General features: G+C 40.1%; 1 protein-coding gene across 1 annotated transcript; it reads left to right on the top strand.

Moving 5' to 3' along the window:
- Positions 1 to 14,379: 14,379 nt before the first annotated feature.
- tshz3b (teashirt zinc finger homeobox 3b) lies at positions 14,380 to 50,116 on the top strand. The gene is made up of 3 exons (XM_079420505.1): positions 14,380 to 14,696; positions 15,053 to 15,408; positions 45,677 to 50,116. The coding sequence occupies exons 2-3, from the start codon at positions 15,369 to 15,371 to the stop codon at positions 49,075 to 49,077; spliced, it is 3,441 nt and encodes a 1,146-aa protein (XP_079276631.1). The 5' UTR covers positions 14,380 to 14,696; positions 15,053 to 15,368; the 3' UTR covers positions 49,078 to 50,116.
- Positions 50,117 to 72,089: the final 21,973 nt, after the last annotated feature.

Below are 72,089 nucleotides of genomic sequence, written 5' to 3'. Positions count from 1 at the left end.
TGTGATTTCCGTGTTTCTGCTTGGAGGAGTATTAATTTGTTTACAGCCCGTTTTTAAAAAAAACCCACATTAAAATAAATATAGCCGACTTCCTGTTGGTCGTAGCTAATGACTGTAAATTAGAAAATTGTCCGGATTAATAAGAACAATTTATGTACCGAGTTTGGTGTCTGTAGCTAAAACTAACCCCCTCATTTTTGACAAAAGGTGGCGCTATAGAGTGTCTCTTCCACGCCCGTTTATGAGCTTTTTCCAGTGTCTAACTATCATTAATACTGATATGTGTGTTGAGTTTCATGACATTCTAAACATGTTATCTGCCTCAAAATCACCAGAAACGAATTTTCAACTTTGACACGTTGCCATGGCAACATAATTTTAGATATCAATATTCCCTTCACAGTTTTACATCGGCCGTGTTTTGACATTATTCTGGTGAAGTTTGAAGCAAATCGAGGTAAAAGAAGATGCTGAATTCAAAGCATTTTGAAAACGACACACTTCCTGCAGCCAGTTGGTGGCGCTATAACTTTCAGTCATAATAGTCACATCTATCCGATCGGCATCATACAACGAACAAATCACTGAAGTTTGATATACATCATACAATGTATGTGGACGTTATTAGGCATTTCCTGGGTCTCATTTTTCGCCATAACTTCATCGCCTCGCCACGGGCAAACCGTTCGACATATCAAAAATATCTTCGCAATTTAGCGTCCCCAATGTCTTGAGATCATGTTCACCTAGTTTGGTGGCAATCGTATGGAAATCCTCAGAGGAGTATATCAAATTCCAGAGCATGCGCTTTTTAAACAGCCCTGAATAGCCGACTTCCTGTTGGGCGGAGCCTATGACATGCTGCGCGGAAGTTGTTCGGCTCAATGAGTTCTATATGTGTACCGAGTTTCATATGAATACGTGCAAGTATGTGTGAGCTATACATCAAGCTTTCTGACAATTTTCCAGGGGGCGCCGTAGAGCCCCTGTGCCACGCCCGGGTCCCAGCCTCAGCGGCGTCCTAATGGCCGCAGGTTCCAACGTGCGTGCCAATTTTCGAGAGTTTTCGGGCACGTTAAGGCCCCCAAAAGTGCCCGGATGATTGAAATAAAAAAAAAAAAAAAAAAAAAAAAAAAAAATAATAATCCTTAGAAGAACAATAGGGCCCTGCGCCTTACTGGCTTGGGCCCTAAATATTGTTACAACGTTCTATTTATACTGTGTATATTTTGAAATATAATTGATTCCACTGATAGCTGAATAGCAGACATTACTCCAGTCTTCAGTGTCACATGATCCTTCAGAAATCCTGATTTGGAACTCAGTTATTATTAAGTGAAGTGAGTGAAGTGAAGTGACATACGGCCAAGTATGGTGACCCATACTCGGAATTCGTGCTCTGCATTTAACCCATCCAACGGGCACACACACAGCAGTGAACACACACACACCGTGAACACACACCCGGAGCAGTGAGCAGCCAATGCTGCGGCACCCGGGGAGCAGTTGGGGGTTCGGTGCCTTGCTGAAGGGCACCTCAGTCGTGGTATTGAGGGTGGAGAGAGTGCTGTACATTCACTACTCCCACCTACAATCCCTGCCGGCCGAGACTCGAACCCACAACCTTTGGATTACGAGTCCGACTCTCTAACCATTAGGCCATTATTATTATTATTATTGTTGTTGTTGTTGTTATGCCATGATTTAAATCTTTTGTAACATTATTAGTGTCTTTACTGTTACTTTTGATCAGTTTAATGTGTCCTTTCTGAATAAAAGTATTATTATTATTATTATTATTGTTGTTGTTGATGTTGTTATTATTATTATGCCATGATTTGTGTAAAATATAAATCTTTTGTAACATTATTAGTGTCTTTACTGTCACCTTTGATGAGTTTAATGTGTCCTTTCTGAATAAATAATAATAATAATAGTAGTTGTTATATATTGATAATAGTTGTTATTATTATTATTTATTTATTTTTCAAATCTGACTTATTCAAAACTTTTGAATGGTATGTATCGCAGATTCCACTAACCTATTATGTTTTCAACATTGATAATAATAAGAAATATGTATTGAGCACCAAATCAATATATCATAATGTTTTCTGAAGAATCATCATGTGACACTGAGAGTGAAATAATGGCTGCTGAAAATGTAGCTTTACTAAAACAGGAATAAATTACATTTTACAATATGTTCAAATAGAAAACAGTTATTTTAAATTGCACATTCTTTTTCAAAATATTACTCTTTTTACTGTAGTATAAATGCAGCCTTTGTGAGCATATCAAGCTTTTCAAAAACTTTTGTTTTAAATAATTTGAATTATTCCAAACTTTTGACCAGTGATATATAGAATAAAGAACCAAATTAAAGAAACAAAGCAACAGAGGCAAATAAAAGTTCCTATTACAATATGAAATGTCAAGTCACAGCAGGCTGCACACCTACTAATCATATCATAAGAAACAAAAATAATCTCTCTGTCTATTTTCCCAGTAAAGGCATTAAGTGACCTCCCACTGCTTCTCCAATGATGTGCGGTAGTGTAAAATTGCTCTGCTGTGTTTGAGCAGAGAGCTGTTTTGCAGAAGAGTGTGGAGCTCTGTTGCCTTCTCACCTGCTTTTAAAAATAGAGACAAAGAGGTCACAAAGCTGAATTAATGATATGATTATAGTCTCCACTTAATACTGGTTACCATGGAGCAGACCGCTCGTGGATCATGATCCAAGTCTGAGCATCTAAGAATGACATTATGATGGAAGCCTTTATTTTTACTCACAGACTGAAGCGTTGTAATAAATGGATATGAGTATCATAACCCATTTGAGGGCTGGTTTGTTTTTCTGCCTGTTTTAAAGATGTATGTGAGTATGATTATACAGTTAGTATATGCATGTTTAAATTTATGAAAATGTAAGTTCAACACATTATTGAGTTGTAAAATGATTTCTGTGTCATTCAGTGTAGATATCAATGATGACTGAACAGATGTACACTTTTTTGGAAAACAATACATAAAATATGAAACTTATCGGCACTAGAATGAATAGATACCTAAGGTTAACCCCTGAAATCACAAGCTTTTCTATTTTTTTTTTTTTTCAGTCATGAAAACCGACCTAATCTAAATGTAAAGCGCAACTAGCTTTTACAACTAAGTGCTTTTCCCCTTTCTCTCTGAAAAGCCTGGCCTCTGCCCAAGAGAAAGCTAGACTTTTATGTCCAACATTAATTTGCTCAGATCAAACCATTTTGCAGACACTTTGCATGACATTTGGCTGGGAAACACAGCACTAAAATACAGCTGAACACGGGTCACAATGAGCCCAGGAAAACCAGCAGGCATCATTTCATTTAGTCATTACACACGCAGTGTGAGCCTATTTTGTATTATTGCCATTGTATTCCTGGTTTTGAATTGTTGGAAGCGTATGCGCACACATAGAGATCATGCACCGTGTCTTGTGTGTAACGTGTAATTAATGTACTCATTTAATTAGTCACATACACACAGACCCAGACACACACACCATCTCCTACAGTAGAACTGAAGAAAGTCTTTCTTTGTCATATTTGCCATTCATTTTTTTATTTATTTAGCCCCGCTGACATTTGACCTTTGACGTGAACTTTTGCGCGCCTTTCCTCCTGCACCTGCTACTGGCTCTTATACAAACTGATCCCTGTTTGAATCTACAATGTATAGAGCAGAGTGGTAATCTATGATCAGGTGAGAGACACATCACTTCCTGTGATAGAGAGGGCAGTTTCTCCACATCCAGATCCCGTTTCAAAAGGGAAAACCCCGTCAGAGAATTTACACACATTTGCATTTTGACTCGTATCACTGTCAATACCAGCAGAAATAGCTAATGTGAATGAAATGTTTAATTATGAGCACATTTGAGTTTAATTAAATACAAAGTGCTGGAATCACATCATGCTTTTATCACATTTGCATGTTTAATCAAACTCGTTCTGATTCATTCTGTGCCTGTGTATTTTAAACATGCCCTGGATAACTCTCAGAGGGACGTAAAGAGAATATGTGGAAGTGCTGATTTACACTGGCAGGAAACATACAGTAGCCAGCTCTCAAGTGTCACATCTTCTAGCATCTTAGACACGGGAATGCTAATCATCGGGCTGTAAAGGCGAGCCTCTGGGTGCACTTTGAGTCTCTCACTGTAAACCAGGTCAGCCAGGGGTCAACAAGATGACATCGGATAGTGTGTGTGTGTGTGTACTGATGCGGGTATTTGGATTTGTCCTCTGATCAGATTTATATTCAAAAGCAATGTGTCACATTGGTTTAGCTGTAATGTGATTATTGGACACTGAGTGGCATCTTGTTCTTTTCTTATTTCAATATATATTACATTTTCCACATAAAGGTAGAATTATGAAAACTAGATTTATTCAGTGTCACTTAATTCTTCAGAAATACTTGGTGCTCAATTATTAATAACCATTCTTATCAATCAATCAATTTAAGTAACTTTTTTTCAGATTTTTTTTTTTTTGATGAAAAGAAAGTTATTTATTTTTTTTGTAAAATTGTGTTTTGAAAACATGCTATAACATAAATGTTTTGACCGCTTTTGAATTTAATGCATCCTTGCATATTACTTTTCTTTTTTTTGTACCTACCTCAGACTTTTGAATGGTATTATATCATGCTTTCCATAAAAAGTATTAAGCAGCAAAAATGATTTTGAACATGAATGTTTCTTGAGCACCAATTCAGTGTATAGCTTGTTTGCAATCGCGTGATTCTGATGACATGTGAAATGCAGCTGGAGGGGAGGAAGTAATTTTTCTCCATAGGAATCAAAAACTCAAAATGCCTGTTTTGCATTGTTTATGGATGCTCAAATTGGTCAAACTGGGAAAACACAAGGAACTTTTGTGTACAAAAAAAGTGTTGTTCATAAGGGTCCCCCTTATGAAGGCAAGAAATTGACTGACAAATGCAGGAAAAAGTGGCTTGTAAACTGGTGTCTGCTGTCGGGAGGAGCCGAGTCGGATAATGCTCCTGTGTGCAAATGGTTGATATAAGATATAATAATATATTAAGATATTAATAAAGTACAGAGTGACTCAGTCAGAATTCACTCAATGCTAAACGCCACACATAGACATGATGTAATGTAAATAAGATATTATACTTTCAATTATTGATAATAATAATAAATGTTTCTTGAACAGTAAATCAGCATATTATCAGCATATAAATTATTCTGAAGGATCATGTGACTTACATGTGAATTCAGCGAATAAATGACATTTTAAAATGCATACAGAAAACATCTAGTTTAAATTGTAATAATAACAATATTACTGTTTTACTGTGTTTTTGATCAAATAAATGCAGCCTCTGTGAGCATGTTTTCTTTCAAAAACATAAAAACAAATCGTAATTATTCAAACATTTTGGCTGCCAGTGTATGTACATATTACCCTATATGTGTGGGGAAAAATGCTTTGAAGAAATATGAAAGAAATTATGTTTGACCACGTCTAATATTTGGTTTCCTATTGGTTGTTTCTTTCTATAGCAAAATCATTAGAGCAGTCCCTATTGCAAGTATGTTTATTCTTATACCTTCACTCTCTCTCTCTCTGTGTTATTAAACTCTCCTAGAGTGTTTCGAGGTGAGGCTTCTGCTTAGGAGGGCTGAAAAATAGATGGAGCAGAGAATGTCAGCATAAGATAAACACCAGCATAGTGAAGTGGCTCTCACACGCTTGACAAGACAGCAGAACGAGTGAGGAAAAGAGGAAGAGAGGTTGATCTTTTAGGCCAGATGTGGCTCTGATGTTTTCAATGTTTTTTTTGCTCTCCAGCTCTCTTTACTAGTTTGTAAACCCATATTATTTTGTTCCAGAACTTCTAATCTCTCCTCCTCCGTGTGTCACAGTCACCACGTCTTTTATTACAGTTTCCAGAGTCTGATTTCCAGGGTGGGGTCTTTTGGCAGGTGGCTGATGGGAGTTTGTGCGCGTAATGAGAGAGGTTGTAGCAGCGTTACATCACACCTAATTAATAAAGCAGGCCTGCAAAAATACCAAAAAAAAAAGTGTGATTAATAGATTAATGTCATCGCTGGCACACAGCCGTAGCATTAATGGCCGCATGGGGTAAACACACAAACACACTCTGAGGCGCTTTATCTCTCTACATCACTTAATGCATTCGATTCTTTATTATGAATAGAAGAAGGCAAAACAGCCACAATAAAAAAGGATGTAAGAATGTCATACACAAAGGGGAAAAACGGCCAAGCGGAATGTAAAAAGACAGCAGCTATATTTAAACAGCAGTATAATGACAGCGAGTTATAAAAAGTTATGAAAACACATTTCGGATTATCCCACTCCAACTCAGTCACAATCAGTGACTCACACCGATCCCTGAATCATGACACTCATTCCAATGGATATAGATTGCACTCTCTAGTAATATCAACCTCATGGGAGCAGAATACTGGGAGGAAACCCAGTCAGGAAGCCAGAATGAGTCAAGCTCCATCTGCTCTATAAAAACACACATATGCCTTGATTGGAACGGCTGGATTTTACTAACGATATATGGTTGCATTGTATTCTGCATTTCTTTAAAGTCTCCCTGCACCCAAAACACCTTCTGTTATACCAAAACATGTGGTGAATTATATTAAAAATCTGAGGTTTTTGGTCAATTAAACCTCAGCGATGCCTGAGTCTCAAATAACGACGGCCTTGTTTGATGGTCAGTTCTGTTGACCTTGTAGGTCTGCATTTCAGAGCACGCTTGCATCATTATTAGTGCCAAAACAGAGCCGGGGCTATTAGTTATTCCGTTAGGAGCTGTGAGCCGGGCCGGCCGTGTTTGTCTGGTTTTCATTGGAGTAAACATTTGTTCCAGTTGTAGATGTTGTGCGGCAGGAACATGAATCAGGGACGAGAGGCGGAAAGAGCTCTGACAGCTGCAGCTCATTACCACCACCATTACTGCTATAGGGGGCTGCTGGGGGAAATTCCTCCTTCCAGGGAAAACGTTCCTGTTTACCATACAGCGCCGTGGATCAGGTCCCGCACACAGAGATGCAAGGCAATCACATGCAGGCTTACGCACACTCACAAAATGAATGAAAACGTGCCGTTTTGCAGACACACACACAAGTTCTTATGTGTGCGGTCACGCTCAAATACGCACATGGACGCGTGTACACACAGACACACTCACTTCCTCTACCACACTCATCATGTACACTCTCACACACTAACAATCAGTCTTTATTGTGAGCTGATACTAGTACCTCCACCCCAACTGCTCCGTGTCCCTCACACACACACTCACATGTTCCTTCAATCACGACTGACTCATGCCTGCTTTACGTCATTCTGTCCAATCAGACAGAGTTCCACGAGCCCATTAAACTGAAAGTTGTTTTCTTTTACTTGGTCATTCTTTCACCACTACATCAAAGTCAAACATTCAGTCATAATCAAGCTCTTCACCCACATCTGCTCGTTCATTGTATAATCACAGTCACCCATCATAGATCTTCAGCACAAACACACATCACAAATCTTTATCTCACGCAGATGCTTAAATCGCTGTCTGTTTCGACAATGATAATCTGCAGAAAATGCTTTCAATAGCAAAACACTTCATACTAGGAAACTATTGAGCTAAAACTTGTCATTTGAACCGATTTTTTTGATATGCAGCCTAATTGTTGTGAATTAAAAGAAGAAAGAATAGACTGTAAGGGTCTACTTGTTTATCATTTTATATTTATTTATTTGAATATTCATACATAAAGTGTTTAATACACCTTTGTGTTGAGCATGCTTTAATTTCTGCATTAAAATTAATTGCGTAAACGTCAATAATTCTCTTAAAATATCCAATAATTTGAACTTGCGAAGCATGTGACTTACCAAAATTGTAATGATATTTGTGAATTAATAATTCATGATATTGTAAAATAAAATGACAAAATAATAATAAAATCAAATACAAATGAAAACACTTTTACACTAAAACATTAATTCAACAACTTTCATGGATTTTTTTTTTTTTTTTTACTTTTTACTTGATTGCACCACATGCAATTTTTAGAATCATTAAATTTAAACATTTTTGTTTGTATAACATTTTGAAAACCAAATGTAAAAAACATTCTAGAATTTGACAAGGAATAGTTCAAATCTAAAAATTAATATTTTATCATCATTTACTCACCCTCGCGTTGATTCGAACTGCATGGCTCAACACAGAAGATATTTTCAAGAAGGTTTCACTGTATAGACAACAAAGGAGATATTTCTCAAAATAGATTTTGTGTTCCACAAAAGAAACAAAGAGATGACGGTGAGTAAATGTTGATTTTCATTTTTGGTGAAATATAACTTTATTAAACTATTTCCAACTATTTCCTGTTTTGTGGATGCTCTTATTTGCCATTGACCCAAACATCAAATCTCTGAAGTAACACATTTCTTCCAAACATTCCTCATCTTCCAATATAACCTGCACACGATTCTACAGTTTTGGCTTCGATGACCACAACATAAGCCACAGCTGATAGAATTGGGTAATGTTTTAATTTTTCTGCTGCTCTCCTTGAAAGCATAAATCAAAAGAGATGAATTAGCACCACGTGTTTTGACTGCTCCCTCCTTCTCTGACCTATGCCAATTTTTATCTCAACCTGCTTTAACTTTGTAGATCAGACTTTAATTTTGAAGCGGGTCTGTGGGACAGTGATGAATTGGATATATCAAGCAGGGCTTAAATTACCCTCTCCCTGGTGGCAGAGGATGGGAAGGTGCCGGAGAATGAGGTATGAGTGCGGGGAGGGGGGCGCTCCATGACCTAGTAACAGGCAGAGAAAGAGGGCTGGTCAGCACTTGCCCTCTCAACCCTGCAAGCTAGCACACCCAGAGAGAGAGAAGGAGTCAGAGAGAGAGAGAGAGAGAGAGAGAGAAAAAAGAGCAGCCCCCAACATTTAAGGTTCCTCTTCTGAAGAAGAAGGACATACCAGAGTATGAGACACACATCAGCGGTAAGAGGCAGAGGAAATATTGTGCCTCTCTGAAGAGGCCAGCAGTCCTTTTCTTCACTCTGAGAGCACTTTAACTTTCTGGGCTGAACAACAATCGTGAGCCAAACTAGATGCATGGTGAACCAGTTGTAAATGTGGGATAGTTACCATTTACACACAATTCTTGAAATTTAGACAAACTTTTTCTTTTTTTTTACCTAAAATAATAATGCAAAATAATTACCAAAAAGCTATGTTTTTTGTTGCATTCAAAATCTAAGGAGGCACATGTTTATTTTTTAAGGTATATAATACTATACTTTATATCTAGCTATAGACAGCATAAGTAAACCAAACCAAACCAAAAAAAATTAACATTAAGAATCAGACAAATAACTGTAATAGTCAATACATACATATATATATATATATATATATATATATATATATATATATATATAAATGCACTATTACATATACACGTATCTTAATCTGCACTGCATTACTTGCTACATCACAATTCATTTTCAATAAGTGTTGAGCAGAACAGAAAGCAGTAATGTCAAACCGTCCCAGATAAGTGATACAAAAAAGGAATATTTTGTGTGTCTGATGTGGGATCTGCCATATCTAGAATATAGGCATTTGCTGCCTGTTACTGAGTAAATGTTTTGCCTCTCTTGAGGAGATCTCTCTGATGCCTAGCCTCTTTACACACACTACTAGGAACAAGTGTGCCGTGAAGATGCACGGTGCAGGAGAGCGTGAGCTCCAGAAGCAAGAAATCTCCTCTAGTTCTAATTACGACGCATGCTTTATAGCTGGCCAGGATCTAGTCCTAGCTATTGTTTTCAGAGGGTAAGGATGTGACGGTAAAGACACTCGCCCTCTTCACACCACAAAACATTAGCTGGGTACCAAGCTGAGCTTGTGGGTCTTGCCTGATCAGACCACGGATTAGACAAACCCCGGCCTATAGCACAGCTGGGTCTCCTTGTCTCATGGGTGGTGTCACTGGATATTAACCTTTATTCATAAGATATGTTCCTTGAAACAATGAGTGCCTGCTGCTCCCCTGGGTCTTACATGTGTATGTTGTGCTCTGATATATTATAATTGTGTATTTACTATTTTAAATTGTATCATTACATTGTGTTTAATGTTGAGAGCAACCCAGGTTAGATCAGTAAACCTCAACTTCAACTTTAACTTCACCTCTCATCCTCTGACTGATGACTAATGCTCTCCACTCATATATCGATCACATCCAACATCCAACTGTGCCTCCGCTCCATATAAACCTGCTCTTGTTGGCATTATAACGGTATAAATGATCAACATCAGTAACACAAGCCACAGAAGCAACACGCATTAAGATCTTCGTCAAGGATTTATTTCTACTTATATATATATGATATCCATCGCTTAAACTGTAGTTTAAAATTATATATATATTTAATTAATTGAATTCTTTTAGCATTTTAAAAGCGGTGAAACACCTGAAACACCCAATTCCTGCTATTCTACCTTAATGTAAAATGCCTCAAACATAATTTATGGGATAAATAATGTTAATTTAAATTACTAATTAGCTAGTCACAATAACTACAGAGGACTCAGCCTGGATTAACAGTCCTTCAGTAGAGCAGGACTAGAAATCATGGTCACGTTAGTTACTTGGCACTCCTCTATATGATGGTACTGAGATACTTGATGAATTGCGATCCCTCCTAGATCTCTGTCGTGTCAGTTTGTGTACAGAGAGAAATCACAAAAATGGAAAACGGGTGTTAAACTGGAGAGGGATTGTGAAGCGTCTGGCATTATGTTGAACTTTTTGTTTGCATTTAGTAGTATGCTGTAATGAAACATTCAACCTCAAAACAACAGATGTGGTTTTTAATAATGAATTAATCTTGCAATTTAACGAAAGGGCTGAATTGATTGAAGCTGTTATACGCTGTTGACGTTTTTATTTCCTCTCGCAAAATGTTACGTAAAAACACTGAAATGAAACACAGTCTTCACTATTCAGCTATGTGTATGGCAGTGATTGCTCAGATTCAATTTAACACGTTCCTTTGACACTTTTTTTTTCTTTCCTTCTTTTTTGCTAACACAATGTGTAGACGAATGAGGGAAAATATAAAAAAGTACAGATATTCACATGCCTGTAAAATAGGACGCAATAACCACAGCACCTTTTCCCCATGTTCACTTGCTCTTCTCTAATTGCGTGCTTGCATCGGACACTTTTGGAAACCAGACTGAAAGAAATGTTAAAGCTGAGGCTAAAATCTGGATTAGCATGGAGAAATTAAATTCATTAATCTCCCGTATTTAGACATCTGTGCAATTAAAATAGGCTGGAACTTTCCAATTAAGTATTAGTTTAGACTATAAAACATAAAGGATAAATATACGTTTAAGATTAAAGTCATGTTGGGGTAATGCTGCTCCAGCTTTAATGACTCGTATCCACTGGGGCTATTTCAGACTTTTCTCTCAGTTTAAAGGTAGAGACGAACTCTCAAATCTCTGCGGTTCGTGAGAGCTGCGGAGGCACAGAAAAAAATGCACATTTTAGACATTATTTTTTTTTTTTCGTACTTTTTCTGAATTTCAAAGTTTACTGACTTTTTGGAGAATTAGAGCGTATTTCCACAGCGTGTGTTCCTGCTCAGATTACACTTGCATTCGTTTCTTCATATTCGACTGGAAATTTTATGTAATGAAAAGTTCCTTCTTTAAACTGAACTAACAGCAGATTATTAACCAGGAATGTTTAACAAAACCACCACGAGCCATGCTATTGCGGCAAATAAAACATATTAGCGTTCCTGTTGTCTTCAGCGAATGTGGCAATTAAACTGAGCCTCCAAGTGTTAATAAATAACTCATTGTTTATGATACAAATATTCTTTCTCTCTCTTTCTCTATAAATAGTTGCAGAAATGCCTACTGTAATTATAAAACAAAATGAAACAAACATTCACAGAAATTAAGATAAGCATAATTTAATAGTGAAGGATTAAAGTATAAAGTTTATCTAAAGTTTTAAGAATGAAGTTTAAGTTAATTTACAGTCTTAGAAACTCTGATAATGCACTCTGCTCTCTTTCAACAACAATAAATCACAAGCCTGATTATCTTAAAATATGGAAGACTGTGAATTGTTCATGCTAATACTAAAATTAATAATTATAAAAATGTTTAAGTTTTAAAAAAATCTCACTTTAAGACTTTTTAAAATGTAAAGATGTGTTAGGCCTATGTTTAAACAGATGTCTCTAATTTTAACGTTAAAAACAGTGGCAATTTGATATTTTAACAGTTCAACGGACAAAGGATACAGACAAAACATACTATTAAACGCATGAAGGATATACACATGGAGAAAGCCACAGAAAATAAAGTGCAACAGACAATGACCTACCTTTTCTTCTCGTTGGATAAGTGAGCACAGTCACGGTTAGTGCTGTAATTTTTGACAGAAATAACACTGTAAAACTTCCTAAGCCGATGTAATTTAAAATAGTACATTTTTGGGATTTTAGTATAAGCACATAAAAGGGGGCGGATACAATGAACTGCGCGCTCACGTTAATACACTCATGCAGCTCTGTTCCACACGCGCGCGCGCACTCAGTAAATGACTTGTAGTTTTTATTACATTCAATTTCCTAGTCTCCGTTATTTGTATTTATATATTTTTTCCAATTTAGATACCTGCATTTATCTACACTCATGAAAAGTGAATATTTGAGGGAGAGTTTTACCTGTTTAATAGCTTTGTTTAACAGTCTTTGAGACTTAAACATATCCTTATTACTCCAGTTTATGACTTTGTGCTTATTTTACTTTTATAGACAATATAACTTTGAATAAGTCCAATTAAATTCGCGGTTCTCAAGAAACTTTAATGATATATTCAAAGTAGCTTCGCTAGTAGTCGCGTGCTTGTACACCGAGGCAATCAGTGAAATATGGCCCTAAACATAAACTCTAGTTCAGAATATATTTTTTACGCGGTAATTTATAGCAAATCGAAGTAATTCACATCAATACAAGACAAATACATTCACCTCACTCAGACTTTACAACTGCCAAAAAGACAAAAAAATATATATCAAATTAAATCATAGAAATAGTAACAACAAAATAAAGAGCAAAACATTATTTGCATCAACTTGTTTGAGTTAGCCTACTTTAAGAACATCTTTTTGAAAAAAGTTTTAACTACATTTCTAAACAATTACGCGCTGCCATTACTCGTCTGTAGGTTATTATTAATAGTTACAGCAATAATATAGGCTAACTTGAGGGTAATAAGAGAGAAATATGCATACATCGTCACGCAGCTTTCCGATGCATCATTCGCCTATAGCAATTTGATAATGCATTATTTCTTCTAGGATATAACATAGGAAAGCACCCCCCACTTAACACTCTAATCTTGCTTTATAAGTCGTTTGATGAAGAAGAGAAGCTGCCCGTAGTTAAAGCGACTCCGTGCGGCGTGTGTGTGTCTCTCTGTGTGTGTGTGTGACACTGATGGATGCGCCAATGGTTAGACGGACAGATGCTTGGGCGGATCTAACGGCATGCACACACGAGTGAGTGAGATCGGGCAAAAACATCCTGGATCCGTGAAAGACTGCTCTTCCCTTTCAATCTGTCCATGTGAGCTCGGCGCGCGGACATTGAAGAGATTCTGGAAATTCTGGTTTTATTGAACGTTACGACTCCCAATTGCCCCCCTCGGAGGGCTCGATGCGATTCCCTTTGCGGTCAGATGTGAGAGGAGACAGCACGATCGCGAGGCGAAGACGCGGACTTTAGTGGAAGAGGCAGTGTCTGACAACGCACCCTCAGCTAGTAAACAGAGAGGACACAGTGCCCATCTCCCCCTCTCATCCAACACGGACAACTTCGCCCTTTCTCCACTACAAAGAGTTCACACTTTACGCTTGCAAAAACGAAAAAGAAAATCCTCTCTCTTTATAACACTGTTGTTTTTTGTTTTGTTTTTTTAGTAGTAGGTGCCATGATGATGGACATATCTGGAAAATGTTGATCATCTTACCGTCTTAAAAGTCCATTCTGTGAAGATAACGGATTTTCGAAAGTGACATTACAGGAAAGCGCGAGAGGAAGACGCGTCTGCTTCGCCCGTTCCTGTTTTTAAATACCTGCTACGAGCCCCACAAAGAAGGCTAAAAAGTGCTATTAGTGGCCAAGAAAGTGTTTGGCAATAGCTCAGCGATCCATGCTCTCGCAGCAGCTGAGTCCATCCCCTCCTTCTGATGTGCGTTATTACAAGCAGGAATACCCAATCAAACACCTATCGCATCGATTCTCTCAGCGGATTCCCAACGCGCGCGGACAAAATAAGCAAACGAGGCAGCGCGCGGGCGACAAGTCCGTCCATCTCCTCCTTCAAGCTTTGTGTCTTTACATCGGTTTGTTTATTATAAAAGAGATGGACGTTTGAAAGGCGGTGGGCACTTGGAGTCTTTGGGATTTTCACAGAAAGCTATCGGCGACAGCTACGATATATATATATATTTTTTTTTTGGCTTTTCGATTTGTATGCCATTACTGGGACCGGATTCCTCATGGATAACAGGTTTATTCAAGCGACCGCGTAAGTAAAGCTTTGCTTTTTACCTTCGTGAACCACTAATAAAGGCGACTGCTGCCTGCCTTGCACGCGTTTTTAGGCTTAAACCAAACATTAACTCAGCCTATCGATTTGATATACACCTATGTAAGTGTCAATCATTGCATTTCTATAGTGTTGTGTTTGTGAGCTGCTACTTTCACTATTAGAGCGCATTGGGGTCGGCTGCGGTAGGGAGAGAGAGAGAGAGAGACATATGCCTACCCACATGACTTGAGCTAGCTAACCCAGTCGAGATGGAAGGAGTTAATATGACAGTGCTTGATGTTTGCCTCTGTTTGCCGACTTTGAGTGACGCGATCATTTCGTTTTCCTTTAAGCTTGCCTGTTGCAGCTTCCAGCGCGGAGTGAGTGAGAGTCGCACTGAGGCACGAGCGGTTTTCCTCCCCACTGTAACAGCTCGACTCTCCGTCATATCCAAAAGACGCGCGGGGGGAAAGAGAAAGAGGAAAGAGGGGGAAAATCCCGCTTCGTCTTCATCCTCTTCAGATCTTGGCGTCTGATTTTTGGGTTTGAAAACTGCCGATACATGTCAGGCGTGTGAAAGCGCCCCAGGTGCCGTGTATCAGAGCAGAAGCGGAGCAGCTCTCGGGATCTCAGGGGCTCCTGAAAAAAAAAAAACCCTGAAAGAGAAACATGCCGCGGAGGAAACAGCAAGCGCCCCGGCGCTCGGCAGGTACGGCTCTTCTTCATTTGCTCTTCTTCACCTCTGTATTTTTAGTGTTTTTTTTTTGTTTTGTTTTTTTGCTCAATTTTCATAGCAACGCTGAACGTGTGTTTGTGTGAGAGAGAGTGCGTGTGAAATGATCTGGAATTATCATCTGCTCCTTTATTTAGCAAAATGATGTGTATACAAAAAAAAAAAAAGTTTTTTTTTTTTTTGAAAAGGTTGTTTTTTTTTATTAAGTTTGCCATGTTAGTGTTGAAGATCATTTCAGGCCACAATTATTTTAAGCACAGTAGTCGACTGGCTGAATAAGAATAACAATGTTTAACTTTATTCCCGTTAATACCGACTATTTTACTCGCTTAGTTTTCGTAGTTTGGTCAGTCCTCATGCAGCTGAAAGTCTTGATTGTTGTCTCTTGTACACCGCTCTCTTTCCTCGTAGGGCGTAGATATTGACTCCATGAGAAGCGCAGGAAGAAGGGCTTGGGTGTCAGCTGACTGTCATGACTCTCTTTGATGCTCGCTTTCGTTGTTTTGGGGCTTTTTGTGCGAAAACATTTGAACTTTGTTTTCTTTTTTTTTTGTTATCCCTCCTCTCCGTTTCTGAGAAAGACTCGGATGATTTTGTAGCCGACGCACGAGGGGTCTAAGAAGAGCCTTTATTGGACAATTGCCATCTTTGATTTGACGGCTGATTGATTGCCTGTCATCCGGCTGCTCTTTGATCGATTCCTTCCTGATAATCATCAATAAATCACTCGCCATGGCAACGCCACAACCCCGTGACGTCACCTCTGCTCTGACAACCGCCCATTAAAACATCTTTAATTGCCGCTTTTCTACTTTTTGTTTTCCACATAGGCCGAGCACAAGGCCACATTTACTTCCGCTGCTTAGAGGAACATGAAAAACAGACCGCCAGAACGACCATAGGCCACATCTAAAACTCTTTTGCTTCATTTTTTAACGAACTGTCTAAAAATAACATGTTATCGGATACCTCATGACATTTTGATTGTTAGTTGACAAATTTGTAACGAGGAAAAATGATGTAGTCAAAGAAACAAACATAGAAATCTGTCAGGTTAACTGTTGCTAATGTCTTTTCAGGCCTACATTGTAGCCACTTTTTTAAGCTGTGACTGTTGTGATAAAAAACTAGAATACGTATGTCTTGTGATTTTTGAATCCTTGTCTAAACTTTGCTTGGAGACACAAGAAGTCTTTGTTTATTCATGGATGAATTACAGACTGTAAGTTTACGATAGACGGCTAAATATTTACAGCTTAAACTTTTTTAGGTGAAGATCCTATGTAAATAAAAATAGGCTTTTGACAATCAGATTCAACAGTTGCATACAGTTAAGTGTTTATGCATAAGTCACATAGAACAGATCATACTGTTTGACCAACACTGACGCTCTTGCTCGCATTAGAATATTATTGGGGTACGATACACTCATGAACGGTCCAATAGAGAGCACACCTTCAGTCCTACAAAAACACACACGCACACACATACACAAAACTAATAACCTAATCTGGAGACGGAAGAATGGTTTGCTCCATCAGTCTGATCCGTCAAAGCAACTTTGTTTCATATTTGATTTAATTGTCTCTCCTTTGACAGCCACATTCATCAATAGCTCTAATGGTCAATCAGAAGTTGGCAGAGTGAGTGCTCTCATTTTGTCCCCCCTCCCCTCCTCTCCCAATACGATAGGCTTGTGCTTTACTTTATCAAAATGCTTTTGCCTAATGGACGCGCAGAGGTAGAGGGAAGGAGGGAGGAGGGGAACAAGGGTGACTGAGAGGCTTCTCATTTCAGAGGAGTGAGAGAGAGAAAAAATCAGGCATTTATGCCTTTGATGAGCGGATGAAGACAAATACAAGAGCAGGCTGAGAGCCTTTTTTTCTCTCTTTAGACGAGGCAACTTCCTGTGATATTTTTTTTTCTTTTTTAACTCCCTCTCTCCTTTCTTCAAACCAATGCCCCTCCCCTCCGTCTCTCTCTCTTCTTCTCACTCCATCCCTCCCTCCCTCCCAGCAGCCCTCACAGCTGCAAGTTATAAGGTTGACGACTGCACTGTGGCATACAAAGAGTGATGACAAATTGATTGCGCCGTCGTGATGGAAAGAGCAAAGGAAAGATGGCAGATGATGGGCCTTGATTAGGAACTTTGGGAAATCCAGTCCCCTGCAACCTTGAGCTTTGCATGAGAAAATTTCGCCCTCCCTCACATTTTCTGTCTCTTTTTTTCTCGCTCCCTCGTTCTGTCTCTCCCTACTTCCCTCCTCCCACCAAGTCTGGAAGGCCCGCTCAGCCGTAGATAAAGAAAAGTTGTTTTGCCAGCTTCATTAGTGTTCACCTAATTAGCTGTAAAGCTGATGGATTCCTGACAGGCCTAATGATTGGAGATGACAAGCTCCGCACACTGTCATCCAGCCCAATTAGGTTTGCAGCTAGTTTGATGTAATCAAGTTGATATTACACAGTCCTCCATGCCTTTAGTTGGTGCACTAACTCAATTTGCTGCTGCAGGTGACAAATGGGGTGGGGTACCTGGGTAATCATGTTGGCTGGAATAGAGCGCTTTTAATGGTCAAGAGACTAAGTATTACCAATATTAGTGGCGAGGTGACAGACTCAAAAGGTGCAGAAAAATAGTGTTGTGAAAGGAACGGGGTGGAAATGCGTCACGGGCTCATACACACCTTTGTCGTGATTTTTTTGTATTTTTTATATATAGTGGGGAAAACTGCCTGCTATCCATTTGTTCAGTCTACTCTATATCTATCTCTTTTTTTAACAGACAGACACAGCACTCACTGTCTAGCGAGGGTGATTCACCCCCCGCTAAAAAACCCCGAAAAAACACCCATTCAGATGCAGGCAATGCAGCGTACACACCGTGTTTTTGTTCACAGGCTTCAAAGCTTTTGCCAGACCAAACATCTCAATTGTTTTGGGGAGTCGAAGAGAACATCAAACTTTTTTTTCCCCCATCTCTTTGTCCGGCTCGTTTTTTAATATCAAAGTTAGCTACTAAAGCACACCGTTGTTGGAAACATCCACATGCCCTCAATACCTAAACTTACAGTCTCCATGTTGACGTGTCGGTCCCAGCTCTTAGTTTGGTGAAATGTAATCTCTGTACATGCGTTTGAACCGAGCGAATTTGATGTATGAAGACAGATGATGTTGATATCGGTCATTATGATAGCGTTTCATAGCGTGTTTAAAGTTAGTTTATCTCATCTGCGTTAGAATAAATGCTAACTCTCAGCATTGTGTTTAGAGCGGCTAAATATGATTTATAAAAATATTTGGGTTGTGACGAATGTAACGGAGGCTGTGCTGAGATGGATTGCAGTTGGGGAAAGGAGCTGATTTCTGTGATTTCGTGTGTGTTTGATTGATTGCAGACAGGGAGCAATGATTAATCAAACTCAAAGTCTGTTCCGGCGAGGGTGTGGAGCGTTGGATACGTGAGATCATATGGGGAACACCGGTGGGCTCGTAAATACGGTCACATGCACATAATCATCACCCACACGTATGCTTATATGGAACACAGGATTAATTATGATTAGTATAGACAAACTCTCAGAAAGAATATGATAATAGTCGGCGGCGTTGATGTTTTCAAGTTTTTTGTGTGTGTGTAATGTCCTTTGACTTCTTTGCAAATTAAGAGTCGTCCACTTTGGTTCAAGATTTTTTTTCTTCCCCTGCTGCAATTTAATTACTTAAATTATAATGAAACATCAGGGTGACTTGATTATGTTAATTATCCTTATTAAAAACTTGTCATGATAATCATATGCATTATTAAGAAAAAAAGAAAATTATGTCACGTACACCACTATCCAGAATTACATTTTGCTTCTCAAATGAATGGAGTTTTTAGTTTAATATATACAATTATTTAATTCACAAAATTATTAATCAAAAGTGTGCATACTAATGCAAATCCAGACGGATAGAATTTTAATCTAAATGTTATGCATGTAATAATCGTGAGAGTAAAATCTTCAAATCTAACAGGAGATCTAATTAAATTTAATCTGTAGCTCTTTTATAGGGATTTGAGTATTTCTGTATCAGTTTTCCTTATCTGACAGCATTATGGATGTAACATTTCGTTATAACTAGATGGTCATTTTAGCAGGAGAGGAAGCGGCTTTTTACTTTGCCGGCTGGATATATTGTTACACTGAAATTATGAGTTGTTGTAGTCACAGATTTTTCCTTGCGTTTATTTACACAGTGGCTGGACAGAAGACAGCATTTGGCCCTGTGTAGGTGTCCCTTCAGCAGTGTGTGTGTGTGTGTGTGTGGATTATGGGGCCTGAGTCTTCGTCCTCCTCACATTGCTCTGGCCCAAACCCTGCGCTCCCAGGCAGCCAACTGACACTATGATTAGTTATGGCTGTCCTCCGCCTTTTTCACCGCAAGAAGTGAGCAACAATAAGAAGGGTTAAGAGCAGAAGAGGCGGGGAAAAAGCACAGGAATGAAGAGAAAGAGAGAGAAAGAATGAAGGAAAGAAGGATGGGGGTTAAGGGAAAAAGCTGAATAACCTAACAGCCAAACAGAGCGAGAGAGATAGAGCGAGAGAAGGGAGGGAGGGCAAGTTCTCCTCCCTGTGGATCCACACCAGGGTTGATGGTTGATAAACAGAATTTTTTTCCCGAATCTTCCGTCATGGCTCCCATTAGCTTGACACCTGTCAATTAGGGCTCCCTTGGTCTCGCGGGCTGCAGTTTATTGCAGGCGGTTGATGCTGTCATTTCCCTCACAGTTTCGCCTTGAGCGTTATCAGGAGCGTTCACACAGTCAATAGCTGATGCATCAGCACTTATTTCTTAAATTGGCTCACAAGGCTGCATCCTTCCCTCATTTTTCCCCCTTTCTACCCCCTTACTATCTCTTTTTCTCTGTTTCTCTCTCACTCTTCTTTTCTTTTCATCCCTTCTTTTCCAGAGATTGTTTGGTGAAGATATGACGATGAATGGTGACTGCAGCAGGGTTAATGAGAGTGCAGAGCGATTCCATTGTTTGTGTGCGACTCGCTTTTTACTCACACTTCAGCTAACAACTATTTTGACAATCAAAATTTTGAAAACTTTTTTTTGTGTTTTTTTTTAATCATCGGTTGATCAGATATTCTGCATCTTGGCCACCGCTCTCATCCAGCAGCTATGCTACATGCTGTGTTCAAAAATGGTTTGTGATATAAAGGTTACAATATAAAGTGATTTCAGAGTTTGAAAGCAGTAGGACAGTTGAAAAAATACTGATCCTCGAAAACTGTTAAAAAGGTAGAGTTTTTATTTAATTTTTTTGCAAAAATACATTTACTTCTCTGACTGTATTGACCGTAATCTAAACATAGTAATGCTTTTTTCCCTGTAATTAAGTAATGTTAGGGACATTCATTATTTTTAGTAAATCAGTAAAAGTTACCGTTTATGTTAAAATCCCATTACATGCAATCTATTTAAGATTTAAGTCCTTACTTAAATGCACTGTTTAAAAGTGAATATTGTCTTTTTCGCTTAGTGTGATTGACCTAAATGCAGACACATTTTAAGTTTAATGCCGACAGTAATCGCTCGCCTGCTGTTAGTTCATATTGTTTTGCAAAATAGAAAATGCTTGCATTATAAGAATGTAATATAAAATATAATGTAAGTACATTGTTATACATTACATAATATATGTGTTTTTCACTCATTTAAAGTAATTTTGTTGATGGAGGTTCTCCGTGCACAATGCAAATTCCACTTTTCCTAACAATTTTTTTTATGGTTATGATTATTTTATTTATTCGAATTGTGTTATTTCAGCGCTATACTAAAACACAGAAATGTATTTTTCTTTTTTGATGCAATGGATTGTAATATATACTGTCATTAAAATATGTGGTTTGAAATAACTCGCTGTGCGGAATTCACTGGACATTAAAAACATAGATTAGCATCTATCATGACTTTAGTGTTTGTTCAATTTGACACATTGTTTAAATTTGCTCCCTGGCTTCTGGCCTGATGATGCGCTGTCATTTTATTCTGCTTAAACATGAATCTATTCGTCTTTTAAAGAATAAAATGAACAAAGTGCATCATTCCAGTTTTGACTAGAATGTTTTCCTCACATTTGAGAAAGTCACACAAATTGAAAATAAATTAAGCGTTGTTAGTGACATTTAAACTAAACATTTTGAGTAGCTTATCTGCCATTTACACGTCAAAAAGTACAAGAAAAATAAACATGTCTAAATGTTTGTGTTCCCCTTGGAGGTTTCTGTGTGTTTTGTTTTGATGAAAAGTTTAAATAGTTTTAGTTCAGATGGTTGTGCGCTGTAGTTGAACATGTTTTACAAAGCAGTTCCCACGAAGAGAACGTACCACAGCAATTGTTGATCAGATCCTTATGCTCATCTAGCTGATTCTTGTTTATTTTACCGATCAACAACGAACACTGAATCCTGCCGATTATGCTGTGAAACCCAGAATACACCTCCCAGTCTACTTGTTGTTTCACGCTGGTGATTGGTCAAGATTCTCAGGAGTGATGCATGATTTGCTGCTACCGTGGCCCACACCTCTTCCGGTAGGGGGGAATCTGGGAGGAGACAGGAAATTAAGAGGGTTTCTGGGATCTGTGTGTCTGGCTGTGGTAGACGGTTATTTTTACCCTGCCGGTACTGTGAGGGATATTAGCTTAGCCTTGCACAGAGGTGGCACTGAGTATCACAGTACTAATGAATCATCCGGCCCGCACTCTTTCCATCTGCTCGAGTTGTCCCGCCTTCCTGCTCTGTCCCACTCTGTAGTTCTTTGTGTGTGTGTGTGTATCCGTGAGGCCGGTCCTCTCTGGCAGCTACACGCAACTGTGAGAGTTCCAGTGTAGTCCAGTGAAATATGGCTGCGTGGAAGTAATCCCTGTCATGTCGAAGAGCGATGGGGACATGCCGAGGGAGGCAGAGAAAATGACACAGAGGGAGAGTTAGTTTGGGGGCAGGGACTAAACAGTAAAGATTTTGGCAGGGGGCTGGTTGTTGGTTTGGTTCAGAGTGTCACTTGAGTCTCTGTGTGTGTGTGTGTGTGTGTGTGTGTGTGAGTGTGTGTGCGATTCCTCCACAAAAATGGCAGGGGTCTTGCCCCACTCGTCTCGGCACCTTCCTCCTCTTTCACTCTGAGCCTGAAAACTGACAGCCATCAGTCTTGCGCCGCTTTTTTATCACAGTGTGTGTGTGACATGCAGGCTGCTTTTTGATGGCGGTGCCGGTGATGAAAGGCAGAGCAGCAGAGAATGAGAGCGAGAGAGGGGCCCTAGTAATCAGGGCCAGCCTGAGCTCTGACATCCTTCTCCGGCCTGACAGGCCTCTTCCTCCTTCTCTCCTCACTACCCCGACTAGAGGAAAGAGAGAGGGGGCGGCCCTCAAACGCTCACAAACTCTTGCTCTCTCATGTCCTGATCAGTCTCAGATGCTGGGAATTATCCCTCCTCCCTCCACGTTGTGTTTTATTTAATGAGGGCAGAGGAAGACGAGGGGAATGCGCCGCACAGGGGTTGGGGATGTTGTTAACTCTGCCGGAGTCCAGTGTTTGTCCACGTCTGCGTGACTTTGGTGGACGTATATGAGTGTTTACGTATGATGATGTGCATTCTCCTGTGTGCCGGCATTTCCTTCCTGTGCGTTCCCGTGTTTGAATGCGTTTGTACGCATCGCCTGCTCTGGTTAGTCGCTCCGGTTCTTGGCAGAGCCAGGCAGGTGTGAGGGGCAGAGTGAGGGAGGCAGGCTGAGAGAGAGAGAGAGAGAGAGGAAGTCTGTTTTATTTTATACTGCGGGCCTGTTGCTAATTAATGTTTCTTGGTAGGATTCTGTCTGAGTTGAGTAATGTTTTTGATCTTTATGCCTGATAACTGCATACCTAATGAGATTTCAAAGCTTCTCGAGATGTGTGTGCGCTGCTCCCTGCAATTATTGACAGATGCCTTTTCTCCGCCATTGGGTTCGGCACCATAAATCCTCTGGCTGTAATGAGCTTGAGAAGTGCCACCCTGCCAGTGAGCTAATGAAAGAGAGAGAGAGAGGGTGGAGGGGGGATCACGCTTCCTTGACACATTTTTTTCTTTAAATGCACTCTGCAGATGTCAAGCCCCCACTGCCAGTGTGTTAAAAAAGAAAAGAGCATGAGATAGAGGAAGGAAAAAGAGAAGACGGTTTTTACAGTAAAGGAGGGGTGAGTTGAAGCCTGCCTTTGAGGAGACACGAGAAGGGATGAGTAGAGAGTTTTGGTCGGTTGGTCGGTGAGCCGTTTCAGGTTTCGTTTCTGCGCCGAGGTCGTTTATCTGCCGTATGTAGTTTTTATTTGAAATAGTAGTCGCGTTGTTGCCGAACTTGACTTTGATTGATACCCTTGTCCTCTCGCACTGCTCGGAGCCAGATTTTTTTAGAACTTGTCTGTTTCTTTCTCATACATAGTCCCCCCCCCCCCCCCCCCTTTCTTTCCTTCGTTGGCCTGTTTCCTCTTCCTTTTTTTTTTTTTAAAAAAAAGGACAGTATGAGAGAAAGAAAGCGAGATGGAGCAATAGACAAGAAAAAAATAAAAGCCGGCCTGTTCTCTGGCTCCCACACGCACAGCCTTTTTGATGCCGTCCTGAACCCGGATAGCGGGACCAGAGAGAGTGAAAGAGAGCGAGAGAGAGAGAGAGGCGCTCCATGCCAAACAGTCGATTTCCCCAGCTCCTCAGCACGGTCATACATCATGGACCCACCCTTCTCTCCTGACAGAATGACATGTGTCATTTATCAAACAGGCCTTTGCCAAGGAGCCCAGTGTTAGGCGCTGTCCCCCCCTCGGAGAATTGCCACTGCCTCCACGCCACCGAGGGGTCTGCACAGCCAGGGGAGGGGACGGTGGATGAGGGGGAGAACCTTAGGGCTCCAGTAGGTCCACTAGTAATGCCACTCAAATCTTTCTCCAGAATTCCTCTGTTTTAATGTTTGTGCAATTTTTTTTTTCTTTTATTTAATGTAGTACGGACAGAAGTTTGCAATTATTGAGGTCACGGGATGTCGTAGGTTTTATAAGTTAGCATACCTGCGTCTGACTCGTGAAGACTGCATCCGTGCGCACGTCTGGCTGGCAGGTATCAGTCAGAACCCAAATCCGCCGTCCCCTACCCTCCTTCTTCCCTCCTCCTGTTCCTCCTTCTGCCTCTCCAGGGGCCTGCACGAGTGAATTGGAGCTCTTTCGCTTTCCCATGATTCAAAGGAGCATTACTGAAGATGGATGCTCCTTAAAAAAAGAAATTGATGATGGATATGAGGCTGGCCATGTCATTCATCATTTTGAATATTATTTAGACTGGCCGTGTAAAGCTGTAACCTGAGCAGGGCTCAGAGAGAGAGAGAAGGAACAAGAGAGAGCTCAGAGCAGGACGTGGGCTTCCTCTGATGGATGGGCCGAGCTCTTGCACTGTTCGTTACCAGATACCAGAGGAGCCGCACTCCTTTGCTCACTCATTCACCCACTCGCTGCCCGTTTTTTTTGCGCCTGAAAGGGCAAAAATAAAACGAGGGTGGCGGCGCTTGAAAACAAAACTCAAAGTGTTTTTGTTTGTCATCACCGTGGCCCTGTAACCTGGGTAACCCTGGCTTTTTTTGGTTTGTTTTTGTTTTCCTCCCCCCGCGCTGACACGTTTTTCATCGAGGTCGTAAAGTTTTGTCGACAGGCCCTCAGGAACGAGGTGACCATTGTCGTCATGGACGCGAAAAGATCGGCAACAGCTGGGCTTCATTAGCAGGAAATGAAGCCGACCTTTAACGAAAGCAGAAAAAGAAATGCATATCTTAGCGCTCGAATCGCACGTGATCCTCCCGCGTTAATGAAAACATTTCTGTCATGTTTTTCTCCGTCCCTTTTGTGACCGTAAGATGAGATCTGTCCGAATCATATTTTCACAGTATCTATAAGCATCTGATAATTTGGTTAACTGCGCGCTCTCGCTGTGTGCCTGCAGTTCACGGGCTGGTCAGATTCCTGTCGTCTGTGGCGGTGGCAGTTGAGTGCTCAACAATGCTTGATATATTTGTCCATTGTTGCGGTAGAGGACTGCGCGACCATTGATGTTAGATGCGTCGCACTCTCGGCCGCATTGAAATTGGTTTGATGAATTATTTTGCTTTGCAGGCTCTTTGCTGGATGTGGTGGGTGTACTTGGATTGATTGTTCTTGAATTTTCCAGCACCTAGAACGTGTCCCAACTCATGACAGGCCCCACCCTATGACAAACTCCTCCAGCGTTTGGGTTTCAGCGGTCTGCATCTATAAAGTCCTATGGGCGTCATCTGCCCCTGCAAACCCCACTTTTGAGCTTCACCCTTCTGAGAGAGGTTGAAAGCTTGGGTCAAACTGTTAAAAGTTAAGAGAGCTTCAAATCCATTCCAGCGAGAGAAAGAGAGCGAGAGAGCGCATGCAAAAAACATAGGGGGCGTGAGGGAAAGCAAGAACAGGATGGAGAGAATAGGTTGTTTTGTTTTTGTATGCTCTATTTCTTCCCCTTCCTAGTACCCCTCTCTCCCTCCCTCGCTCGCTCTCCCTCTCTCTCTTTTTTTCCAGTTTTATAGCAAGAGACATGATTTATTGTGGCCATCCATCTCTGGGTCTCATCCATCACCTCCTGGTTGCTAGGCAATCATGGCAGCAGCTGTTTGCTTTGACTCAGACAGAGGTACTGTCAATCAAGACGGGCAGGTGAAAAGCATTAGAAACACGCTATTGTCAGACGGAATAATTAATCAAAGGCAAGAAAGATAATTAAAAAGATATGACCCTTGCTAGCACTTGCTCAGGGTTGCCTGAGAAGAGAGTGAAGAGGGAAAAAACGAGGGAAAGAGAGGAAGAGAGTGGAGCAGGAGGAAAGCACTGGCGTGTGGCATGTCCTCTGTCTCGCTCTCTCTCTTTAACTCAGTCTCACTCGCTCGACACAGTAAGGGAGTGGAGCAGAGGAAGATAAAGCTTACTCTCTCCGTCACTAGACCAGGTTGTAATTAATTAAAAAGAGATCGGAGGAGAAAGAGAGAGGGGAGAGAAATAATAAAAGGGCTGGCAGAGGAGATGAGAGTGAGTGAGGGGAGAGAGAGAGAGAGAGGAACCACATGAAAGGGTTGAGTACCTCGCTCTGATACGAGCAAATGCTACAAACGCATACTTAAAAGCGTTCCTCTTCAAATCCATGTCGCTTGCTCTCCTGTGTGCCTCTGAGTGTGTGTCTGTGTGTGTGTACGCGCTGCGACTTTCCCACAAAGCCTCAGGCCTACACGGTGTGCCTTTAACTCTAGCTTAAGATGTCTCTGTTGAAATGCGCATGCACACACACTTATAGTCAGCTAATGTTATTAAGATACAACGAGACACAGACAGCCCTGCAGTTCAGAATAATGAGTGACCGCGTGTTGGATACCTCAGGACAGCTTTATCGACACCTACGCAGGGTCAGTCACTCGTGTAATGCAGAAAGTTTGGGTCAATGACATGATGCAAATTTTTTGTCCTCTCTGTTAATTGATTCAAAAATACATGAAAATGCTCTCTGTCTCTCTGTTTGTGTGTCTGTCTAACTGGGTAGGTTTAGGGATGTAGAATATGGTCATGCGGAATATGTGCTTTAGAAGTGCTAATTAACAGTCAATGTTAATAATAGGCATGCTAATAAGCAACTAGTTAATAGTGAGAGTTGGTCCCTATACTGAAGTGTTGCCATTTGTATTAATGACTATGATGTGAATGCTCACATGTAATTTAGGTGTATGTAAAATGCTATCTTTTATTTTTTTTTTTAATTGGAGGTTATGCATGATATTTTTAAATAAAATATTACATTTAAAGTTATTTTTCTTTCTTAAAAAAAAAAAAAAAAGTTGTAGATTTTTTCACCATTTTTCTCTATCACTTTTATGTCATAAAACGTTTTGTCTAATTTTCACATCATTAATTTGCGTTTTATTACTGTAACAATATTGTGTGTAAATGTCTGTTTGTGTGGTGTAAGCTGGTGTAATGTAGAGTCAGACAGTCACTTTATACAGTTAAGCTGTCAGTATCCAAAAATATCTGACCACAGAATGCCTGCATTGACCGACCTGAATCAAGTATTCTGGAGAGCCATGTAATAATTTGCAGTAACATGGTGTGTGGAGTGTTTGTGCCTGTGTCTCTGTTCACTTGGTTAGACAGCAGTGTCTCCTGCACCTACATGTCTCTGAGGTAATGTGAGGTCATGTTGCCTCTAGCAGCAGCTCTCCCATGGGCCTGTCTTTTTGTCTCTGTCTGTCTCTCTCTCGCTTGCTTTCTCCATCATTTCACTCTACGTACATAGATAAGACCCAGAACAATGCGCTCACCTCCTAAACCAAAGCGTTCTCCCAAATGTTACATTCCTATCAAAGTTTATTGTAAATTTCAGAATTCACACAGCAATCGTTGTGCATAACATTTCAGTGTTTTGTCTCAGAATGGTAATAAAGGTTTTTAAAACATTAATATGACACTTTTCCCGCATGCTAGATGAAACATGAGGGAGCGTCCATGTTGTAAGTAGTGTTTGGTTAGTCATTATCAGATAAAAGAGTCACTCTAATCTTCTCAAACAGGTGCAGACTGAAAGTCCAGTCAAAACACTGTAAAACGCACTCGTAGACGTCACACTGACATGGTTTGCCCTTTGTGTAAATGGAGAAAAAATAGCTTTGCTGCGCCGGCCCATACCACAAATATGCCTCAGATAGACACGACTACTCTCACACCTCCTCAACATACCTTTCTGATAAAATTATAGAGATGGAAATGTCAAGGCTCTTAACTCAGTGTCTGTGAGAGTGTTAGAGTTATTTTTTTTTACAGGATGGTTGCTAAAAAAGGTGTTGTTCAGGCTATATCTGAATAGCGTTTGATATGCTTGACATGAAACTATTAGTCTGCAGACTAATATGATGAGCCTTGCTTTCGGTATTATGAAAATGTGTCAAGCGCTAGATATTTTGTTGTATCGTTTATACTGCGGTGTTTTATATGTGTATCACTTTTAGTAGACATTTCATTTACATGAAAGCGACACAAAAATATATTGAGAAGAAACAGAGCTAGATATGTCCCAAAAAGTTTAAATGAATAAGAATTCAAGGCATGTGACACAAAACGGTAGAGAATTGATCACTTTTGTTTTCAACTCAAGTGATGCACAATGCAGAGTTTTTTGGGGGTTTTTTCACTGGTGTGAGACGTATCGTTCGTAGGTTATGTTATGTTTGGAATCATCTTAAAAGAGAAAATAACATGATAAAATAATTATTTTAAACACCTTTCAGTTGTAAAGTATTGGATTATCCAAAAATTATAACGGATTATCCAAAAATAGCCATTAACGATGGCTATTAAACCATATTTTTCAACTGATTTCCTGTAAAAATAACTATATTGTGGTATAAAACATGACATGACTCCTTCCATAATAAAATGATTTTATCCATAATATGCCCCTACTTTTTTTTTTTAAACTAAGTTTGAATGCTAGTTCATGTTAGGGCACTTCAGAATGTTTAAAATGTTTTCCTAGCGTCCCTGCTCTGCTCTCGGTACATAATCAATCGTAAGTTCAGTCACTGGCTCTCAGTAAATGTGTAGCTAAATGGCTTATCAGTGTAATCTCTCTTCGCAGTTGCACTTGTGTCAAACATGGGTTTAAGTGATTTATTGAGTCGCTGTGAGGTTATATATTGACCTGGTCCTGGTTCAGTTCCTATAGCTGCTAGTTACGCACTGAAGTCAAACATTACACTAACTCTCACGACTGATTGCCGATGCAAATTTTTTTTCCGCTCCAATACAGAGACCTATTTTGACAAGGGCCCGTAAATGTAAAAAAAAAAATGCTTCTGAAACCAACTGGTTAAAATGGCCCCAGTGTGGTTAGCCATGTACATCTGGATTGCTAATATAATCTTTCCTCAAAAATGGCTTCGGTGGCTGCTTTGGTTCTTTTATATATGGCCTTGAAGTCCCTTGCAATCACATCTGTAAACTACAGATGAAAAAATAAAAACAAACAAAAAAATCTAATACTAAAATATAATACTACTTTTTAAATAGTTCTAAAATTATGTTTAGAAAGTAGGAACATTTGTTTTATTACTAGTATTAAACTACTTTATTTCATGCATCAACGCTTATTTTATGTAGTGATTTTGAGTTCTAATTGAATTTCTTCTTGTATTTTAAGACATTTTAATTCTTGCTGTTCCTTAACATGTTTCTTATATTTTCATTTAAGAAACAAATGAAGAAACTAACGGGTGCAATTCACTCCTCCCCTCTCCTGTGGCTGTCTGTGGCGCTTTTTGATGACACGGTCCACATCACGTCTTCTGTGCGCTTGAGAGGATGTCCCTCTCCCGGCTGATAAGGCCCCCACTGTTTATGAATTCCTCTGGCTCGATCCAGTCACCCAACCCTGGAATTCAGTAGGGGAAAAGTTTGTGTGCCAGAGTACGTCTCTGTGCTCCCAGCTGTGCGTATAAAACCACAAATGTTATGACGCTGACAATCTTGCCTGCTTATCTTTACCGTAGCATGTTAAGTACACATATGCATGTCTGAGCAGGAGGTATTTCACTGTGTGTGTGAGTGGATGCGAAACGAAGGCTTTGAATGACTCAAATTAATTTTTGGCTATGTAATTGAATTGCAGACATGATGCACATGAGTGTAGCAGTTGGGTCAGAGATCTGGACGTACAGCTGTCCCGCTCCCAGCAACCATTAAAAATCACTCTTTCACCATAACACATACACATACAAATTTATATTTTGCTATGTGTGCACTAATATTATTCTGTTTTATAGAGAACACATTTGGATTCAGTATTAAAGCTGCTCTCAATTTTTCACTATTCCTCCGTTAGTAGTGTTTGTATTGTAGGCTGAGGGGGGAAACAATGTTATACCTCTGGCTGTTTTGTGTGTGTGTGTGTGTGTTTGGGGTGTTGGGGACTGCTGTGGCTGTGTGTTTGCTTATCTCTCCATCGTGACACAGGGAACCGCGCTACATTAATACCTGCGATAGGGACTGTCTGCCTCGCACCTCTCTACAATGCAGATAAGCTTCAACTCTGGAGGATTATCAACAGAGCCCACGCTCACACACACTTTATTTATTGTTTGGAGGTGCTGCAAGAAAAGAGAGAGTGTAGAAGTGGTAGTGGAAAAAAAACATGAGACTAGGGAGAAGATGGTATCAAGCAAAAATTGGCAAACTTTAGAGTCTTTTTTTTTTCATCTTCCCTGATACACACACATACTCACACAAAGATTTGTTCAGGAAGAAGGGAGTGTTCATGCTGTCTGTCTTTGTCTCGCAGGTATTTTATTCCACTGGAGTGAAGGGTGGTGACGTGTTTTGAAAGTTATCATGATAATGATATATTATGCGATCGACAAAATATAAAATGAAATAAATACAATTAATCCGAACATCAAAGAATAGGCGGTTAGCACACATGTTCTGACATATCAAGCTGTGATGTTCATATACAGGTGACTCCGGTTCATATCCTGAGCCTGCACTTCCTGTCTTCCCTCTGCAGTCATACGTAATAAAGCAGCTAAAAACTAAAAACCTCTTAATCTTTAAAACTGACCTTGAGCTAAGCAGTCTCAATTCTCATTGTTTTTTTGAGCAAGTTCGGCTTCCAAAGCAGGTGTTTCAGAACATCTATGACATTTAGAGTTTCTCATTCTTTCGGTAAGCAAGGAAGGCGATGTGTGTATTGTTTGTGCTTCATATTATTGAAGAGACAACGACCATACATGTGCAGCATTCACAGAATTTATGATTGTTTTTTATAAGGCGACACTGTGGTTCTTTGTAGCGTTCAGCAGCGTCTGTGCTGCAGGTTATTGCAGGAACCGTGCTTTTTGTTAGTAGCCATGAGTTGTGTTCAGAGTGTGTGTGTGTGTGTGTTTATGTGTGGTATTGATTGTATTGTGGTGTTATTGTGAGGTTCATGGCCATGGCGCGGTTCTCCGAGCTCCCCTGTGGAGTTCCATCCTGCAAACACAATGCTAGGTGGTAACTCTTCCTCAGCCTTACTGCATTCACAACAGACACGCTGATTAGCTTTTGTGCATGTGTGTATTTGTGCACATTTTTATCCACAGTGTGATTAATTTACAAAACATTCACATCAAGAACACACAGAGGAAAAGATGCAATATTTCACACACACATATGGAAGCAAACATTTACCCTCACACCCTCACTTGCACAGACTCTCACTTTAATTGGGTATGGAGAGGTTAATGGTATTCCCGAGCATAAGCCCTGAGGGTGTGTGTGTGTGTGTGTGTTTAAATGGCAGTTTAAAAGAGCTTGTACATCTAAACATCTAAACACAAGCCTTTAGTTCTTTGAGCTTTGACACACTTTCTCAAACACACACACACACAAAGGGGGCTATTTTAACGCTCTGAGTTTCAGGGATCATTCTTTGGCCTGTTTCATTTATGTTCGTTTGTCGTTGTGTGATAATGAGATAGTTAAATGTGGCGTCCCTCTTCCTGCTATATTTCACCCCCCCCCCCCACCCTTTTTTGGAGCCGTGGAACAGGCCAGGCCTTTGAAATGGATACTCTATCAGTTCCCAACCCAGATCAGTGGCCCTGCGGCCCTTAGGACTCAACGGGGAGGGGAGGAGAGGGCCCTGCGGCACTCGACCAATCAGAGTGTGGCCCCCACTAAGAGGTGTTGATGGCTATGGAGCACTAGCTATCCATCATTCACTGTGATTTTAGGAATAACTTGTCTGTAATGCAATATCAAAGTAAACGAATGCCCTTTTAGAACGGATGCCATTTTAAAAGTTCTAGAGTTGCATTTTAATTTCAGTCGTGCAATAAATCATAGAAAGACAAACAGAATAATCAAAGTTTTATTCCAAATAAGAGCTCAGGTTTTGAAATATCAAATTAAGCAGAAAATATGCAGGATGCAATATGACACCGAGGGAAACAAACCTTGTTGAAGAGTTCTGAAAATTGATTGATATGCAGCACCTTGGTTTCTCGTTATTTAAATATAACACAGAATTTGGTGCAGTTTTAAACTATTTTAAGTAATAACAACAATTATTATATTTTACTATTGTTACTATAGTAAATATAAAATATATATAAATGAATGTAACAAATGATTCTCAATCAGCTAGATATTTTATTGAATATACAGTATCTATACAATATATATTTTTTCCTGTCATTGATTTAAAAGTAAAATCTAGAGAGAGGAATGCCATAATTATTTATTAATGAAAAGCAATACTAAGCTGATTTAAATGCAATCATAGTGCAGTGACTTTATTGTAAGAAATTATTTTATTACCCTTTAAAAGCACGCAATGCCTTTCTGCTTTGATGAAAAATATACATAATTATACTTCCTCTAGAACAGGATGAGACTGATAAAACATTCTTATTTAGTTTGATGATTTCGATATCACTATTAAAATAACATTCTGTATTTCGTTGTGCATGTTTATCTCTGTGTGTGTGTTATGCAGCAGCCCAACTATCTGGATTGGTGGTGTCTTAATTGCACATCCTGTTTATATCCTATTGTGTTTCATTTCGGCACGTAGCATACAAGCCAGTTTCCTTCACCCTGAACTTTTATCTACGTGTATAATATATATTTTCTGTAGATCTGTAAATATATAGAATTGCCACAAATATGAGAGAGAAGGGCAGGAGATAAAGATAGCGAAATAATAGCTCTGTAGCATCACAGTGACCTGGTGTAGCTGGGCGACATCTTTAAACGTCTCAAAGCAAAGGTCCGCGGCAGTGCAGGGACGGCTATAATGATAGCCGTTCTCTCGTTAACAGTGGAAGCCTGGAAAGAGAGTGAACAGGGTCCTCTGCCCTGGGCCCAAGTTTTATGAGCTGAGAGAATGTACTGCCAGAGCCATGTCTGCTTATCTGGACAAAAAGAAGCCCGTTTCAAGCCTTGCTTTCACACACGCTGAGGAAAATGTGCTATTTACAACTTATAAGTTGTCCATTCAGTGACTCTTTACCTTTTGGTATCTTATCTTTGTGTTTCTGTTGTTGTTCTCTGGCTATTCCCTGAGATTTCTGAGAATTTTGTGGAAAAAGAAAAAAGTAAATACTTTTCTGGTGGACCACCAACATATTTCCCCACCCTTATTAAGTATGTGATATTAAGATCTTAAATCTGTTGTCAGCTACAGCGAGTGCGTGTATGTGTGTGTCTCTCTGCGGAGGGGCTGTGATGGCTTGTTTTCTTATTGCATCATTAGTTGAGGGGGTTGTGTGTTTACCAGGGCAGGCTGAACATTGTGGACATTAATGTGTCCTCCTGTGGTTTATGAGCCATTCAGAACACATGCACCCACACACACACATGTGCAATCCACAGTTCATGTGACATTATACTGTACAGTCGAAAGAATCTGCCCATGAACTATCCCGTACTAAAAGCCACATATTTTATTTTTGGTAAAAAAGTGGTGGGTTCTTTGCTCTTCTTCCACACACAGCTGCGTGAATGTGCCCTCATAGCTACAGGCCTAAAATGAACATAAGGCATAGGGTTAAAGGCTCATTAGGTGGTCGGGCCTGTTGTTGGCACAGTTTTAATATTATTTATGAGGCTTCCGAAGAAAAGCATCATTCCTGTCCTCGGCTTTTCATTAATAATCACAAATAATATCCAGAGCAGAACATTAGCCCATAGCAGCTGCGACAAGATGACACATACATACTCAAAATGAACGAATCCAAGACATAATGTCATTTTTATCTGCCAAAAGACAGAGAGCATCTTTCTCTCCCTCTGAATATGCATTTCTGTAATTTTCTGGTCAACGGGGATAAACAAATAGTAACTTCACAACAATCAGGCTACTGCTAATTTCCTGTCATGTCTCGGTAGTTGAAGAGCGGTACAACACTAGCGTATTTCTTTGCATAGAGATAAAATGAAGTCATTCAGAATACGATGTTCTGTCTTGGCGCTTCTGATCTCAGATCTGTTTTGTAACTACATCTCCAGAACGATAAACCTGACCCCAGCCCCGCGGCCAAGGGCGGTGTTGCAGTCAGCAGCTACACGGCTGTAAGCAGAGTGTCTTTGGCTATTTTCACAGGGGGGTGGGGGGTGTCAAGAGGGGAAGGAGGGGGGCCTGGGTGCACATCACTTTTTATTAGCTTAATAAATCACCTTTGTTGTCAATCAAGGCACAGAGAATAATTGGATATGGTTGAAGCCTTGCGTGATGGATTATAAATCATTCCAGATTAAATTAAAAGATAATGCACAAACTTAATGGTTTGTGTTTTGCAGTCTAAATTGCCTCGGAGCAGTGTTGTTTTCTCGCTTTATTGTGCGCCGTTTTTCTCGCCTCTAAAACCCTGCACGTTTGCCTGCCTTTTGCCGTCCTGCCTCCACCGAAGCTAAGCATGTGTGTGTGTGTGTGTGTGTGTGTGTGTGTGTTTGTATCTCCTCGTGTGGCGTTGTGTGTAATTTTCTTCATCTTCTATGATGTGTTTGTGCGCCGGCGTGTTGTTTCTATGTCTGGTTTTGTTTAGATTATGTGTCTGTTTTAACGTCTGCCCCGCAGCCCGACGGCGGACTCTCGAACAATATCATAGCCAATCAGTCCCCTCCCAGCTCATCTACACCCTCTGCCCTGTCTGCCTCCAAATCAGAATAAGGCAAATCTCTTTCTGTTTGCCTCCGCGGCCTGGCTCGATGCTAACAGATTAACCCTGACATCCTCAACAAGCGGGGCTTGCTTCTCAGGTGCCATCCAATGAGAGAGAGAGGGAAAAGTCGACCCAATAAAGAGCCGTGCAGGAACTAAGGCGGCAGAAGCAGAGAGGCTATATCCTGCGCATTAGCGCCACGGCTGCCCTGCCCGTTTATGTGCTGACAGATCCAGTATTATCATAATCGGCCCAAGAACATGACGGGACGCTGAAGCGATGATGTCATTTTATTTACGGGCGAGGCAGCCCCCCTCTATGCCCCGCACTCGCGGACCACGTACCCCGGCAGGCCGGCACGAGCGGGCGAGTAGGTCAAATGACATCTTTTGATCAGAGCTGTCCAAAGAGATCAGAGGAGAGTGGCAGGTATTGGATACCCAGTGACACGCTGAATGGAGAGAGCCAGCGACTAGATGACTGCATGTCTCCCATTAGGAGCATCTCGCTCTCTCTATCTGGCTCGTCTTTGCTTTGCAGGCCCACTCTCTCTGTGTATCTACATCCCCCCTCCTTCTCGCTCTCTCTCTCTCTTCCAAGGCCTTCAGATTGACGTCTCGACTTAGTACCTAAATCAGTGGACTGCCACCGGCTAACACTCTGCATTATGGGTTGCTGCCTAACGTATCTGCCAAGTTCAGGGCTTGTGTACGTGGGAGAGACACAGCCACTTTTTTGTTTCAAATCAGAGATCTTGTCTATTTTCTGTCTTTGTGCGTTTGCAGGAGGGATGGGTCACGATTGTTGCCTGTTGGATGACTTGTCCGTGGTTGAGATTTTAAAAAATATATATATTTTGATGTTTTAAGTGTGGTGCTTTAATTAGCGTGCTAGGAGCATGTTTTAGCAGACACATTAAAGCAGCACTCCTGCCGTTACACATTCTGAAGGAATGGTCTTTGGCCGTTGCGTCATGTCTTGCGCTGAGCATCCCGTCATGGCATGTCAAATTAAAAGTAGTCAAATTATTAAAAATGCAAGAACATGTATTATGTAAACGCCCTCTAAAACCATGTTGCTTAAAGTGATAGTTCAACCAAAAGTGAAAATGATTTCATCAGTTACTCGCCAAATGTTGTTCCAAGCCTGTGAGACTTTCTTTCTTCTGTTGAACATGAAGACTGTAGTAAAAAAGTAAGATATTTAAAATACATTTATTTCATACTACGTATATTTTAAATCTATTAACATGTTTACTGACATATCGCTTGAGACTTACTGATATATAAAACAAATAATAATTAAACTTTATTTGGAGTACTACTTGTGCACTATGCACATGTCTTAATCGTAAGCTTAAAATGTGTTTTAATGTCACTTTTGATGAGGATTGTATGGTCTTTGAATAATATCCTCTCTTCATTCTCTTCAACTAAGAATGAAGATACATTTTTCTACATTTCTACATATATGCTTTTTCTACATTTTTGCTGTCACACCATAGGACAGTCCAATTTTTATTTGTCAAATAACCATATATATATATATATATATACCCTAGTAAAAAATCATATATTTAAAATACATTTATTTCATACTAAGTATAGTTAAAATCTATTAACGAATTTACTGGCAGATAACTCGAAACTTACTTTACTTACTTTACTTTTGTCATTTAGCAGACGCTTTTGTCCAAAGCGACTTACAAATAAGAAAAAGTAACTAAAACTAAAAAGTTACAACTCTATAAATACTATCTACCCACATATTTAAGAAAATAAAGAAATTAAATAAAATTGACACATGCATATAACAACAACATTTCAATAATAAACATAAATTAATAATAAAAAGCTACTACTATCCCTTGCCGGTGTCCCTGCCCGGTGGAGTCGCACGGTAGAGTCGATGGTCTTTACACTCTTAAATTGAGTGTACAAATTTAAAAGGGTTTTATTTTTTTAAAATAAAAAGGGTTTTATTGAGTGTAAGTTTAAATTGAAACTTACAGATATAAAAATTATAATTAAACTTTTATTTGTCTTACTATTTGTGCACAATGCACATTTCTTAATATTAAGTCGAAAATGTGTATTAATGTCACTTTTGATGAGAATTGTATAAAATCAGTCTTTAAATGCAAGATACTTAAAGTGTACCTGAAGTGTACTTGCAATAGTTCCACTTTAGCACAATCAAATATACTAAGCATATCTTTAATCGTACTTCAGCTCTACTTCTGCACAATTAAAGTGCATTAAGCACAAAATTAGTTGTTCCAATTTAGCAGACTTTAAGTATACTATTTTAGTATACTGAAAGTACAATTGCAGGGTATTTTATTGAGTACATAAATATGAAAATGTATTTGTAGTATACTTAGCATAAAATAAATGTATTTCAAATACATTTAAGTATATTTATTTTTCACTAGGGTATATATATATATATATATATATATATATTTTTTTTTTTTTAATGTATTTATTTATTTTTTGAAGAAGATGAAGAAGAAGAAGAAGAATTTTGGAAACCAAACATTTCAGTTCCCTTTGACTTCCATTGTATAGACAAAAAGTATTTCATTTTTGGTTAAACTATCCTTTTCAGACTGATTAGCCAACTAGTCATTCAGGACAGCCATAGACTTTTGAAAATGCATTGTTTTGTTTGGTTTCTTTTTCCATATTCATCATCTTTCTATACATATATTATTCTTCTTTGTGCACAGACATAAGCATGTTTATATTGTGGTGTTAATGTGTGTTTTGTGTGTGTGTGTGGTAGCCGAGCCGAGTGAGGCCCTGGGGATCACAGCAAGGCAGATCTGTTCTCTCCCATTACCCAGCAACCCTCTCTAATGGGAGACTGACACACTCCTGTGATTCTGAGTGGGACAGAGGGAGGGAAAGACACGATATGGGAGGGATTACTAAAAGAGGAAGAGGAACAGCACAAGCCACAGAGCAAAACCGAGAGATTCTCAGTAAGACATACATGTAAACTCATTCAAAGACAATCGCCCCTCCCTCTCTCCCGCTCTCTTTTGGCCTCTTGGGAGTTCCCAGTGTTTGTGTAGATGTATCTGACCTCTGGTTGCCCCTTGCTTTAGGAATATGACTTCTCCAAGTGGAGCCATCTGAATAACAAAGGCAGGCGGGTGGATCATTTGCTGGAGATCATCTTCCTCCTGCTTTATAATTGTTTGTGGTGTCTGTTTGAGAGCTGCTTCAGACAACAGAGCCACACACACAGACGCACACACACACACACACACACACACACACACACACACACACTAGACTGATTATTAACTAACTAACTAGAGTTCATATCTGGGCCATTTTTAGAATATATTTGACTATTCAAAAGTCAAAAGTGAAAAATAAAAAATAAAATAATCAGTAAAGAATATTTGTATTTGTACACGCATATGCCAGGATATGTACAAAAATATAATTTTTTCCTCATTACTGTCTGATTATATCTGCACAGGTGAGCTGTAAGTTCATTCAGCGTCTGTCTGGTACAGGAAACACCTGCTGCCGTCACAGATTTCTGTTTATCCTTGAGAACATTCGCTCATCGTTCAGAAAACTGCCTCAGTCACTGCTGATTTCCAGTGTGACATCCTGAAATACAGTTCATAGAAGTGATGGAGTCAACTTTAGTTACACAAACTTGGCTTGGATATATTATTTGGTTTTGCTTTTGTAGTGGCTGCTGAAAAGTAATCTTTGCTAAAAGGAATAAATAACACTTTAAAATATATTAATAAAATGGATAATATATAAATAAAATAAGTTATTTTAAATTGTAAAAATATTTCACAATATGAATGTTTTTATAGTTTTTTTAAATATTAAATCCAGTGTCGGTGAGTGTTGGAGACTTCTTCCTAAAATATCAAGAAAGAAAAAAACGATCCCAAACTTTTGAATGGTAGTGTATTCCATTTCCTTTGCTTCCTTTAAACAAATTTGAAAGATTTTGTTTATTCTTTCAGCTACCGATTCAATTGTAGTTCACAGAATAAAATGTTTTGTAACCTAAAAATGTCCTTCATGCATTAACATGTAAAATTAACATTTTATAAAAAAAAATTTTTTTATTTAATATGACTGAATGAAAATGACTACCTTGTATCAACGAAAGAATTGAAGGATTAAATAAAATATTTTTTATTGTTATATTTTTTACTGTTTACTCTCAGCTCAAGATTTTTTTTTATTAAAATTAATTTTACAGAATTTCATAAATTTTGGTCTATTTTTTACCCATGTAGAAAAAAAGTAAAAGTCACAGACTGTTTCTTCACCTCAGCGTCAGAACAGAAAGTGATGATTTAGTGCACTAAAGTTAAGATTTAAGACCAAAAAATGTAACTAAATACTCTGTAAATAAAAATAAAAATAGAAATGATGGTACTTTCAATCCACACACTTTTAGCTTTACAGATGTATTAAAATATTAGTATTAAAATCTTATCTAAGTATTACATAAAGAGACTGTCCTTTTTTAATAGAGCATGAAACTCACTGCAATTTGTTGCAGCATATTTTGCATATACTGGCCACTGATATGAGTATTTAATGATTGCTGCCGATATCCAAAATGAATGGTGGCTGATGAATTTTAATTTAGTTTAATTTATTATAATTTAATTTAAAAAAACTATAACTTGCAGAATATTATTGGTCTCTTGGCTAATTAAGTGGAGTATGTGGAAATGCTCATCTGATAGGACAGATGGCCTGGTGATGTGATCTTTCTTAGGAGCAACTGTGGGGCAGACCTTCGGAAGAAGTGTTGGTCAGAATCGTTGGGGACATTCAGGGCAGACGCCGGTGTTCATTAGTGACTAATAGCATTTTGGAAGAGGTGGAGCGTGTTTTTACTCCTGAGAACGTCCATGCTGTGCTGTTTTAACCTCTCAGTTCAAACATCTGAAGGAGTAGATCCAAAAAGCACATGTAAGGTTTTAATTGGAGGCGTCTCGTGAGGATGTGGCTCCAGAACAATTTTGTCAACAGAACTGTATTTGGTCACTGAGCGATACATCATTGAAGTCGATGAATAAACGCTGTTTCAGTTGAGAAGTTACTGAAATAATCGGTGCTAAAACGCTCTAATCAGAGGTTAAAGACCCCCTCTACATTTCCTTAGCAAGGGCTTTCTAAATGCCTGAATCAGCACCGAGCCTGAATATAAATCAACTTTTTGTTTGTGCGTTATTGTGTTGCACACAGGATCATTTGTATGACTGAGCGCTCACGTGTGTGTTCGAGGCTGTCGAATCTTGATGCCGTGTAGGAGTGTTAACTCCAGTGGAGGTGCTATGGCAGCAGGGGGAAGTTCTGTTCTCCAGCGTGGTTACCGGTTGCTGTGCACATGCAGGGGGGGAGAGCGGGGGTGTGTAAACATACACACACTGTCAGGGGCTCTCCCGCTGAGTGGCATGAGCGGGCGATTAGCCGTGCTAGCGTCTGTGTTTACCAGCTCTCTCTCTCAGTTCTGCCAGCGCCGATGCACCTCCAGCCCTGTTTATTTTCTTTAATCCACACCAGCTTGCTCTTTCTCTCGCTCTCTCTCTCTCTCTCTTACACACTCTTCCACCAGCTCACATTTTCACGTTATTATAACAAAAGATAGGAGCATTTTTAAAGATTTTAAATACCTGATTCTTTTTAACAGTTTTTTTTATTATTGCACAATAGGTGTGATTCTTTCTTAAAGTGAATCTGAAATAATTAAAATGGACCAGAATTTAATTTCTTAATGACCCGGTTCTTATTGGGAACGATTCATGGTTATGTTATTTAAAAAAAAAAAAAAAACTCTTGGTAATTTTTAATACCTTAGCTATGTTTTTTTTGGAAACAACTTTCTCTTTTCGCTGAAATCATTTATATTTATCAGACTCTCATTCAGTCTGGCTACATTAAAATATGTAACACGCTTTTCACAATCCAATCAGTTACTGATAGATAAAATCGAGTAACAACAACTTTTTTCATTTTAAGGAAATATGGATGTAAAAGTGGTTGCAAATGGCAATTCACAATTAATATTTTAGGAGTTTAGGAATATTTTAAGAATGTTATTTATAATTTAAATTAAATCTGCTGTAACAACAATTTTGATGAACACAACATGTTATGGTAATGCAGTGGCAGTATAAGCCTAGCAGGCAAGTGTGCCGCATCACTTATAAATGTTTAAAATATGCAGCTGTCAATTTTGCTATTAAAGTCACAGATGCTGTCCATAAACATTTAAGTTGTAAATAACCCATACTATTCCTTTAATGTTTTCAGAAATGAAAATACCTCTGGCCTTCATCTGGTTGCAGAGACAATGCAGCGAAACAAAACTTGTTACAGTTATAGCCATGGTAACCATCACTTGGTAACAACCATGCATTCTGTAAACAAAACACAAATGATTCCATAGGTAGAGGCCTCTTATCTGCATCAGTCATTTTCTTGTTTTCTCTCTGTTACGCTCCTCCGTCCATCCAATCCATCTCAATGTGCCGTCTGTAGGCAGGGCAGGCCAGGCTGGCGAAAGTGGTCTCAGTGAGCTCTCTCTTTCTCTCCAGCTAGCCTTGGAGCAGGGCCTCCATCAGTCAGTAGTCCTGGTCGATGGGGCGTCTCTCTGGAATCGATGGCACGCCTGTCTGCTTCGTCCATCCTTCTCTCTCTGCCTCTGCTGTCCAGCCGTGCTCTCTCTTGCCCACCCCAGTGCTGGACACACACACGGACACATCTAACGTACACATGCGTACATACACGTCTGGCCTCCCCACCAATTTGTCTGTGCATGTCAAATTGCAATAATTAAGCATTATTGATCTCAAATTCAATTAACTTCATTAACGCGGGTCATGATAGCCGAGGAGAGATGGAGGGAAGGTGAGGAAAGTAGTGAGGGCATAGGACGAGAGGAAAGAGGAGAAGAGAAGTGGATTGGTGCTATCTCATATTCTCCAGCCGCACACAGACAGCCTGTCTGCTTAAGGCTACAAACCATTTTCCTCCTAATGATATCACATTGCAGATAGTGGCATATTAGAGAGAGATACCTCCCATTATAAATGTGGGCTTTAGGGGCTATATATAGCAGCTTTAATTACCAACTACTTACTCTTTCGCTCTCTTCAGCTCATCCGCACACCCAGAAGTATTGGACCGGGCTGCCGACTTCAGCGGCTGTCTGTATAAGTGAGGCCGATTGCAAACAAGAACAAATGGCAGAAGCTTGGGGGGTGTTAACTTGGCTCACACGTACTGTATAGAGTTCTACATTGTCCATGTATAGGAAGAAACACACAGCAAAAAGACGTGACAACTGAAGTCTAAGAAATTTTGCTGTTCTTATATTAGTCTATATATTTTTTTAATTCTGAATCCTTAAAAGTGTCACAATATCTACAAAAATATTAAGCAACACAACTGTTTTTAACATTGATAATAATAAGAAATGTTTATAATGGTTAAATCATATTTGCATAACTTGGTTAACATCCATTGTGTTCCCTTGATGAAAGGGCTTGAGTATTAGATTTATTGCTGTGATATGTATTATGGTTTTTACTTACTCTATGTTTGAAGACAGTATGTGCTCTAATAGTCCAGACCCAGACGGCCCTATAAGTTTGCAAGGTTATGCTCTCCACTGCCTTAGAAAACAGCATTCTCTGCTGGTCATCTCCCTGGATGTCCGAGTGTAAATTAGATCAAGCTCTTCTTCCAATCTGATGCCAAAACATTGGGAGGTCATTCTCATTTTGCCCCCACCCTACCACTCTTGGATCCAAGCATCCTGTTTTCTAATTAAAACAGCACCTGTGTGGTGTGGGTAGGCCTGGACCGGAGCACTGGCTTCAGAAGGTCCAGGGATGAAATCTCAATATTGTTCCCAGCCAGAACACACAGACTCTAGGTACACTGGGGGCTTGGGAACATGGAATACAGCCAGGACATGCAACAACACTCGTGTAAGTGTGTGTGTGTGTGTCGCAGATTGTCGGGTCTCTCTCTCGTTAGCCCCTGCCTCTGCTTTCTTCTTGTCTTTCTCCACCCCTCTCAGGTTACCTTGGGGCTTATGACCGATTGTTGTGTTGTCAAGCAGTGCTAATTCTGTGTTTGGTGTCAGAAAATGAATTTTGAACAAAACACACACGTACACAGAAACATGTACACACATCTCCCTTAGATTTGCTGTAGGGCGTACGCCTACTCACTGGCAATACTTACGCTGTGCTCTACATACAGTCAAGTTCAGGTCAAGGTTACAGTGAGACAGGTTGCTTGTACTTGAAGTGATGAGCAAATGTGCTCTCGCTCTCGCTCTCTGGCTCTCTCTCTCTTTTGTTTTTTTGCCCATTGGCTCCCTCACCCTCCTTTTTAACTTTAATTACTAGGTAATCATTTTGTGTAATTATGTTCAAGGTTGACCTTACATTTTACATGTGGTTTAGCGGCAGCTAAAAATTTCATGCTAAACCTCCACCTTTTTATGTGTGTGTGTGTGTGTATGTTGTAATCATTGTGAATAGGTTTAAAATATATGAATTTGAAGGAAGCAGGTTTTTACATTGCTATTTGGCCTTGATGTAAATCTCGGCTTCTCTTGCTTCCTGAACGAAGGCATTGTTCTCTTAAACAGCTGTCGTTTTGGCTGATTCAGAACAGATGGCTGTGTGTGAGCGTGTGCATGTGAGTTTGTGTGTGCTGCACGATCACAGTTGGTTGTGATTTGTGTAGGGGGCGATTTGATTTCACAGACTGGCTGTGATGTGTGTGAGAAGATGGATCCTAATAATAATGCTGTAAAAAATCACTATTGAATGGTCTTCTTTTCTTTCTTTTTTTTCTTTGTTCTGAGACTTCAGTAGTTGCTTAATTTTGTCCCCTTAATTTCAGTTTGAAACAAACATTCACACACACACACACACACACACACAATTCAGAAAATCAAATAGCAAACTAATAGATATTTACAATTTAAACAGGAAGGATATAAATCCTATTACACTTTTCTTTTTTTTTCTTTTTTTATCAATGTATATGCATTATGTTAATAAATGATGATAATAATACGAACAAAACTGATAACCATTTAGTAAATGAATTATAGGCCTAAGTAATTATTAGTAATAATTTGACAACATTACAAAAAACAATGGAATTCTGTGGAGTTTAATGAAACAGCAGAGAATGCCTGAAGTCATGAGGTATGCACATTACAACTGCAAACTAAAAAGGGGTCTGTGCCTTTGCCATTCTCTTGGCATCATTCTGCCAAGGGCTACAAAATAACTGTCCTCGTGTTGATGGCATTCATTTTACTTTTTGGTAAAATTCTGTAGTCTTTGTTAAGGAAATCCTGGAATGTTCCTTGTATACAAATTGACATATTGTAGTTAGAATTAAATGTATATGCTGTGTGTTGAAGTTGTAGCATGAGTAGTTTGACATTTGTGGTATTTAGACGTGATAGAATGTGTTCACAGAAAACCAGCGTGTCCAATGGAGTGTCCTCTCTCTCCATTGTTTACATACCTGGTCAAAAGCGTGATTAACTGACACAGACAGGAATGTGCGGATTTATTTCAATGCTTTACATTTCTCTCTATGTCTCTTTCTCTCTCTCTCTTTTTGCATGACTTCCACTGGAAGTTAAAAGAATATATTTTGGTTGCTTATTTCTTCAGGCTTGCACAAACATGACCATGTTTTTTCATGAGCGTTTGCGTTCTCCAAGCTAAACTGTAAATAATAACTTTCAGCTTTCTAATCTTTCGTAATTGACACAAATGTGTTTGGTGCAGGGATTTTTATGTCGGAAATGTACATACAATCATTTTTATTTACAAGCAGGCAAGCCTTTGCTGGGTAATGAGTGAGAATGCTTTCTTAATTTAAATGGCGAGTGTGTCTGTTTGGGAATGCATTAGGGGCTGCTGAAGAAGCGTAAGACATATTAATTGACAGACAGGAACTGCTGTCTCTGAGGTTGATACAAGTAATTTATTACTTCAGAAACGAATGCCACCTCCAGAATGTGCTTCATTAATTTCAAATTTAGTTTTAATTTCAAGCTGTTGCCCCTTGAGAAGAATAAGGTGGCAACTTCGGTTTGAAGAGTCATTTTTTCCGTTCTTTTACCCCCCCACCCCCTGCCACACTCTCTTTTCAGAACAAAGGAGGAGAGAAACATAACTTCATTCCATGTGGCAATGTAATGCAATTGGAAAGCAGAGAAGGAATTACTGCAACACTTTATAATATAAAAAAGTCTGACTGATTGTTTTGTTTTTCACTGCTGGAGAAAACACACTGATGCCTGACATTTCTATCAGCTGTCTATCCACCATACAAGGCATTGTAGGAATGTAATGTGTCAAATCTTCATCATTGGACAATGTGATAACATGTTTTTTTTCTTTGTTTCTTTTATCTCTTTTATACCTGCAGCATATGTGCCAGAGGAGCTAAAGGAGGCTGCCTTACTAGATGAGGATGTTGAAGGAGAGGATTCAGCTGTGGAGGAGGAACCTGCCATGAAGTATGTGTGCCAGGACAAGGACTTACTCCTTAAAGACAGGCAAGGCTTCCATGACTCTCCACCGGCGGATTTCTCCAGCCATGAGATGGACAGCGAGTCACACCTGAGTGAGTCCAGTGACCGCATGTCAGACTTTGAGAGTGCCTCAGTGAAGAACGAAGAAGATATTTCAGCCAAGGAGCCCCTCACATCTCTTTCTTCAACTTCATCTGTGATGATGATGACAACAGCCACGCCAAGCAGTGAGGAGGTGACACAATTAGGTCCAGACAGCCTGGAGCAGATGAAAGCTATCTACACTAGCTTCTTGACCAACTCCTACTGGTCATCACTGAACTTGAATATGTCTCAGCAAACAGCAGAAAAGCCCCCACGTAGTCACAGTAGTAGCAGCAGCAGTAGTAGCAGCAGCAGTAGCTGTGGTAGTGGCGGTTACGACTGGCACCAGACAGCAGTGGCTAAAACCTTGCAGAATGTTTCACAGAACCAGAGTAGACTGCTGCACCCAGCATCTGAGCCAAACCTCTTCAGTACTGTGCAGCTTTATCGGCAGAGCACCAAACTCTATGGCTCCATCTTCACTGGTGCAAGCAAGTTCCGCTGCAAAGACTGCAGTGCTGCCTATGACACTCTGGTTGAGCTCACCGTGCACATGAATGAGACGGGCCACTACCGAGATGATAACCATGAGACAGACAGTGAAGGTGCCAAGCGCTGGTCAAAGCCTCGCAAGCGTTCTCTGCTGGAGATGGAAGGAAAAGAGGATGCCCAGAAAGTTCTTAAGTGCATGTACTGTGGCCATTCCTTTGAGTCACTGCAGGACCTTAGTGTTCACATGATCAAGACGAAACACTACCAGAAAGTGCCTCTTAAGGAACCAGTAACTCCTGTGGCAGCCAAGATTATCTCCTCCGCTCGAAAAAGAGCCCCCATTGAGCTAGAACTCCCCAGCTCACCAGATTCCAATGGTGGCACCCCCAAGCCTTCTTTGTCTGACCCCAACGACCTTCTTCAAAAGACCCCCAATCCCTACATCACACCCAACAATCGGTATGGACACCAGAATGGTGCTAGTTATGCATGGCAGTTTGAGTCACGGAAATCCCAGATCCTGAAGTGCATGGAGTGTGGAAGCTCGCATGACACACTGCAGGAGCTGACGGCCCACATGATGGTCACAGGACACTTCATCAAGGTCACTAACTCTGCCATCAAGAAAGGCAAACCTATCATGGAGTCGATGTGCACAACGGCTCCTAACACCATACCTACTAATGAAGACAAGGTACAGACAGTGCCACTGGCTGCCACTGCATTTTCCCCACCACCACCAGCACCTCCTCCCCCTAGTATCTCTCCTGCCATCACACCCATGGAGATTAAAAAGGAGGAGAAGGAAGTGGAGTGTACCAAGGAGACAAATAATAGCAAAGACAAGAAGGCAACAGACAGTGAGACCGACGAGAAGTTTGAAGTCTCATCCAAATATCCATATTTGACAGAGGAAGATCTTGAAGAAAGCCCTAAGGGGGGGTTTGACATTCTGAAGTCTCTCGAGAATACAGTAACATCTGCCATCAACAAAGCACAGAATGGCACACCCAGCTGGGGAGGCTACCCCAGTATTCACGCTGCCTACCAGCTTCCAAACATTATGAAACTGTCCCTGCGCAACTCAGGGAAAAGTTCTCCTCTGAAGTATATGTTTTCTGGAGAAGAGATCCTGTCTCCAACCAAAAGCCAACCTCTAATTTCTCCACCTAGTTGCCAAACATCCCCTTTGCCCAAAAACAACTTCCATGCCATGGAGGAGCTTGTCAAAAAAGTCACAGAAAAAGTGGCCAAAGTAGAGGAGAAGATGAGGGATCCCGGAGCTAGATCTTCCCCACTTAGACGGACCACACCCTCCCCTTGCAGTAGTGATGCAGGGGAATCTGCCAGAGGGGAGTCCCCCAAGGAAAGGCGAGGAGCCAAAACCCCTGAGACTAATGGGGGCGGAAACACTCACAAAGACTCAAACGGTGATGCTCTTACAAAAGAGTCTCTGGAGAATGGTACTGACCATGTTGTCAAAACCCCTGTGTCTACCTTATGTAGCAGCACTGCTATTATAACCGACCATCCTCCAGAGCAGCCATTTGTCAACCCTTTAAGTGCGCTTCAGTCTGTCATGAATGTTCACCTAGGAAAAGCTGCCAAACCTGCCCTGCCATCCCTTGACCCCATGAGCATGCTCTTCAAGATGAGCAACAGCCTGGCAGAGAAGGCAGCTGTAGCTGCCTCCACTCCATCTCAGACCAAAAAAACCAACGAGCATCTAGATCGCTACTTCTACCACATCACCAATGACCAGCCTATTGATCTGACCAAAGGCAAGAGCGATAAGAGCAACTCCCTGGGTTCTGCTGCCTTGTCCTCCTCCACCTCCACTCCCACATCAATTTCACCATCATCGACCATCACCATGGCAAAAGCCTCATCTGCTGTGGCTTCCTTCATGTCTAACTCACCTCTGCGCGAAAATGCCCTGTCCGACATCTCCGATATGTTACGCAACCTCACAGAGAGCCATGCATCTAAGTCCTCCACACCAACAAGTCTTTCAGAGCGCTCAGATATAGACGGATCAACGCCCGAGGAAGCAGAGGAGATCTCTCCTGCTCAGAAACGAAAGGGCCGGCAGTCCAACTGGAATCCTCAGCATCTACTTATCTTGCAGGCACAGTTTGCCTCCAGTTTGCGGCAAACGGGTGACGGCAAGTACATTATGTCAGACCTCAGTCCACAGGAGCGCATGCATATTTCCCGCTTCACTGGCCTCTCAATGACCACCATCAGCCACTGGCTGGCCAACGTCAAATACCAGCTGAGGCGGACAGGTGGCACAAAGTTCTTGAAAAATCTAGACTCTGGCCACCCTGTCTTCTTCTGCAGTGACTGTGCATCACAGATCCGTTCCCCATCTACCTATGTCAGCCATCTTGAGTCACATCTGGGCTTCCGGCTCAGGGACCTGGCCAAGTTGTCTGGAGAGCATCTCGTTAGCCAGATCTCACGCCATAGCAAGGGGCTTTCTGAGAAACTGCTTTCAACGCAAGCACATTCTTTAGCCCATTCAATCCCCAACCCCAGTCACTCACTTTCCCCCTCCCCTTCCCCAGATGAGGAACCAAATGGCACCTCATATCAGTGTAAACTGTGTAACCGGACTTTTGCCAGCAAGCATGCTGTCAAGCTCCATCTGAGTAAGACCCATGGTAAATCCCCTGAGGACCATCTTATGTATGTTTGTGAACTTGAGAAACATTAGCGATGGCCAAGGACAAAAACTGTCTCTCATCTGTTTATTTCCTGTCCTTTTTTCAAGCCTTCTGACTAACATTTCTTAAGGAAAAAAAAAAAATTAAAAGAACTGAAAGTAATTAACGAAGAACTAACTGCACATAGATACCAGAAAACTACTGTTTAGTTTTGGCACATCATTTGGCGTTTTCCTCTGGGGAACACTCATTTGGCCCTAGAGACATTAATTTTCTGCATTTTTAGTTCACAATGGAAAACAGAGAAAATGATGACAAATGATTTTCTAACTGTGCAGTGCTGAGTAAAGAGGTCACTGGTAAAATATGAAGGTAAATAAAAAATAATTAAAATGAAGTTGTATGTATTTGAAAGTTGTGTAAATTGAATTTTTTTGGCATCCTTGAGATGCAATAAGCTGCATGCATTGATGAAATGGTTTAGTTCAATATTTGATAACCAAATCTGGGCTTTTCTTGATCTCTCGCTTTACTTCTCTCTTATTCTTATTTTAATTTTTTTCCTCTTTCTTTCTTTTTTTTTTTTTTTTTTTTTTTAATGTGACCTAAGTATGCTGGTGTCAGCAGAAAAATTTAACCCTCTGAGTACGCCAAAATACTTATATATTTACAGCCCCCTCACCCCCCAAAAAAGTAAACAAAAAATATATGTATAAAAAAAGAGAAATTAAGAGATTGGAAATCACCGAGTTTATATGTATTTGAGTGGGTAAATTCAAGAGTATCCACTAAAAATCACCTTGTCTGATAGATCACCTCTTACACAGCTTGCAGTGCAGAAATATATGTGAATCCAAAATAGCAGTTTTTTAGTTTGCTCAAATCAGGGGCCTTTATGAATTCAGGTCAGTGTAAAAATGTGTACATAAAAACAAACTAATTTCTGTCTAAATTATGCATCATTTTATATTTTTTAATTTAAGATGAGTATGACTATCTACTGGTGCACAATATATGAAGACATTAATGAAATTGTTTTGCACAATAGTTTTATAAATATGTTATTTAATCAGAAGATATGAAAATGAGAAGAAAAAAAAAAATCACCCTAAAGTTTTATTTCCACCTCGTGCTCAAAGGGTTAAACTTCTTGTACAAGACAGTACTTGTTCCATCATTTCACTTAAATGGTTGTATAAAAAGATGCTACTTTATAATGTAAGGAGGAATTCCACAATGTAACCTTTTATTTATAAACACTCTTGGTTGTTGTTTCATATTGTAAAATGCCTTTTTGATTGGTATCTTTTATTTTGTTGTTCTGTCTAATTATTCCTCCATAAAACCACACTGCAGCTTCATCATTTTTGGGGATATGAAAGGTAACCATGGTTACCTTACCTCCAATTGACGGTTCTGCTACGTTTTGGCAGTTAATTTACTGAAGTAACTGACAGCTGCCAGTGAATGGAAATCTTATGTGTAAAATATTGGCATGTTAACAGCACAGGCACTGTTATGCATTCTGTGCCGTGTTTCTTTTTTTGTTGTTGTTGACAATGAAGCACTCATTATATGACTTCATATAACCTTTTTTCTACTGCGGCATTAAATTGAAATTGTTTTGGTTTTTTGCAATAACTTGATGTGTCGTGGCTCACAATTCTGTCGGGCGCCGGGGGATAAGAAATGAGCAGATTAAAGAGAACTGCTGTCAGTTAAATAGCAGTCGACAAGTGTGTGAAAAGACGTTTGTGTGGCAGTAGGGGTAGCCCACCGGACCTCTGACAGGTATGAGCATATTAAAATCTGCCAGGTGGCTTGTATGTGAGTGTGAGTGTGTGTGTGCACAAGCATAGACCTCTGCTACTGGTCTCACAAATATTAAGTGTTTATCTCGTATGCAGCAGGCTTTAGTGGTGTCATATATTTTTGGCAGATCTGTCCCATCACTCCTCTCATCTAATTCCCTGCCTGGTGACACATCGACTCACAACGTCTCCTAATATGGTTTAACTAGGGAAGCATCAGGCGGCGTGAAGAGCGATGCGCCTTCCCCTCTACAAAGGAATGTAGCAGATAATTGCTCTGGCATTAACTGTCTCTTCTTCACTATTTTCACTGTTGTAATTAGCTCAGGTTCCCATTTTGCAGGGACAAATTTGTTTGGGCCTCATCCAGGATGACAACAGAATCGCATTTAAAGTATGACTACAAAATTCTGCTTTGCCATAGACTGCTCTCAAAGAAAATGTAAATGGCATACTGTATATGCTGATTCCCAGCTTGGTGTTTGTGTATGTGAGCGAGAAAGAGAGAGAGAGAGAGAGAACTTTTGTGAACAGATCAGTGGAAGTAGGGGCACGTATAAGATATATCTCATAATGGTGGGACACTTTCTCAAAAATGGTTTACTCTGTTTAGTTACCGAATATGTTCCTCGTCAGATCTGTCAGAGAGCATTCAGCATGCGTACACACACACACACACACTCAAAGACGTCAGGAGCCAGGTAGAGGGGACATCATGTGTGGTGACAAGGTGCTGCTGTGTGTGAAAATGTCAGCCTTCACAGGCTTGCCTGAAGTCTGGCGCCATATTTAAGGTGCTCATTAGTCGCAAAGAAAATGTGCGTGAAATTGAAGTGCAAGAAAGCCATTTTCTCTCCTCTCTCCCAGCTTGGTAAGCCACAAAACTAGGGGTTATTAAGGTTGAAAACAACTATACATGGAGACATTTAACTATCAAGAAATGCCTACACACTCCCACACATGCAAATAAACAATATCCCACTCCTCCCCAATGCTAATGGCATCTTTTTACAGCTACTCGAGGACATCGCATGTGCCATATCGTTGTTGCGTTTGAATTTGACCTACTTCACGATGGGGAGTAAACAAATTGTAAACAGGCACACACATGCACAAACAAAGGTATGTTTGTGTAGAAAAGGCCTACATAATTGCGTTGTGTCTAAATACCCCAACAATGAGTATATTTCCCAGGATGTGAGGAGCATAATTGGTCTGTACACATAATCTGCTCAGAATGAGAGGTTTACGTGTGCCGGAGCGAACCGCACATTGGAGGCTTTATCTCCATTGCGCCGTTACAAAAGACCAGAGTGTCTAAAGCTCAGTGAAACTCTCAAAGCAGCCCTCTCCAACACAAATGTAATGCTATTGAGCTACTGAGGGACTTTATGTATTGCTGGACTTTTCAGATAAACGAAATTGCGGATTACACACGCCGGCGACAGAAATGTATCTGTGTTTGCGCTATCACAAACAAACACACGCAGAGCGTTTTCAGTAGGCCTTTACAATAAGCGGGCACCGGCACATCCCGCCAAAGCAAATTACAATGATGCAGGCGAAGCGCATCCGCTCCTCAACAATCGGGCCTGATTGATTCACTGCTGCGCTGACCCAAGGCTTCACTTTGTCTGCGGACGCCTTTGAGGCGAGCTGTCTCTCTTAACCTGTGTTATTTACATGCACTGTAATTCACTCACCGTCTGCAATCTCACCTTGGAAGCACTCCCATTAAAAATGCTAATTTAGAGCACCTTATAAATTCTCTCAATCACATGCTCATGCATGGACAATCTACACACACATGGATGAGAAAAAACGGATATTAGCAGAAAAAAAAAACTCATTTAAATGTGTCCCAATGACCCCAAGGATGAATGAAGAGATATAACGGGAGGCGTCACAGCGTTTTGTAATGCACCGCCATAGATCTTCAAGCTGTCACGTTCCCAAAGTATCTTAAAATAATGCGTGTGATGAATGTGCGATTTCCCTAATTTACGGGGCCTTGGTGTGCTCCCGGCTACGTGCAGGATAGAAATATTAAATGGGGCTTGAACAGTTCTTTGCACAACAAGAAATCAATACGTCACACATCTTAGGGAAAGTCGTGTCGTGACGTATTGTCAAGCATGGTGACACACACACACACACACACACACACACACACCGTGAACACACACCCGGAGCAGTGGGCAGCCATGCTGCGGCGCCCGGGGAGCAGTTGGGGGTTCGGTGCCTTGCACAAGGGCACCTCAGTCGTGGTATTGAGGGTGGACAGAGCGCTGTACATTCACTCCCCCCACCTACAATTCCTGCCGGCCGGGGACTCGAACTCGCAACCTTTCGATTACGAGTCCGACTCTCTAACCATTAGGCCACGACTTCCCCATGAATCCTATGAGTTAGAGAGAGTTTAATGCTCACTTAAAAGCCCTAAACGCACACCTGTAGTCTCAGAATCATCACACATATGTGGTCGTGTGTGTTTGTTATACCTCTTGTCTCCGAGAGCCGGTTGGCTGTCAGTGGCTCAGTAAGATGACAAAGGGCATAATGGCATTGTGCAGCAGTGTGCCATTACAAATGTGATCACCAATCACTCGAGACACAACACACTCCACGCAGGAAGAGGTAATAAGGTCTCAGTGAGCGCGCACTCGCTCCCTCCCAAACCGCTCACATTCCCACGTGGGCCTGCGTGTCTATGAGACAAACATACCGGGGGGAAGAATTATCTACAGTGCAAAAGCAGTTAGTTGCTACAATACAGACGCACACATACGCCACAGTATTCATCACAAACAGCAGACGTTAAAGCCCACCAACACAGATGAATGAAAAAAGACACTATAAAATGCATATAAAAGACACTGAGGGTGAATCTTTTAGTGCTTGTAACACAATCAAATCTGTCTGAGATGGTTGGGAGTTGCTGATGCCTGCACCATGACTTCATTTATATACTAATTCATTTTAATTTGCCTACAAAACAGCATTACTTCTGTTTGCACTGCACCTATGCCCTAGAGACAAACTAAAATTATGCATGTTAAATGTCGCCATGCTCAGTTCAGTGTGTTCATGGTATTAGATGCAACATAGCTGTTCTAAATGTGGGAATCAGAAAGTGTCACATATTTTACATAATACATATGAAATTATACACTTAAGAGAATTAGAATGGAATTAAATGAGTTCAGGCAAAATTATAAAAGAAATAAGAAGAACAATAATTAAAAAAATATCTATCTATCTATCTATCTATCTATCTATCTATCTATCTATCTATCTATCTATCTATCTATCTATCTATCTATCTATCTATCTATCTATCTATCTATCTCTCTGTTATTCGAATGGCCAATTTGCATCTGTATGTGTGTCATTGTCATTGATGTGTTAGTCTTTTTTACCCTTTCATTGGCTGAAGAGTTAAATAAACACGACCCTGACATGGCCCTCTTGTCCTGACACTCACCTCTGACCTTTGACCTGAGCATGGGGGTGAATGGCAGGCTACAGAAGCTGAATTTATGCACAACCTCTGCTGCTCAGCTTTTCCACAATAAACCAGAGCAGAAAATAGTTCACTGAAATAAAAAAAATTATATAGAAAAAGTACAAAAAAAAAAAAATAGTGAATTTGTTTAAAAAACAGTTTTATGTTTGTTTGATTGTTTTCTTCTGTTTTTGCTTCCCTCGTATCCTCTTGTGTTGTGGATGGTTGGCATTTACTTACATAATTCAAACATAATTAAAAAAAATGAACAAAAAGTAAGATAACCAAACTAGGATACAAAGTATAACAATTGTGCTAACCAATCTCCTTGCCTACGTTGCATTCACCATACAGTTTCCATTAGTGCCACACGGTTGTTGGATGATGGCCACTATATATGTGCACAAGCATTAGTTTCCTCTTAGCCTGTCAACACCAAATGCATGTCTTTCATTTTTTTTCTTTTTCACACTGTAACAGTTATTTGACACTTCATATCATTTGTTAATTAATCTTCAAATTTTCCTCCTTTACATTCATCTTTAAATAGATGTATCCTATGTTCTTTGGTTTAGTTCAGTTCAGTTCTGAAAAGAAAGGCTGCAGATGTTGACTTCATGCACAATCTATGCTGCTCAGCCTTGGTTTGGTTTGGTTTGGTAAGGAATGGAAAAGAAAGGAAAGGAAAGGAACGGAACGGAAAGGAATGGAAAGTCGAATGTCAAAGGGTTTGTTGCCCTAGGGCTCAGTCTGAAGAAGACCTCTCATAAAGGTCAGAGGTGAATCTTCTAAAGCGGGGTGATAAGGGAAAGGGGCTTAGCACCATTTAACCTGAACACCCCTCACACTGCTCCATAAACACACACACATACACACACAAATTCAATTTTACCCCCATCTCTAATAGAATAACAGAATTAAGAGGTCAGCATGACCAAACTATAGCGAGAGTATTATTTTGTGAAATGGCAGGGGCGGTGATCAGCCCGGGGCTGTTTTTTTCTCTCATCATTATCTTCTGTCCTGTAGCTTGAGCAAAACACAATGCATGAATATGCATGGATACTTTGAGTTGTATATTTATGTATAATATTTTATATGCATGCTTAATGAAACAGTTATTTATTAGTGAATAAAATGACAATCGTAATACGTGTTGCAATAGCATAATATAGTGAACTGTATTAAAATTTAGTATGAAAGTATTTAATTTTATATTATTTATTATACATTTTAATTACATTATTAATGAATAATCTCTATATTTTACTCTGATAAAATTAACACCTGGACAGTGTAAGTTTCACGTTTATAGTCCCCATAGGTTTCAAAGGATGACATTTGACAATCTTATGCACACTCTGAGTTAGCTAACAGGTGCACACCTAAATCCCCACACAAAAGCTGAGAACAAATTAACATGAATCTCGTTCGTGATTGGTTGATTGCTACCTGTCTGTCAGCGTGGGCTGACAATTGCGTAAATTGGTTTGTTAGACAGCGCCACATGTCAGTGGCTGGACTCCAAAGACAGTTATCTTGTTCGAGTCCCCTCTCAAAACTCATTATCACACTCAAATTATTTCCACCCACAAGCTGCTTAATTAACACGCATGTCCAGACTCACGTCAGCTCACATATATTGATTACAACATCAGGCTCTCGTGTCTGCCAAAGCTTTGAGTCAGACAAAGAGAGAGGATAGGAGAGGAAGCCAGGAGCAAGTAAGAGAAATGTATGTAATGCGCTCGCTACGTTATCGACTCCATTTTGTTCCTTTCCGTCCTAATGAATTATGGGTAAGCGAGCTAATGAATGGCAGCCCTGTGAACAATGGGCGTGCGGTAATCTCCCTTCTCGCTCACAGCAGTCGGGTAATTCTGGGTAATTTCAGGCTTGGCCTCAATCAGTGGCATTAGCCATCATCTCAGTCCTGAAGGGGTTAATTAGGGGCCGAGAGAAAAGCCCAAATTAATTGGCTCTCGTCCGGATGAAGGGTAAAATAAAAAAGAGAGAGAGAGAAAGAGCTGGGATTTTTAATACATTAAGAGCAGCTGACAGCACTTAATTGCCATGGACATAAATAGAGTAATGAGAGAAAAAAAGAGACAAAAATAGGCAGGAAGTAACATCAAACAGTCCTTTTCCAGTGTTTTGTGGTGAAAAAATGAGTGAAGTTTAATCTGTCAGCAGAAAGGTCAGATGTTTGGACAGGGCGCAAAAGGCAAACAGCCAAACAGACACCCGGAAAGGGGTCTAGGGAAGTGTATTTGTCCTTGTTCAAGAGAAGGGATGGGATGGAGGAGGGAGCCGTTTCGAGACAAGCCCTCGTGTTGTGGGATATGTGTTTTCTTTCATTTCTCTCTTTCTCTTCTCTCTGTATTTTAAGTGATGGTATGGCGACGGGCATCACGCATCGGTGAGCATGAAACGGAGTCGGCGAAAGCGCTGAAGGAGTGCTCTCCTCCTGGAAGCCTCATCAGGACTTGTCATCGCTCTAATGAATATCATTTAAATTGCTTTGTATATGAGAGTGAGTTTGGATGTCGATTTAATTTGCGCATGTGTTTGAGTTCTTCTGCTTGGCTAGGCGAATAGAGACAGATAGAGAACGGGAGGGAGGCTAAGAGAGAGAGTGAGGGAGGCAGACTAATGAAAAGCGAGCTGGGGTGACAGCGTGATGAGACTCGACCCAATCAGACGAGTTTGAAAGGAAATTCTGTCAGGGCTGAAGAATAAAAAATGCGCACTCATGTGCACATACACACTCAGGCGCTCGGAGACACCAACTACACACATGCTACACCTCAGGAAGTGGCTGCAAAGTGGTTTACGTTATCAAGTCTACTGTTGAATGGTGGTTTGTGGGGGGGAGGGGCACACCTGTTCTCATTTGCTGATATCTCCTGTCGTAGAGGGATCGCTAATGACGGCTGAGGAAGCGTCCGCAGACTTTGTGTATGTAAAATAAATAAACCCGCTCGCCCTCCGTGCGCATGGGAGCCTCCTCGGCTTTTAAGCGTGGCCTTATCAAAATAAAATTACAATATATGCTGATACTGTATTTCAACCCTCCCCCTCGTCCCCCTCCAGCACTCATTCTGAACGCCCGCACAGTACTGAGTCGTACTCTGTGCCATGCGCCGTGAAATATTACAACCTTTCCTGAAGCAAAAGATATAAATCCGCATTGAGGAATTGCAAAAACAGCACAAAGCATTCCCGGCCCGGCGCTATCTAGTGAGGCGCTGATGATTTAGCATTGCAGGTGCATCAGGACCCCAAGCTCTGCAGACAAAGCCCAACCCTGCAAGCTTTTCGCTTTCTCTCTCTCTCCCTCTCTCGCGCTTGCTTGCTTTTTTTTTTATTCCGATGGTAATAAATGCGTCATTTGTAATTCATTTCAATTACTCAGGCTTTTTAATTGAGTCGGATCCAATTATGCCCTGGCAATTAGTATAATCAATTACGCTTTGATTACGCAGGTTTTCATGCTTGTCACTGCAGGATTCGGCACAGATGGGGGAAGTGCGGTGTGATTTCAGCCCATCGTCGTCGCTATCTCCGTCCCGGCGGAGGAGACGGGCCAGGTAGATCTCGGTATGTTTTTCAACTGTGCCTCTGATGCAGGATCCAGGGAGACGTGCTGATATGCTTGTCAAAGTCAGCATTCTGACTGCCACAATTCATCTGAAAGTTCCACGCACCTCACTTTAAGCAGCACCTTTCTGCCATTCTTGGGATTTATTGTGAGCGATAAAATTTGAGCTGTGAGAAGATGGGTTTCAGCATCATTACAGAGAGCACTTTTAAAGGAAAGTGCGTCGAATGCCTTACACAGAGCCGTGAGGCCTTTAAAAACCTCATATAGCTTCTGGAGGGTGGGCACATTTCAGCCATAATCATGTTATTCCAGCAATATCAACAAAGCATGCTGAGCATATACTTGATCTCAACGCACATTCAAAATAGTGAGCTCATCGTGGTGTGATATAGTTTGCGTACTTGATTCGACATCTGCAATCTTTTTGCTTTGAAATTTTCCTAATGGTGTGGTGTTGTCTACCATACTATGAATGAAGTTCAGGGCTGTTAAACACTCAGCCAAGTGCTGTGGTATCACTAGGGTGACCATGCATCCTCTTTTTCCCAGATACGTCCTGGGAATAAATGCCTAAAATAACCAGGTTTTGGCTTTGTTTTCTTGATTCATACTTGCTGAAGGTAATGACTGAAAAGTAGTTTGGCCGCTTAAGACTGGAAAAAAAGAAAGAAAATTTGTTTCTTGGCAACAACTTAAATTGTAAAGTATAAAATGTAAGAAATATCAGCAATTTAAGGTAATCCATCTGTATGTAAGAGAGCAAGAAGATTTGGACCCTTTCTAGTTGTAAGGAGTTTCATGTCCAAAGAACATGTCCATGATTAATGTTATGAACTGTGTGAAGATGAACATAAGTTCATACATCCACTTGTGTGTGAGATGCGGGGTGGGGGGGGGCATACATTTACATGAAAACAAGCTGTTTACTATTGCATTTATTCATTTATTAGACACCTTTATCCAAAGTTATTTACAACTGAGAATAACACAAACATAAGGATGCAACCCAAGCTCTAAATTCCTCTCTTTTGCTTTTTAATTAATAATGCTGAGTGAGAAGTTCATCGAAATAAAGGTGGATTTGCGTGAGTGGAGAGATGTCAGAAGAGTTGTAACTCGAGTGAGGTAAGTGATCAATTATATTTGATCCCATTGTGTTGTGACTGATGGGATTGGATTGGATTGTTGGACTGTTTACGGTCCTCCTGAGAATTCCACTGTGACGCGTGTATATATGGACAATGGCATTAATAAACAGATCCGCAATGTTTCACTTAAAATATATTTACATTTATTTAAATAATGTAAACAGGAATTGTGAAAGAGTTCATGAGAACATGTGGGTCTAAGATTTTTGTCCCCATTTGCTAGAAGTAACCTTTCTGATGGGCAGTGAGAGTAAAACAGACACATAATAGGATTTTAAACTTTAACTACCCCGTATTCATTCAAGTCATCTGGGAAAGAAATGGTCAAAAATTGAATGCTCCCAATTTCATTTGTATCACATCAGAAAATGTATGAATTTATTAGTCTTTTTGTTTAAAAGGGTATCTACGTCACACACTAAAAAGTTGTCTCTCTCTCACTTCGGCTTTTCTCCATCTCTCGATCTTTAACTCTCTCGCATTCTGACTCCATGACATACGTCTTCATTTGAAAGGCTTCAGTTCATGCCAGGCTGGAACTTTTATAGGTTGGGTTCTGTTTCCCCTAGAGGGCTGTAAACTGTTGCACAGAAATAAAAAAAAGAAATGCCAAGATCCCTCTTAATACTGAGTGTGATTTTATTACATGAGTGTTGAACAGAATTGGAGTTGTGGAATTGCACGACTTGCCAGCCAAAAATGGCACAGTTAGAAAAGAGTCTGTCAGAAGCGTAAGGGTCTCTTGACTTTCATGACTTCACAGTGCCATTTTTCTGCATTTAGTGCACGTATGGGCATAATACATTGTTATTTTCAGTTTATTTCAGCACAAAAGTATAAACATTCATTATACACACGCTACGATATGCTTTACAAAACAAAACAAAAAAAAATACAACTAGAATGTTTGAATTCTTACTGTAACAGGCAAGTCTGATAACATCCATTATAATAATTAATTGCTTTCTGTATTTTTTTTCTAATTATTCTGGCATTTATTCAACCGAATGTCATTCCTAGCCTGTATGACTTCCAATCAACACAGAAAGATGCACTTTTGAAGAAATACCTGGCAACTTTTTTTTAGATTTAATGAAATTAAGAGAAGACTGGGGCTGTCAAGCACCATAAAAGTATCATAAAAGTGGTCCATATAAATCATGTGTTATATTCCACAGCTTAATGCAAGGAAAAGGTTGCAAATTTAGCCTATATTTATTTAAAAACCACTTTAGATATTTAATAAGATAAGTATTATGAATGAATAATTCTCAGAATCTTTTTTTTTTTTTAAATCATTAGTTGATCAAGTTCACAGACATTCTAAATGATTCATCCACAAATTGAACTGACAGTTCTGAACTCAATTATTCAAGTGGGCAAGTTCATCAGAGAATAATAACTTTTAGTTTGTTCATCACATAAAACTCTCATAGGGCTCCCGAACACTTTAAATATAGTGCATGTGAGTTTTTTTTTTTTTTGGTATTCCACAAAATAAATAAAGATTTGGAACAACACAAGGGTGAGTGAAATCAATGTTAATTTTTGGATGAACAACTACTTTCATCTCACCAAGATCCAGAAAAGATTCACAGTTCTCTCTCCCTTGTTTATTCAGCTAACCGTGTAGCAATCAAATGTTCTCACACTTATGGATCTTCCCACTTCATGACTTCGACCCTGAGCAAGGGGGAAGAAAAAAAACTGTTGGCATCAGTGCAGATGAAATTGAATCTCATTTTCAAGGATCTCCCGGGCAGCTGATGTTTTGATGAGACGAGCAGTTGTCACGACAAGGGCCGGGGCCCGGGCAGCAAGAAGAGATCTCTTCTCTTAACTAACCTGCATCTTGACAAGGCAATCAAGAGGCACGGGAGAGTAATTAAATGATAAGTTCATATTTGAGGGACAATCGAGTGGCGCAGGCTCTCTTGTCACGGCTCCTGGCCGTCGTGATGAATACCCTTATTAGCAGCCGCGCTGCTCCCTGTCACAGGGGCCAGGCCTGACAGCAGGGCCCGTAACAGAGCCCCTCGGCACCCCTGCTGAGATGGCTGCAGATAGCCCTCTGTAAGGACACCTGGAGGTACATAATGTAGGACAGTGACGCACGCAAAGGGCTAAAATGTGGACGTGAAAGTCAACAAGGGGGATGGAGATAAGTCATGAGCGGGAAGTGCCAGGTTGAGCATGTTAACGACTGGAGTCTGAGCAGGTATCAAGAGGAAATGGGTAAAAAGAGACTGCACGACTGCCTGTTTTGATGCTCCGTAATTGAAGGTGGCATCCACTTCACTGCTGACTATGAGATATGGTGTTTGTTTGGATGTGTCTCACTGATCTCCAGTGCACACTTTGGTTCAATCACGAGGTGGGAGGAAAGAACAAGTCCCATGTACGGTATTTATACAACACGGCACACTTCCCTCAAAGCTTTATTCAGCTTAAACATTTGGGTCACCACTAGGAGCGAAGCAAGCATCTCTTGAGCTCGGCTTGTGATGCATCTGATTGCAGTGGATCCCCCCCGCCCCATCTGCAGTGCTTTAAGTCCCACTTGCTGTAATCCCACGTTGTGTGCCACTGGCTCGGCAGGATGCCATTGTGATCCTTTCCCCATTGTGTCGGCGGCATAAAGCATCCTCTGTTGTCTCGCCAACTTCCTCCCTCAAACACAGCTTGTGTTTTCAATGCTTACATCCCCCGTGCAAAGGAAAATAAACCTGGGCCCTTTGACTAGATCTATAACGGTGTTGTGTGAATACAAAGGGTGGGGAGTGTGTGTGAGAGAGAAAGTGGGAGGGTGTGAGCGGCTGAGGTGAGTGAAAGCGATACCCTCAGCCAAAGAAAACCCATGGGTGAGAACCTGTAGATATGAGTCACTGCGATGATTGCATTTCAATATATATCGTGAGTACTTTTCCCTTTTAAAATGACATCGTCGGCACTTATGACCGCGTTTGAGTTTAGGGATCGGTATGAAGAAATAATTAAATAATAATATGGTAATATCGAGAGCTTGAAATGGCAAAGGCCCCCGTAAGTCCTGCTGCAGAGCATGGGGCAATAAAGTATGCTCCACTTCAGATTTCATGTTAATAAATCTGAACGCCAGAGAGTCTGCTTAAATTGCACCTTTATATAACTTCTAAGTAAAGGTCACTCTTCTTTTTTAAGGGAATTTAAAGATCAAAATGGCTTCTGTCAGTGTTTCCATATTATACACCTCCATCTTGCTCGCACCCTTAAGCAGCATGAGGTGATATTTTTTAATCATTTGTGCTCTTCATGAATATATCCAACTGAATAATTGTTCTCCAGACTGGGCTGAATCCAGATCTTCATAAAAACGGATGTCATATTTTCCATCACACCCTTTGTTCTTTTTAGTTTAACAGCAGGACTCAGAGATCAGCTAATCATTGTATGGTTGCTGTATTAAGCACATGGAAATGGAAATTGTGCAAATACATGAACATTGTGGATCTCCAGGAAATTACAGTGAAGGCCTGATGTCTATAAAAGCTTTCAGAAGGGAGTGAGATGCTTACAGGGTTACACTGTTGAGTTTTAAATAAAACTGCAATAATAAAACTGCAGTTTTATTGAAATATCAATAACATAATCAATAGAATCAATATCTAATCAACAGAAATTGTCTCTGAAAGAGAGGACAGTGATGAATAATGAACATCATTAAAGGATAAGTTTACTTAAAAATTAAAAGTAATTGGTCATATAAATAAATAGTCCCACCCCCAAACACATACCACTGACCAATGTTTTGATAGTCAGTGTCTACTTATAAAATATCTCTGCATTTTAAGCTGGAATAGCTTTATTGAGCATTATGTAATGTAACATTTGTTGTTAGTTTTACATAAGGTTTAATAAGATACAATTTTATATAAAATATTATTATAAAGTGTTGCCATAGGGTAATTTTCCAAAAAAAAAAAAGAGTAATTTTTGCTTAGTATGGTTGATTTGGATCATCAAAGGTCAGTAGTAGAGACATCGATTAATAAAATGCTTTTAAATGCATAAATGATATTTGTCTTATTTAACATTTAATTATTGTATAATATTCTGAGTTTGCATTTGACTGTTTTTATTAATTTTGAGGAATACTGAATATGTTTTTGTGCAGGTGAGATGAGTAAATACGTGTTCATATTTAGTATAGAACTACAGTAAACATCATGTTCATACAGTTCCTCTGCACTTACTCCCAATTTCTCTCAACATGGCAGCACGAGAGCTGTCAGTCAAGACAACTGGCGTTACTCATTTGAAAAAGTAACTAAATTAAAAAGTAATGCGTTACTTTACTAGTGACTTAAGAAAAAGTAATCTGATTACGCAACTCACGTTATTTGTAATCTGTTACCCCCAACACTTTGGTAACACTTTAGAATACTGTTCCATTGTTAATGAATAACTACACAAGAGCAAATGACTAATGCACTAGTATCATTCTAGTAACTAACAAGAAACTCTGATTAAAAATGTAATAATAAAAGCACTCAGTTGAAACTGGTAGTTCACTATTAGATAACCAGTAACTGCTATTTTTCATATATCCTGGAGAACTACTGTAAACAGGTTCATAATTAATATGAATTATGCATAATGTATAATTAATTCTAAAGTGTAGATCATGGTAACCCACTAGTAATGACTCAAGTATTACCAAATCCTTCTAAAGGAAATACTAATTACTTGGATCTGTATTCTAAAGTGAAAAGCATGATAACTCCCTAACGTCATTGTAAGCTTTTGAGATATATGTAAGGTTTTGGATATTAATGACTCAAGTGTTACTACATCCTTCTGAAGGAATTGCTGATTATTTGGACCAGCATTCTAAAGTGAATATCACGGTAACCCACTAGTAATGATTTAAGAGTTACCAAATCTAGTAAAAGGATTTACTAACCAGAACCTTACAAAAACCGCAAAAGTTTACAATGACTTTACTAGTAATTAATAGGGAGTTATCACAATCTTCACTTTAGAATACTGATCCAAAAAAATTGTAATTCCCGCTGAAGAAGTTGGTAATACTTGAGTCATTACTAGTGGGTTACCACTGCTCCGGGTGTGTGTTCACGGTGTGTGTGTGTGTTCACTGCTGTGTGTGTGCACATTGGATGGGTTAAATGCAGAGCACGAATTCCGAGTATGGGTCACCATTCTTGGCAGTATGTCACTTCACTTCACATCACCATGACCTTCACTTTAGAATTAATTATACATTATGCATTATTCCTATTAATTATCAACCTGTATACAGTAGTTCTTAGTAGTTCTTAGGGAGTTTCTTGTTAGATACTAGTAGTTACTAGAGTGCTAATACTGCATTACGTATGTGTTCTTGTGTAGTTATTCATTAATGATGGAACAGTATTTTAAAGTGTTACCAACACTTCAAATAAGAACAAAGTGCCTTGAAGCTGCATGTGATGATCGTCTGGATGAACGATTAAGGGGTCAACCTTGAAAGACGTTTTTAAAATAAAAACCTTCTCACACAATCTCACATCCTCATCAGCAAGAGCAATACTATAAAAAGGCCTGCTGCTGAAATCCTTCCTTCCTGCTCCTCTCTCTCCCTCCCTGTCTCGCTGCTCTTAGCCCCACGGAGAGAGCCGTCAGATGTAGTTTGTCCTGACGGCTGATGGATCGGCCAAAGACACTCATCTCTGGGCACTTCTCTATATATCGTTAATTTAATGCATGATGACGTGACCAATTACAGGGCGGCTGCACGCTCAAATAGCATGTCAAAACCTGTGTATCAATCTATTAGATCCTGTCTCTTCGTGGCACGAGTAGGCACCTTAAAGCAGTGGTGAGACACTGGGGGAAGAGAGAAAGTGCTGACCTCATGGGGATCCGGCCTCTGATCTCACATGGAATAAAAAAACAGCCTTAACAAGATATGCTAGCAGGTGAGCTTGCACCTTCCATCTGAATGGAGCTCTCAAGTTAATGTGCGTGTGATATCTAAGAATAATGGACTAAAAGTCAAGTAGTGTCTAATATAGGCAAATATACAATACTGTTCAAAAGTTTGGAATCAATAAGATTTTTTATTTTTTTTTGGAAAGAAAAATTTGTATTCAGCAAGGATGCATTAAATATATCAAAAGTGGCAGTAAATACATTTTTATGTTACAAAAAGAAGTTACAAAAATTATTTTACAAATAAATGCTGTTCTTAAAACTTTCTGTTCACACTTCATTAAGCAGCACCCAGTTTTTACTACTAATAATAAGTTAATGTGACACTGAAAACGGGAGTAATGGCTCCTGAAAATTCAGCTTTTCCAACACAATATTAAATTACATTTTAAAATATATAAACATAGAAAACAGTTATTTTAAATTGTAATAATATTTCACAAAATTGCTGCTTTTTTAATGCATTTTTGCATAGTGAAAAAACTAAACTCAAGGATTTTTTTTGAACGTTACTGTATGATTGTCATGTTTGTTTAGAATGAAAATTCATGCTCTCTGATTAGTTTAGTGTGTATATGTTATCATATATTTATAAATACATAAAAATATATAATGAATTCAATACATACTTTTATAAATATTACTCTAAAAGCATTTTTACCAAGGTGTTTATTCATTATGTCACTATTAAAATCAAGACATTTCTGAAAAGAATGCAATTGGTTGCACAAAAGAATAATAATAAATGTATAAATTAGATTAAATTTGTCCGAATCAAGTGTTCCACCACACCTGTCCTTGGCATAAGGGCACAGGCTCCAGGGCTCTGGCACAGTCATGCCCCCTAAGAAGATTGGCATCTCGCCCCGCTGTCATTCCACACGGATGCTCACACACCCTATCTGGGAGCGATGCCCCTCTGTCACACTGATGAAAGTTTTTAATAAGTCCAGCTTGGGCTGATGAGATGCTGTTGATTGAGTTTGATCCCACTGGCACATCTTAAGATGGAAGCTTCCTAGTGACTACGATGGTTTATTCAACCTTCAATATGTATTTAGTTTTATATGATTTTAGATGTTACTATCCCACGGGATGAGCGAGAGACACAGAAGATAAGATCAGAATTAAGTTTTTTTTTTTTTTTTGCCTCGAATGTTAGAGGCAAGAACTAAACAGGGATGTAAACAATGGAGTAAGGTAAGATCTTTTAACTGCAGGGTAACAGTCTGAGGAAACTCCAGAAGTATAGCAGGTGAGTCCTTTACTCACGGAATACAGACAAGACAACTGAGTGTGGTGAAGTAGTGTTTAAATACAGTCCATAACAAACACATATGCAATATGTATATGCCAATTCACAGTGTTCATAAACCTGTCGGTTTAGTTAAATATGTCATTTGTCTATGTAGGCCTATCTGCATGTGCAAATTAGGTAGTCTATCCCACAATTACCCTCAAGCTCTTTTCTTGCTCACTCGCTCTCTCTCTCTTAAGTCTTCCTTTCCACCCTCTCTCTTGGGATTTTATATCTGATGGAGAGGCTGTAAAGTTTGTCTGCTTTAGCTCACTCTTTGATGCTGTCACATTTGATCGGCTCAGAAAGTTCTGGCCCATCAGCTGCTTGCAAATTAGAAACCCTTGTACATGGAGTAGCAATTGTGCAGCCGACGGCAGCTTGTTTCACACCCACCACAAAGCAGCAGTAATACCTTGGTTTCCCAAACTACATCCAGGTCCCAGTTTGTTGTGACACTCACCTAAACTGGAATTGACCAAGAAAAGGAATTGAACAAGGTGATCAAGAAAAGTAATTAGAATGATGACAACATTTTGGGGTGCTGGTTCCCAAAGGATGGTGTTCCAGCAAGACTTCTTGACTGGCTTAACCAGCAACACTTACTGCATTGATATTCATGCTGGTCTATTCAGAATTTCATTAATAATGTATTTTCATTTCCAGCTGAATTTGAATTTAGGTAGCAAACATGATGTAGAATTGCCATTCAAATTTAAATACAAGGAAGTAAAATTAAAATGAATTCAAATTCATGTAACTGAAAATTTGTCTAGACAATATTTGAATGTTGGCTTGACAGCCTTCCAAAAGCCATAGAAATAAAAATGCTTGTTTGAAGGTTATAAATTATTTTGGTCATTCCTCTGATGCTACCAGTTCAATTAATGAACTGAAAAATAACTGATTCTTCAACTGTGAATTGAATACAAGCCTGGTTATAAGCTGGTCTAGACATTCAAGATATATATTCTTCATGCTAGTTGTTGGAAAAAGCACTACATGTGTGAAATATGTATGAATAACTGGCAGTCTACTCCACACTAAGATAGCTGAAGGTCTTGTTCTAAATATGTGACATTTGAAAAATCACACAATTGCAGAGCATGAAGCGCAAATTGCAGCCAAGATCCATGAAACCTTCAAGTCTTCCTAAGCTTCCACTCGTTCTTCTCCAGTCCCAGAAGCCTGTTTGCATACAGTGCTTGTAGAAGTGGCTCTTTTCCTCAATCTTGTCGCATTAGCATATGCTCGTGACAGCTCTGGACGCCAGTGGGTGGATCTCTGCACCTCTTGTGTGAGGTAGAGGGTATCGCACCGTGTCTCTTATGTAAACCGTAGGCTTTAACTGGAGCTAGGCTGACGAAGTGACGTGGCCCTCGCCGTCTTCCAGCAAGGGAGTGGACCCGACAGGCCCTGATCGCCCGAATGACAGAACTAATCTCCAGACCTGGTGCCATGCTCCGAACTGCGCTCTGATCAGCTCCCATTAGAACTAAACACTTTGAATGATTTGGAATGAAATCAAAATCAATTTGCGCAGCCCTCTATTCCCAGCCGTCCCCCTGGGCAACGGGCCTTGTCACATCCTGTCGTGCCGAAATTGACGTTTTGACACACGCATGCAGGGGAAAAAAGCACGAGAGTAAGTGAGTGGGGGGTAGACGAATAAGTGAAGATGAGAAAAGGCGAAGCCCGATGAAGACGAGGCACTGGTAGTTTAGGAGTACTCCAACGTGTCACTGCTGAGGAAGGACAATCATGAGCTGTCAGTCAACTCATTTGCAGGACTGGAAGCCTTTAGCTTGGCGGAGAGTTTCTCTGACTCATGGGGTTTGCGTCCACGCTCTTGTCCGACCCGTGCTTTAGCTCTGTAGGCTGAGATTGACAGAGTGACAGGAGACAGGTAACCATATGGGCAGGTCTGTGATGCCAAGGTTGAATGACGGGATTTGTCACAAGGTTGGACATGGTGAAATGTGATTGGCAGGCCTGCTTTTGCCTGGGAACACAACTTTTTTTTTTCCTTCCCCCTGCCTGTGACATTGTACATCTGCCAGAGACATGCACGTCTAGGCAACAAGATGGGGAAGAGAGACAGAACGAGAGATTCGTTGTGTCTCTGTGCGTATCTGCATGAGATGTGCGCCTGTGTTTGTATACGCTCACATTGGAGCGTATATTTGCGAGTGCGTCGAATCAGGTCACCGTGAGGTGAGTGCCCTTATCAGGCACGCACAGAAGATGTCGTCCATTTTTAATGACACGGGGTGCGATATCAGGGCTCTGCTTGCAGGGGAGATGTACTGTTTGTCGTTTTGACAGTTTTGGGTGGGCTCAGTGCATTTCACGGCGCACACAGTGTGAACTTTGCTGAAGAACCGTCAGTCTCTCTCTGTCTTGTGGGGATTTCAATCTTAAAGAAAACAGGGAGAGCGTAAAAGAGTGTGGATATCACACACAGGATCCTTTAATCAGTCCTAGTACTGTATCACTGCAAAAAGCAGATGTAGTTTTTTTTTTTTCCTCCTGTATTGGGGATGTTATTACTACAGAAATGTTCAAAATAACTTCATAGATTGTAGGGAAATTAATTGAAGCCGACACACACGGGCAGACGTGCGGTTAGCTGCCACCTCCGTTGTTTTGCTAGAACACGAACATACGGATAATAACAATGATGTTGTTTACTTACCCGTATGTTTGGGTTGAAAATAAGTAGTGTGTCTTGGAACCACCTTGGTGTAATTAAATTATTTTTGGTTGACTTTACTTAATGATATAATTAGTCTGTGTTGTAATGATAATTAATTACTCCATAATTAAAGGTCCATCAATGGACATTAATTTAAAGTGTTGGCTAATTAATCTTTTCTTTGACGATTGCACCTGGATATGTGCTTTGCCTTAAGCAGATGTGCAGCTCGTAGCCAGCCAGAGCAGAAACATCTGGAGCCACTTCACGTGTGATATGATGCTTCCACTGTGGTCAGTAGCCAAGTGTGGATACGACACTCGCGCTAAACGAGCGAATCGGAAATGTCAGTTCATTGTATACTCTCTGACACTGAGGGCTAAGCTGGCTGGTTTGGGGGTCCGCATGTCACTTTTGACCCCGTGGAGACACAAGGCCTTCACTGCGATTAGTCACGGACACACGCTTGACTTTAACATCCACTGAGAGGCGGAAATGTTGCTCTGCCTGATCAAAGTTGTCGGATACTGTGGAACATCTTTAGCAATTGCACAGCAGCCAAGAGGAACACAGGAGTTTACAATTAGATGAAAGGTTCAGATGCTAATGTCATCCACTGGTCGGAAGGAAAGAAAAACAGGAAAGAACCTTACAAGCCAATATTTAAGCACAGTATGTATTATTTAAGCACACTATGCACATACAAATACATACAAAACCATACACTGGTGTCAGAAAATCACTATGCACAAAGAGTTCAAATGAAGTACAGTCGTAGCAGTGTTGCATACGTTGCATGCAGAAAGCCTAAAAAACATGTAAATATATGTCATCTTTGCATGCGTCTTTGCATTGTAACACATCGTAAAAGATAATGATGTAGGAAAAAAAAAAAACATAATCTGCTATGTGTCCCTCAAGATGAAATGAGATGAAATCAGTCACTTTCTCTTTGCTAATGTTTACACGTTTCAGCTACAATGGACAGGTGATTAGACGGGATGAGGGACAATGGCAGCGGAGACCTCTCTCTCTCGCTCTTATCGCTAATGACGAGTCACATGTGTGCAGCTCTCCAGCTTTGACAGACACAGTGTCAATCATCACCACGGAAACAGACCCCATGATGTCACCCAGCTGGCCCCGCTCGACAGCTGATGGGCATCAGAGACAGAGCTGATTCCTTTCCTGCGCTCTGATTGGCTGGATTATTCTGCTGCAGTGCTAATGACTATGGTGCAAAATGGCTGTAATCTCATTATGGCAAAAAAAACAGGATTTATTCCTCTCACATGTACATGCTCTGATATGGTTTTTCAGTTCTGATATGATTATTTATTTCATGATTTTTGATGCAATTTCATTTCAAGCCGTTTTCCTCTGTTGTTTTATTCTTTATGTTATGTATTTGCTAAATATATCTTTCTTGTTCTCTTTTCCCCCTCAAATTTCAATTTTGTGGGTAAACCTACAGTAATACATCTACACAGAAAACACAAAGGCAAACACAATTCTACACAAACGTAATTCTTAGAGTATAAACAATTCAGCTGACAAGTGCTGCTGAATGTCAGGAGGCTGTAGTCAAGCAGAGAGGAGGAGGAGAGGGGTGAAGGGTGTACAATAGACTGCACACTCCCATGGGTGTAATCTCGCTTTGTTTCCGCTACCAGAGTGTTATTTTAGCTGTCTGTTTGGGCCACAGAGTGAGTGACGTGGATACGGATACACTGTCTGAGAGAGGGTTGGCTGCACAACTCGACTGTCTGTGTTAATGAATGAACACGGATTTAACATTTCACACACAAAGAGACAACAGTATCTGTTTATGTTATCATGCAACATGGTCATCTACATGATCATTATAATATGAAAGTAAAGCTCTTACCCTTACAAAAACAGAATGGTGGTACAATGGTATTTATACATAAATTGTACCGTAGCATACTGTATTACATAAACACCTGCTTGCATTGTTGCACAGGCTTTACAGTTTCAGTCCCATCTTAATGTAAACATGCACATCCTCTCATATTGTTGGTTTGACCATTGTTCAAGCCCATACAGCATGCCTTTCTAAGATGTATATACAAAGTGTGCTTTGATGTAACATGCTGGATTGCATAAAATACACAGGTTTGTCGGGTTGCACAATGCAAACACCAAATTGCAGGTCTCTGCTTGCGATAGCATCGGTGTAAGCTGTGTGAGCTGAAAGCAGGGATTTGTATATAGCCACTCTCACTCCTGGGTGGGAACCTGGACTAATAGAATATATTAGAAGATTATATTTAACAAAGTGTCCATCTCAAATAAGGTCAATTTTTCATGTGACAGCCATTCCAGGGAGGCCCAGAGAGGAAGAGAGGGAGGAAAAGATGGCTGTCTAAAAAAGCTGGTTTGAGATTGGCTTGGTATCCATTAAAGTGTGGAGCATGGTGCATATTTTCATTATTCACACAAAGGTACGTGTCAGCTAATCACGGCGAAACCGCAAGCATTTAAAAAGCCAACAGACAGACTCCATCCATTACGTCAATTATGAATTAGCACCTCTCCGCCATCTCACTGCACGGAAATGTCTAGTGCTGTCTTAATTAGCCAAACACAGGGCATCAATTCCTCCCAGCCAATGCTGTCTCCTCCTGCGCGCACACACACTCACGTACGCACACTGAGCCGAGATTTGAAATGGCGCATGGGGACATTTAATGAGACAAGCGCTCGTGTTTGTCATGCTTTGACGATACATTACTGATCTGATATCCTCGCCCGTTTCAAGTTTAAAATACATCAGCTGTACTAGTCCTGAGCCAGATTTCAGAGGAAAACTTAACAGCCAGACACAATATATCACATTAATGCACACACCTGCTGCAATCACATCCTTGATATATGTAATAAATTACAAAAAAAAAGAAAAGAAAAGAAAAGAAAAGAAAAAAAGAGAGACCGTCTCACAGTATACCTCACAATGATGAATCAAGTATAAATTCAACAAACAGAACGGGTTCTCTCCATTGTCCAGCTTC

This window comes from Barbus barbus (genome assembly GCF_936440315.1).
Source record: "Barbus barbus genome assembly, chromosome: 1".
NCBI lineage: Eukaryota > Metazoa > Chordata > Actinopteri > Cypriniformes > Cyprinidae > Barbus > Barbus barbus.
Note: the sequence above shows the minus strand (reverse complement) of the source record. Positions and strands in the feature narration are given on the sequence as shown.

Excerpts from the sequence above, each read along its gene's own strand:
- tshz3b (XM_079420505.1), top strand. The coding sequence starts at position 15,369 with ATGCCGCGGAGGAAACAGCAAGCGCCCCGGCGCTCGGCAG. Across the intron at positions 15,409-45,676 it reads AGCGCCCCGGCGCTCGGCAG|CATATGTGCCAGAGGAGCTA; the intron begins GTACGGCTCTTC and ends TTATACCTGCAG.